General features: G+C 39.0%; 1 long non-coding RNA gene across 1 annotated transcript; it reads left to right on the forward strand.

The window, feature by feature from the left end:
- The first annotated feature begins 12,607 nt into the window (after positions 1–12,607).
- LOC115838290 lies at positions 12,608–50,399 on the forward strand. The gene is made up of 4 exons (XR_004033288.1): positions 12,608–12,695; positions 35,285–35,381; positions 49,096–49,178; positions 50,137–50,399. It is a non-coding gene; the product is annotated as an uncharacterized LOC115838290 (long non-coding RNA).
- The last annotated feature ends 21,690 nt before the right edge of the window (positions 50,400–72,089 follow it).

Consider the following 72,089-nt stretch of genomic DNA (forward strand, 5'->3'; position numbering starts at 1 on the left):
TATAATATCAGACACTAAAGATATGCTGGTGAGCTGAACAGGAATTAGAAGGAAAGAATAAGCAAGACTTGATTCAGCCAAACTTGCAAGGGAATTGGGATACAATGAAATCTCTTTGCACTGTTATGTTAATCACAAATTACCACAAAGCCATAGAATTTTGGAACTAGAAGAAAACTTGATGATTACCTAGTTCAGTCCTCCTATTTTCTAAGGACTTTGTTCAGGGTCATTCAGTTCAATTGGCAATACTGGATTGAATCCTATGTATTCTTTCATCTAGCTCATTTATCTACCCTCTATTTTAAATTGTGTCTCCGTAACCTATCTATACCCTTTTATTTCTAGAGTCAACCAATTTTAAAAATCCCTTCAGCTTCCGAAATAGCTAGATGCCAATAGAAAATCCCTCAAAATCCTCTCTCCAAACATCAAGACCCCCATTCCACATACCAAGAAGAAAGAAAATTTAGAATTTATTGTAAAGTATACAATTGGTCAGTATCAATATACCAACCAATACAATTGGTCTTGAGGGTGAACAAGTTATTGATGATGATGATGATGACAATACTATTACTAATGATAATAGCACCTAACATTTTCAGCTTGCTTAAGATTAGATACTCATATTTGTCCTCTTAGAGGTCATGATTTTCACTATATAACATGGACATTCTAATTCAGGTATATTGATACCAAACAATTACAAACTTAGAAAATTTTCAATATTGAAATTCAGCTTTTTCTAAGAAAAAGAAGCATCTCTGGCTCTTTAAAATTACAGTCTCAACTGGTCCACTTGCTCATGATGTCATATACAGTTTGACGTTGTCTGGGCAACCTGGTAAACATACTGCTTCCTCCATTGTTTAATTCCCTTCCCTGAGTGAGATCCTTAGGCAACCAGGCTTCATTAGTTCAGGTGCTAGCCTCAGGGAACTACTTGTTTTAATTAGAGGGATGAAATGGCATTTTAATTGTGCACAATGATTAATAAACATGCTGAGCTGCTGCATAATGATCTGCTGCTTGAAGAGCTTTCTCCCTTATTCCTGATATCTACATCCATTAACTGATTGTTATCCAGGTGGAGAGCTGTTTGAGCTCTTTCTCCAACCAAATTGCACACTGTCTGTCCTCCAATTTTTCTGCTAATAACAATTATTGTAACTAAGTCCCATTAATTTTTGTGGTAACAGAGAGACAAGACTAAAATGGAGAGAGCTTACAAAGTACTATACTGCCTATGTAATTTCTTTCACTGAACTTTCCTGTAAAAGGGAGATAATAATATGACCAACCTGACAGGGCTTTGCAAAGATTAAATGAGATAATGTACGCAAAGCTGGCCCAGAGAAGGCACCCTGAAAATGTTAGGTGCCATGATCATTAGTAGTAATAGTGTCATCATCATCATCATCAATAACTTCTTCACCTTCATCAGTTTCATCATCAAGACCATAATCTTCCTCAAGATTAGATACTCATACATTTCCTCTTAGAGGTCATAATGTTCAGTATATAACATGGACATTCTAATTCAGGGATCATTTTCTAAGGGGTGATGGTTGACTGAAGATTTTCCCAATTTCTCCTTTATGTTATAGGAAAGTAGTTTGGAATGACTTATGGGAAATGTGTGCAAAGAAAGTCACATATGATAGAGACTTAATATCACCTCCTCAGTAATTAAATAAAATACTTGCTGCATGTCTGAACTTCAATGAAAACAGAAACTGAAGAACTAGATGATAAAGTGACTTCCTCTACAAAGCTTCATCTGCTTGGCATTTGTAATACTTTTTATTGGCTACCATTATAGTTTGGTGACTCCTTACAGCATTACAGCTTTTTTCCCTAGTTGCGGACACTAGTATATCGTTTGTTTTGTGTTTCCTGGAAATTGTTCCTCAAAGTCATATATCTATCTCCGAATCTTTGACTTTACTTGATTTGAGGGAAATAATTCTGGAGGAAACCAAGGGCAGCTGCCACAATTCACTATTTGTAAATGGTTATTGTGATGTTGGATATTACACAGTTGATCCTATTTCTTAGCTTGAATTATTAAAGACACTATTTTTAAAATAGGCCAGCTGTTCTACTGACGTACTTTGTTTTTTGACATATTACCATAACTGCACACCAATACAACTCACTTATGCCCAAGAAAAGTAGTTATCACTGAGCATGTTAAAAGCTAAATATAAAACCGCTTTCTCTCCCGCAAAATGTTAAGGATTTCATAGAAACAAGCCTGCCCCACTGAAGATGTCTTCCTGTACACAGAGTCATTATGGTTCAGTGAAGCAGATATGATTGATTACACAGGCCAAATTTTACCTTGCCTCCAGGGCGCTCCTAATTCTTGTTGTTATTTCCTTTAAAGGCACACAATTGTCTGCAAGAGTCAAAGGGGAAAGGTGAATGAACTCTTTTGGCCATGGCAGAGCAGAGAGAAAGGTTTTGGAATAGATACTGAACCTGAAATATCTAAGACAGCCCAGAAAGAAAAAGAGGACTGAATGCATTTTCTTATTTTCCTGTTTCCTAGCAAGGAAGTCTTTAAAATCATTCATGTGAAGTTCCACTAAAATACGTATATACACTTATTATAATGGCCAATATTAAAAATACTGACCATATGAAATATTGTTGAGGACGTGGAGAAACTGAAACTCTCAAACACGGCAAGTGGTGCCCTACATTTTACCAACAGTGCCGAGATTTCTGCAGGGGAGTAGAGCGCAAGAGTAAAATGCTACAACATTTTTGGAAAATAGTTCTGCACTTTCTTAAAAAGTTAAACATGCAACTACTAGGCAATCCAGCATTCCACTCGTCTGCATTAACCCAAGAAATGAGAGCAGGTGTCCATACAAAGACTTTGACACAAACATTCATAGTAGCTTTATCTGCAATCACCAAAAATAAAAAGCCAAAATGTTCCTTCTTAACAAGGGAACAGATAAACAAATTGTTGTGCATCTAATGAAATATTACTCAGAATGAGAAAAGAATGAATGATTGATCCATGCAATAACAAAGATGTATCTTAAAATAATTATTTTCAGTGAAAGAAGTTAGATGAAACTGATATCTATGGTGGCAGAAAACAGTGCAGAGATTTCTTCAGGGCAGTGGAGTGCAAGAGTGGCTATAAAGGAGCATGAGGAAACTCTTGGGAATCATGAATAGGTTTGTTATCTTGATTGCAGTTAGTTTCATGGGTGTATAACATGTCAAAAACCAAATTGCACACTTTAAATACATACAGTTTACTGAATGTCAATTATATTTCAATGAAACTGTTAAATAAATCACTTTCTTGAAATTTTTTGAGCATAGTTATCTGTTCTAATGGGACTGGTTACAATATAGTGTATTAATCTTCGGTGAATATATACATAGATACATGTTTTTCTATTAACGGCTATCAATGTAAAGCGATGGGTTCAATAAACCAATGCCACTGTGTCAATATAGACACAATCAGAATATTAGGAAGACTTTTCTCAAGTAAACAACCATAGCACTAAAAACATAGCTGTGTAAAGACGCTTGTTGACAACTTTGACCATTTGGGATGTTTCGAATAATCAGCCAGTAATATTGTACTAAATTAAGGCCTTAGATTATTTTTCTGATTTTCTCTCCAATGCTAGAAGAGCTATGAGGAGAGATTTTCTGGAGTATCCAACTTAGTACCCCCCCTACTATTCTCAGCCCAACCCCTTGGCATAGCAGTCAGTCAATACTAGCTGCAGATTTGCTGACTCAGTGCTGATCTCCATGAGTCAATCTATTAATGAATTCTTTATTACCAATGATTTTTTTCTTTATACAGCTTACCTTTGGTCTTCTCAACCTCACCTGAACTTCCTTCCCATTTCTCTGTAGCCTTTACCATGTTGAGTTATTACAGAGCAGTTTAAGAATACTCATTGAATGAATGTCTACATTTTAAATGTACTATTTCTTTCAAATATCCCAAGCTCTCAACACCTACAATAAAATAAAATGACTCTCAAAAAACGGTTTGTGACAAATTTACTAACTTGGTAAAGAAAGGCTATTTAAACATAATGTAGACTGATATATATTCATCTAACTGTCAAACCAGATGTGCATATATTTATATTACTACTAAATTTATACTATTTATGAATATCCTTTAATAATCAAGAAGCTATTGATTACAGTATTTTAGATAAATCTATACTAATTGATTAGGTTCATGTTATTTTTCTATCTTTGTTAGGAATGCGGCACATTTATTGAGTGCTTATTAATAAAAACTATCAGAACAATAGTTAAAAATGATTTGTGTGATGAAAAAGAAAAGAGACAAAAAAGAGAAAGGAATTGTAGCTGTACTTACTTTTCTACTTTATCAGTTGTAACATGCATTGTTTGGATTATTTTAGATTCTCCACTTTAGTTCTTAATCTTGGCTGCACCTTTCAGATTCATCTGATCTTGAAAAAATATTGAATGTCTGGGTCTCACTCCAGACCAATTGAATGAGAATATATGGGAATAGGCCCAAGGACTGATGATTTTGATGCAAAGAGGGATTTGTAAACTCTCTCTTAAAATGTGTAAATTAATAACACATTCTTAGGGTGGCCCTAATCTTCTCGTCAGATATTGATATTTATTTGATGTCAGCTTTCTTCTTATTCTCTGGCTGTTTTGTCTATCATATCCACCATCACTTACATTTTGGCAGCCTTCTGGTTCTTCCCTCAGTCAGCTTCCTCACTCCAGCAGAGCCCTATAAGAAAGCAGAGTCATAGTAAGCAGTGGAGACTTTGGTGAAGATGTTGCAGGAGGATCAGGATACTTTGTATCACATATCTTACAACCACATGACACTTGCCACACTCCAAAGTCTTGTCTTCCTTAATGCAATTGAGATTTTTTTTTTCTATTGAACCAGCATTTTATGGAAGAAAATGTAGAACAAAGTATACAAGTTTCCAAAGCAATTCACCTCCACCCAAAACCTGTATACTCCCAGGCAAAAACAGAAGGTCATGTAGTTAATAGGTCTTCCCATTTTTAGAAAACATTTTAATCACCATGTTATTATTTGAGCATGCCTTTGATGGCTATACTCCAAGTGGCTTATCAAAAGCTTCTCCCAAACACACTTAATCATCTCCACAAGAGGAACTTTGGTACCATCTGGTAAGATAATAAAATAGTCTTCATATCATTTTATGGACATATATTCATGCTGACCAAAACTTAAGAAAAAATAAAGGTTACTCTTATGTTAAGAAAAGCAAATAATTCAGAGCTAGAAAAGGGAACAGTGACAGCAGAGTAGGGTCACTATAGTTAACAACAATGTATTGTATATTTCAAAATACCTAACAGAGGACTTGAAATGTTCCTAACACATAGAAATGAATATTGAGGTGATGGATATCCCAAATACCATAATTTATCATTATACATTCTATGCATGTAATAAAATATCACATGTACCTCATATATATGTATAAATACTATGTATCAGTAAAAAAAAATTTAATTTTAAAAATAAAAAAGGGAATAGGAAAGAGATTAACAAAACAAGTACAGCTGCCAAAAAATGAAGCCAGAAAGGATAGAATGGAAGCAACTAGTGTCAATCTTGTAGTTCACAATCAATAGTTTCAGAGTTCCGACATGGATTTATATTTATTAAACTTGGGGTACCATCCCCAGTGACACTGATTAAGTAGGTCTGGGATTGGACCAAAATTGACATTTTTCCCAGCTCCCATAGGATTCTGATGCCAATCATTGACATACCCCATTTTGGGATTTCAAACTGTAAACTGCAAAAGAATCATCTGAGGATCTTGGTGAGATTCAGATTGCACTAATGGTAATGTGTAAGGATGAGGCCTGAGATTCTGCATTTCTAACAGGGTGCTGCCAATTATATGACCCATGTGTCACACCTTTATGTCAAGGTAGTAGGATTTTGAAAATTGGGTTTGGGTGTGTTATAAATATGATTTGGATTGGGCTCCATAAAAGATTATTTCATTGAAAAATCTCTTGGATTTCTTGCATTGCCCAATGCATCTCTTCTCTGCCCTGGCCTGGCCCAATTCTTAAGATTTGTTCTCCATTATAGAGTTAGCGAAGCTACAATTAACAACTGTGGATTCAATAAGTCCTTCTCTTTCCTTATTTAATATAGATTTGGTTATCATCTGTGATAGTAATTGGTAAACTACTACAGGCAGGCCAATCTGGCTGCTGCCTCTTGTAAATAAAGTATTATTGAACACTGCCACATCCATTTGTTTACATATTACCAATGGCTGCTTTCCTACCATAATGGCAGAGTTGGGTAGTTACCATAGAAGCCGTGCAGTTGACATGATCATATACTATCTGGTTCTTTACAAAAAATTTTGATGATCCTTGACCTATGACAATTCATAGTCTTCTAAGCTTCATTTTCTGCAATTAACCCAGAAGTATTTTTAGCACAAGATGTAGTAAAAGAAAAGGAGGAAACCTTTTTTATTAATTCTGAGGTTTTCTGCAGAGCTCAGGAATTTCTCTTTCCTTCTACAACTTAATGCACTTCATTCACTGCTGCTATTTTATTTTCTTATACATGTGTTTTGTTCTTTTATTTGATAACTAGCTATTGACTTATTAAGCTTTTAAGGGGTAATAGAGATAATCAGAGGACACAAAGATAATTTTATGTTTGGTAATGAGAAAGTCTTTATGGAGAAGATGGGAAATAACTTTGCTATTGAAAGAAAGTGTAGACCTGCAATTGCAAAGAAGCAGAGAGAGGTGGGAGGATGAATAAATAAAAAGGTCAAAGTCAGAATACTTGAAAGGTATTCAATAAGTGAGCAAGTACTCTGCATAACTATATTGGAGTGTTCGTACAGGACAGTGGGACACAGTACTACACTTCAAAGCACCTTGAAAACCAGTGTAAGAATTTGCAAGAGTTCTTAGGTCCTTGCGACTCAGTGTGGTTTCCAAACCAGCATGGGCATGCCCTAGGACCTTCTTAGAAATGCAGATTTTCTGTCCAAACCCAGACCTACTGAATCAGATTCTATATTTTCACAAGATCCTCAGACCATTTGCATGCCAGTTAAAGTCTGAGAAGCACTACTCTAGAAGAGAACCAGTTATGTAGTGGAGAAAGTGCTGGACTGGGGCTTCTGAAGATTCCAGAGCTATCACTCACAAATCGCTTGTCTTTGGACAAATCCCTTAAAATCCCTAAGCTTGTTTGCTCATATGTGAAATGATTATATTTGAGCCTTCCAACTCTGAAACTCTATTCTCTCACTCAATGGACATCAACTAAAGGGAGATTGTGATATGAGTGGATATAAATACAGTTATGCTTTAGAAAGACCAATGTAAAGACTATTTCAACATGGATTTGAGATGGAAAAACAAAAAGACAGAAACTGGAATACTAGTTAAAACAAAGTGTAGAATTGTAAACCTGAGGTTATAAAAATACACTTCTGTGTAAAATTATTTACTAATATAGATACCTTCTTAGTATTAGCATTACATTCCATTGTCTGCATTTTTTGCTACATTCATTAAACTATATGACACAGGTCATGCCACAAAAAAGTGAGAGTAAGTGAGGGGAGGCAAGGGAGAGAAAATGAGAAAGAAAGGGAGAGAGAAATTGAAAACAATTTCCCAGAACCAGGCAGTAGCAAAGAAGGCCAAGCAACTCCAACAAATGTGTTTAAAAGTCATAAAATGGATTGTTTTTTAAGTGACACTCCTTTGGTATGGCTGCTATCTCTCAGATTAGAATATTGTTACAAAAGTTGTAGGGCTCTAGAAAGGGAAGTCCTCATGCCTCACTCAAAACTAGCTACAACATCAGCATTGCAAAAAGGCATGAAATTATTTTTAAAGGCATGAACAAGTTGACAAAATACTGATTTTTTTACTCTCAAAGAAAATTTTACTTTAATATATTAGGTTGCCTAGTGGCCCACTGGGGGATTTATAATCTTTCTTTACTTTTTAAAAAACATTTTTATTATAAAAATTGCTTCCAGTCCACACGAAGTATCTTTAGCCATCTCTTCCAGATAAATACAGTGTCTATTTGAATTGATTGAATTCAACGGATTCATTTCATGGTTTTTTATTTATGTCCTCCCACATTTAAAATAAATAAGGTTAATACTGATAGAACAAGGTTGTATGGGTCTTAGAAGGATCTATTTTTTTCATCACACCTCTTTTGTTCCATCTTGCTTAGCAAATCAGATGCTAGATATATTTTGATTAGTTTGTACTCTAATGGATCATGTATGGAGGGTCCACCTTTCACATTGGGGCCATTAATTTTTCTTGAGTCTGATGGAAAAAACAGGTAGAGCCTTTTTTGTGTGCTGATTGAAAAGTGATGGATTATTTTCATGTGGTAAGAAACACAATGTTTTCTTTAGCACAGCAGGATATAATGTTTGCAAGGTCTAACAGTGAAATATTATGCATATCTGCCACTGGCCGGCTGCCAGAAATGGAACAGCAAAATCAGAGGAGATTTTGAATTTGAATCTTGAAACAAGTACAGCCTACAAAAAAACTAATGAACCATTCTAAGCAGAAAAAGCTTTTATACTAATAGATGGTGCCCGCCATACACGCCTGCATTTAACAAGATGGTAAATAATTATTCATTTAAATGTTACTTTGAACTTTATTTCAAGAAAAAAAAAAGACATTTATTCCTGGTAATTTCCAATAGGCACTGCTGCAAGAATTTGTTTGTTTGTTTGTTTGTTTCCCAATTCAGAGGCCCATGACATTTCCTTCCCGGTGAAAGTAGAATCATTTTCCTGACAGCGTTTGTCCTCTTGTGGTTGAAAAATTGACTCACAGAAAATTTTATTCCACCGTTATTTAGTATTGAAAACTGGCATTTTCAAATCAATACCTAGAATTATGAAAAAGCTTTGAAATGTCATAAGAAATAAATATACAAACATAATCTTAAAAGGTTGGTAAGGGGATGTTTTGAATTTGCTGAATATCTTGAGCTCCTTTGCTTTCAAAGACAAGGATCTAGCACTGGGGATCCTTTCTGCACTTAGTTCTTATTTCTGCCATGATAAACTATTGATATATTAAGGAAAACACAATCCACATGTTCATTTATAACCAACTCATCAAGATGTTATTTTCTAGAAATATTTGATATCTTAGAAAGTAAATATTTGATATCTTAGAAAGTTGGAGCCTTCTTTTCTAGGCTTTAAAATTTTATTTTATTTTATCCTGTTTTTAGGGCCAGAACATTTTATTTAGTAGGCATTGAAAGGAATTTGGGTCTATCAGGGAACCGGTTCCACTTTAAATGAAAAAGCTACACAATCAATATGGAAAATATACTATATATTTCAAGAAAATATGCATGGTATTACTACCCTCCTGTAAATGGAAAAATCCAATGAGAAGAGACATTTGCTACATCTTGACGCCTTATGTATTTTATATTACTGTATTTCAATCTCCATTTTAAAGATGGTGTTATGACCTTAAATTATAGGCTTTCACTTTTAAGACCATAATAATCTCCCAGTGCTGCAACTCTGCAGGGAGGGGCACTGATGCTCAGTCCCCCAGAAACATAGCGGGTGGAAGAGAAGAGAGGAAAAGCCCTGATGCGCTGTCATAGCTTGCGCTCTAAAGTCACAATTGAGACATGCTTATGACAAATCCAATCCGGCCATCCCACCACCTGAGTTACACTGCCCGGTGTTCTGTTTTCCTGGAAGCTGCATTAACTCTTCTTGCCCTCTAGGGTACTGAAAAGTAATTTACTGATACATCACCCCAAATGGTGCTCTTGTGGTCCAAGATCTGGGCTATGTCCAAATTGACACAAAGCCTCAAAGACCTGCTAGGAGTAGCTTATAAATTAGGGCACTATGGTTTATCTTCCAGAAACCATTTTCCAAACGTCATGTATCACATAGTCATTTTTTATTTGCTTAATAGATTATTTTAAAGAGCTTAAGAGATCACATAGTCCATACATTAACCTGCCAACAAACCCCCAAAATCTTAATTTAAATTAAAAAAAATGAAGCCCCATAAGTACGAAAAAGAATGTGACGTAAATTCAAACGTTTCTTTTTAAGTTTGCTGCGCAACACTCACACATGACAGGAGATACACTCTTGGTTTAAAAAAGGAAATCAATTCTACAAGGGCTGCCCATATATTTGAATTATGTTAATTGAATGTTTTGTTCAAATGTTAAAAGTTTGACTTATTAACTAGAAATTTATTAAAAATTAGAAATAAAAGATTGAAGAGCCTCAAAGAATATATTAGTAGAATGCTTGAGTACATAAACAAAGTAGATAATATCAATTCTTAAAACATCTACATTTTAAACTAATATGTGAATTATGCTAGATTCAATCCAACAAAACTAATAGTGATGTTTAGCCTGCACTGAAACTAAAAGATATTTAAAATTTATAGGTACAGCCGGGAACTGTGGCTCACATCAGTAATCCTAGCACTGTGGGAGGCTGAGGGTGGGGAATCATTTGAGGCCAGGAGTTCAAGACCAGACTGGACAACATGGCAAAACCCTGTCTCTACTAAAAATACAAAAATTAGCCAGGCATGGTGGCACATGCCTATAATCCTAGCTACTTGGGAAGTTGAGGCAGAAGAATCAGTTGAACCCTAGTGGCGGAGGCTGCAGTGAGCCAAGATCTTGCCACTGCACTCCAGCCTGGGTGACAATGGGAGACTCTGTCTCAAAAACAACAACAACAAAAATTAATTAAATTTTTTAAAAATTTAGAAGTGCAAGGGAAAATTAAGTTTTGTTTTCACAGAAAATTTTTTAAAAAGGAAGGAAGGTAGGAAGGGAAGAAGGGAGGGAGGGAGACGGAGCTATGCTGGGATGCATAGCTGAAATGTTAAATGATAACATGGATGTGTCCACTATGATTAAATTAAGATTATAGAGTCTATTTGTACAAAACAACTCAAAAGAACATACAATATATAGTGTGTATTTGCATATGTTTTGATACTGTATATGTAATATATATTGTAAGAATGAAAAAGTATAATTTTTGTTTATATATCATTTATGATTTTCTTGTTCCTGATGTCCATTTTTCCCTGAGTTGTTGCTCATGATAATCATGTTCCTATATTTTGTATTTGATGATGTTATTTGGTGATTAGCATGTCCTTCTGGTTCATCCATTTAGCCTGTAAATTCCAAGTAGTGCTGCTTCAGTTGCACGCCGTCTTCTCCCTTGGCCTTCACTTTGTCCTCTGAAAACCCTTAAATAGAACTTATTGAAGAAACAACTGGCCTCTCCTGTATTTAATATTTAAGGGGATAGAGATTTAATTTCAGGGCACAATAACTACACAAAATACTTAGCTAGGTTGTTATTATTTAAATGTTGGAATGAAATTTAATGTGTGACTTAGGACTTTTCCAATCTTTCCTACATTTTATAATATATTTAACCTAAGCAGCTGAAGTCTAAGCATGAGAAAGAATCATTCATAAATACAGATGGTACAATGAAGAGCTCCACTGAACATTGCCGAAGCTCGTGAAGTTGAAAGCAGAGTGGCTGATTAGCTGTACACATATTTTTAATAATCACAGAGCAAGCATATTTTGTTACTGCATAATCAGATGCCTTAGGTATGTCAAATATACTTTTTCCACATGACCAAAGTAAGAATTTGCAAGTAAGAAAAGCAATCACCGTTCAATTACATGCCTGTGATTATAAAATACTAAAACAAGTCAAATTTCTTTTTCTAATATCAAATCTGAACTTAACCATATTTTCCTAAGAGCAATTTTCTAGTGTTGAAAACCACGACTACCATTTTGTCAGAAAAAGTGTTTGAGGATATTCCTGATACTGTTAAAGCTTTTTCTTATATGTTCTGGGCATGTTCTCTCTTCCTGAAATATTTTGATAACTTATAGAAGTTGAATCTATATTTAAGAATAGTTACTGCCCTCCTGTAAATTCAAGAAACTCACGAGGGGACCTGGATTTTAAAAATCGTTTGTGCTTTCAAAATCTTAGTGAAACTAAGAGTTTTCAATCCATAAAAATTTTAACTAACACATAAAATTCATTCAAATCTCTTAAAACCTTAAAAGTGATAGACTTCTATTTCGCCCATACAAAAGAAAGCAACAGTGAAATTTTAACTGATAAATATTAAAATGCTTTATTCTTTAAGGATTGTAGTTTCAAATGTTTTTATACTAAAAACCAACTGACAGATCTTTTATGAATATTTGGAAAATCATCCTTAGCTTTTTTGCAGCCCAGCAAAGAAGCAAAAAGAATCATAATATGCATTTTAGAAAGCTGTGTGGTGATTTAAAAGAGTCCCATGGTAAGAGCAGACGGAAAATGGTAGTTATTATTAATTTAGAAAAACAAAAGAGCAGCCCAGCATTTCAGTAATGTGGCAAGTTGTGTGCTCTTGAAGGAGAGAGGGTTTTATAATTGGATTTTAGAGTAATTTAGAAGACGAGATAAGATGTAATGGTTGTGTATACAGAAACCCGTAATGTAAGGGTTCACTGCACTGGGGGACAACAGAACAAAGAGAAGCAGCACCAACTGAAAACGGCTCCAGTGAGAAGCAACAAGGTGAGGCTGGGGGGACCCAGCGAAGGGGGTTCCCAGGGGGTACCAGCAGGGACATAGGCTCAGCCCCTGCAGCATACCGTAAGGAGGACAGGCTTTTCTCAGAATGCTTTTTCTTTAGTGACCTGTCACTGTCCCACCTCTCCTCCTCCCTACCTGCGAGTTCAGCTTGGCATTTCTTCCCTGCAGCCCAGCAGTCAGACCTGAGCATCTGCCACCCAGGCTTCCACCCTCAGCAGGCTGTCCTGGGGCTCCATCCAGGCTCCCCTGACACCACCCACACACCCAGAGGTCCCCCCACACACACCCCACATAAACACACACACCCCACACAGACACACCCACATATACACAAACCCACACACACCCACTCCCACATACCCACATATACACACACCCACAGACACACACCCCCCACACACATAAACACCCACAGACACACACCCACATACACACACACCACACACGTACACACCCACAGAAACGCACACCCACATATACGCACACCCACACATATACGCACACCCCACAAACATAAACACCCACAGATACACACATACACACCCACATACACACACCCCACATATATACACACTCTACACACCCCACTCATACACACGCCCACATAAACACATACCCATATTTCCCCCATACACACACACAGCCACACACACACCACACCCACAGTCACACCCACTTTCCCCACACACACACCCAACACACATACCCACATATACACATACCCTACACACATACACACCCACAGAAACACCCCACACACATACACACCCACCTACACACATACATACCCCACACACATACACACCCACAGATACACTCCATACACATACACACCCACCAGCATACACATATACCCCCACATACATACACACACTCCCCACACATACCCCACTTACATACACACCCACATAATCACACACATATACTTCTCCCATACACACACATACCCACATACACCCCTCCACACACACATATACACTCCCTACACACACATATATACCCACAGTCACACCCACACTCCCCACACACACCCCACACACACTCCACACCTACACTCCCCACACACCCACATAAACACACATATACACACACCACACACACACCCCTCCACATGCACATACACATACTCCCCCCACACATACACCTCCAAATACACCCACACCCACATACACCTTACATACATACACATACTTCCCACACACATCCCACACACACCCACATATATACACACACCCACACACACACCCACACACACATATACCCACATCCACATACACACACCCCACATACATATACACACAGCCCACACACATACTTCCCCCCCACACATACACACCCACATACACACACCCCACACATATACACACCACACACACACCCACATACACGCCCCCAAAACACAAACCACACACACACACACACGCATCCCACACATACCCACAGACACACATACTCACATGCACTTACTCTCCTCACACATTCACCGTAATCACATACCCACACCCATACACACATTTCCCCCACATATCCACATACACGCTCCCTACCTACACACACATCCACACACACCCATACACCCACATTCCCCTACACACATCCACATCCACACACCCATACACACGCACATTCCCCACCACCCCACACACACATATTCACCCACACACGCTTCTAACACACCTACACACATGCTTTCCACACATATGCACGGCACACTCACACCCATACCCCTCCACACACACATGCATACCACCCACCCCACACAGAGAACCAGGGTCTAACCTCTCTATCTCTTTTCTAACCCAGCAACGCTCAGCCTGTGCCCACTGGGAGACAGAGAAAAGAATCTGAAGAAGAGTAAAATCTGCCTCTACCCACCCCACCCCCAATTTTCATTCCAAGCCTTGGGCAGATAAATGTACTTTTCCACCTGTTCATTGGGGTCCCTGTCCAGAGAATCCATCGCACAGGCTCCAGCTCTCAGGTGAAGGCCTCAGGTGAGAGGCTCTTTTTAGATTTAAGAATCCAAGCCCGGAGGGGAAATCCTGTTTCTAGAAAGGGAGAGCTGTGTTGCTGGCAGGCGGTGGGAAGAGATGGGAACCTGTGGGGTTGAATTCCTGCCCAGTCGCCGGCGCTTGGCTACCCCCTGCTGGGCGGGAAGCTCTTGGCCTCAGACTCACACCATTATGCTCAGGGTCAAGTCCACTCCCAAGGCTTGGGACAGAATCCACTTACTTCCTGTCAAATTGTTATCACACGTTCCCAACGTGGAGCTGGAGTGTGAAGTTACCTTCCAATCCCCAAGAGGTGTTGAAGATTTTTTTTCCTCTGAGCCCTTTGTATGCCAGTTTAAGCAGAACAAATCTATTTATTTTTTGTGAGGATCAGTTTATTAAAAGCACGCACATAACTCAAATCGTATAGTAAAATGATGTTAGGCTTTGTTGAGCATGAAAAGTGTGCTCGCTCAAGCCCCATTTCCAACCTTCCGTGCGTCATCTTCCCCTGAAGCAGAACATAGGTTATGTTAACAGGACCTCAGACCAAAGGCCTAAAATCAGCTTAGCTCCCAGGCTTTCTCCAGCCATCTCTTCCCATAACCCACTCTTTCCACCTCTCAGGAAAACCCCAGCTACACGATGTAGAAAACTGGCAAATATAAGCAGACGGGGAACCGATTTTTAACCAGATCAAGTTTTCAAATACAGATTAACACGTTTTAATTGTCCTATAAACTATTATTCTTAAAGTCACTCTTAACCCAGACTTGGAGGAAGTTCTCTGCCATAACTGTAATGTGTGTACACTATTAAGATAGTTAGGAAACCTCAGACACATTTGGAAGACGTGGCTTAATAGTGCCTTTAATACAAAATAAAATAAAGTAAAATGTAAATAAAAAGGGATTAGTTGTTATAAGCTGTGACACAGCTGCAGCGACAGAAACTGAAGAAACATGTAAACAGAGAGTGCTTTTAGTCACTCAGTGACCCAAATGTCTTTTTCAGACTCTCGCAATTGTAATTCTGACACACTCGTTCATTTCATTTATTTTGCAAACCAAGCAGAAATGAAACGGACCTTCAGATTAAGTAAACAGGGGCTTTACATACAGCCACTAAGCTGCCAGATAGACAATTTTTGGTTTACATGGTGTGTAAGAGTAAAGAAACAATGTCCAAACTGCATCCCTTCTTACATTTTTTGGCATGAAGTGAAAATCCAAATATATTCACCAACAAATTAATAAAGGGTGAACAGGCTGCTAACCTTGCATGGTGCGTTAAAGTGTCAGAGCACTTGAACTGCACATCATAGCACAGCCTTAGAAATAAACATAAACATTTCTCTCTGTCAGAAAGGGGTAAATAAATTAGGATTTGGCTAAATCTCTGGTTGTTTTGCTCCCATGTTATGGCCTAGAATAAGCCCTACACTATTTCCAGCTGAAGTTGACTACTTGATACCTTAAGCAAATGAGAGAAAAGACAAGGGTGACAGTGTAGGAAGGAACTGACTTGAGATTTTCCTTTCTTATTAATTAGTTAACAGAGTTGTCAGTGAGTGAGAATGCAGGATACAAATTAATGCTTTTTCAAAAGCCTTCACTCTAATCCTTTTTCTTAATGATCCCTTTGTCAATTACTGTTGTCTGGGTGTAGCCTTATAATAGTCATGTTCAGATTGTTTACCAAGGTTGGGTGAAATGGCAGGGTGGGGGTGGGGGGAGGGAGGAACAAAGAGATAAACCTATCCCTGATAAGCCTAGGAAGCTCTTAACTGAATTCAAGTAACCCTGCCCCCTCCCTCAACGGGAGAAGCATGCCAGCCTTCCCACCAAGTTCTGCCAGGTGATGCTCAGTACTTTAATCTCTATGCCTGCTCAGCAAATTGAGTGATTTCTCTTCTCTAACTCCTGCTATCTGGTTACTCCAACCCTTTTTTTCTTTGAGCCATTTCCTTTTTTGATTTTTCTTGAAAAGTTTTCTTAAATCCATACACATTAAGCTAATAATGAAAAATGGAATATACATGTTATGGTTTGAATGCCCCCTCCAAAACTCATTTTGAGATTTAATTGCCATTGTAACAGTATGAAGAGGTGGGGCCTTTAAGAAGTGATTAGGCAATGATGGCACTGCCTTCATGAAGGGATTAATGCTGCTATCACAGGACTGGGTTAGTTATTGCAGGAGTGGATTTCTGATTTAAAAAAAAAAAAAAAAGATGAGTTCAGCCACCTTCCCTCTCTGTCTCACACACACTCATTCACAATATGATGCCATCTGCCTTAGGATGACCCTTCCCAGAAGCTGGTGTCATGTTCTTGGACTTCCTAGCCTCCAGAACCATGAGCCAAATAAGTTTCTTTTCTTCATAAATTACCCAGTCTGTGGTGTTCTGTTATAGCAGCAGACACAGACTAAGACAACAAGCAAAAGTTAAATAGCAAAGTGATGATGGAAGATGAAGGACTCTGAAGAAGAGAAAAATCAATGGGATGACAGAACATTTAGGCAGCTTCAATAACAAGATGAAATGTGAACAAATAATAGAAAACATTATTTGAGTGATTATTATGTATCAGACACCATTCCAAATATTTTTATATGTATTATATCCTTTAATCCTCTTTATCACCCTATGAGATGACATTATTATCTCTACTTTAGAAGCAAAAATGTATTGAGGCCTGGAAAAGTTAGAATTCAGTAGCTTATCAGTGGTACAGCTAAGATTTGACTTTTGACCAGGGACTTGTAAAACTATGCTATGCTAATAGAATAGGAAAATGGGTTAAGAAAAACAACAACAAAAACAAGCCAAACAACATTTCGAGCCAGCCTTTTTAACTGGGTGGGTTTCATTGTTATTCAACTGTGGAGTCACATTTGCAAACATTCTTAACCAGAAGAAACTGTGACTGCTCCATATCCCAAAGAATTTAGTATTACATAGTCCAATATACATATTCATGGTCTCAAAAAATCCTGAGCTGCATATTAAAAGGTCCATGAGAGGCAAGTGAATTCAAATAACACAGGAAAGAAGCATATGAAGATGCAAAAGAACTATCCAAGTAAAAAGTCTGAACTTCTGTCACGTGATGTTTATACTCAAAATTACCTAGAGGAGAGGTAAAGTGTGGTTACATAATCAAGTGCCTACAACAGGAGCACTTTTAACAATTTTGGGGCCTGCAGCAAGAAATGAAGGCCCACATATTTTATGTTTTTATGTTTAAAAATATACATAGTCAAGCTAAAAAATGGTTAAAGTAAAATTCTATCCTCCTATGTAAATTAACAACTGAAAAGGACAATTTTTAACTTAAAATTCTTGGACTACTTCGAATGCTGTGTTAAAATATGGTAACGTGGAGTGAGTTGGTTTGTGTGTGGCCTCTGATCCCAATCCAAGTCAATCCCATGATCCCCATTTCTCTTCTGACCTCTGGATGTATTCTGTAACTCAAGCACCTCACTCATCTAACCTGTGCCCACAAGCCCTCCCCTCCAAGCACCCCCTTGGCCACCACTCAAGCCTAGAAGAGTGCACACTGGCATCACAGTCTGTCTTCAGGAGAGACCCAGGGAGAAACCATGTAAGCATGGCATCCTCTGCTCAGGGAATTCCAGGAGCCTGGGTACCTAGAGCAGGATGTAGTCCCTTGACGCTTAAAGTGTAGTCCACAGCACCAGGGGGACTGATAAAACTTCAGACTCTCAGACCAATGCTGGACCTACCCACTGAATTAGAATCTGCACTTTGGCAGGATCCTCAGGTGTTTCACATAAGCACATTAAAGTTTGGGACGCACTGGGCCAAAAGGGACGGTGGCTGCTTGACAGGCAGGTCCACTTGTCCCCAAGAACTCCTCACCCTGTAGGGAGAGCCATGGCTGGGCAAGGGCCAGGATGGAGACAACTAAAGAGTAGCACTAGGACAGGATCCCTTCTAGCTCAGTTTGGAAGCTCAACAACAGATTTAATTACATTCAGGAGGGCAGTAGACCTAGTGTAAAAATATATGCTGACCCATGATGGGGATGTCATGGATGGCAGCCCTGCCTAACGGGGGCAGCCAGTGCTCAACTATAGCTTACTGTGGCCTGAGGCTATACTATGCTAGCTATGGGGTGAGGTCAAATCATAGACAGGTGGAATTAATATACTAGCCTGGTAGTTCTCATGGTGGGTGGGAAAAATATTGGTATCAGAATCTGCTGAAAAGGTGTTAGAAAATATTCATGTCCCTGCCTCCACCCCTGAGAAAGTATCTAAAATTTTGGTTGAAGAAGAAAAACATATATTTTTATTTTTAAAAATCCCCAGATCATTTTGATTCATCCTCCCTAACCACTGCCTCCACCCTTGCCGTGTTAAAAATTATGCTGGACAACAGAACACAGTTGGCTGTTTCCATTGATTGTCACTGCTTAAGGCCCGGGGTTGTGCTTGGATGAGGCTGCTGACTTGCCTAATCCTTTCTCAGTCATTCTCTTGTCACAAGTATACACGTGAACAAAGGTTCACTCTCCATCTCTACATGCCAAGTGGAGCCAAAACGGACACATGGTGGAATTATAAGAGAAAAAATCCCAGACCATTTCTTCCTTGTATGGATCTCTACAGGAAATGCATCTCATCCTGTGCATCTGGGTTTTATCAAAGAGAAGGTTTATTTCTACCCAGGATTTCGTTTTGAATAGTTACATTCTTCAAAGTAGGTGAAAAGACGAAAAAAAAAAAAAAAGAAGAAAAAAGGTGGGGGAAATCTAAAGAAAGGTAACGTAATTATTGAAGAATACTGAGGCAATCACTTCTGTTCCTTTAGCCACATTCCTCTGTGTGTATAATTACACAAATATTGTCCAAGTCATAATTCAAAAATAATTTATCTTTGACACTGGCATGCAATGCTACTTTTTTCTTTAACAAAGATTTATCGAGAATACACTACATATTGGACACTTTCACATACATTATTTTATTTAATCCTTACAATAACTCTTTGAGTGAGGCATGTGAGCAGTCTAAGACACAGAGAGAATGATTGACCTGTTCAGATCATTTATCAGCAAGTTAGTGGGAGAATGTCTCCAATTCACCCAGTGTTCTTTCCACAACAATACCTCTTTTACTTCGTTATCTGGCCCTGTTGAGAATGGGATATTCCACAAATATTATCTTTCATTATAGAAGCTTAGCCTACAGAGCAATCACAGTCTAAAAATTTAAATATTTCTGAAGAAAGATCTTTCGACATACATTGTCTATTTCCCTGTCTTCTAAATAAAGCATGGTGAACATTAGCTTTTTCCTAATAATTCAGTCATAACTTTTTTACTGTGCTATATAGTAGTATAAATGTTTATATCTTTTTCAAATTTTATGTCTCTTTCCCCCTCAACTGTTATATGTCAAAATAAGCATTAGGTAGGGTCTGAGTTAGAGCCCAACAGGTAAAGTGCATGGAATTCATGTAAGGGCTTTGTGTCTATTTCATGGGCTGGAAGAACTTTTTGAATTCCAATTTTGGGAATAAGGTTGCAAGTGAGCTGACTCCTAGAGAGGTTGGGAGGTAGCATTTGAGGTCCTGGGACAACAGATTCACTTACCTAAATCAGTCTCATTTAAGAAATTCCTGAACCACACAAATAATTAGATATAACTTCTACCACTTGTTGAACAATAGAAGAAGGAGCAGAGTCCAAATAGTTCAGAGCACAGATTCTAGAGCTAGACTGGGATATTCTGTCTTTGCCATTTCCAAGAAGTGTGACCTTAAGCAAGTTATGTAACTTCTCTGTGCATCGTTTTCCTAACCTGCTCTTAGGAGTTCCTATGAGGATAAAATGGATTATTCACATTCATAAAGCTCTTCTGATAGTGCCTGGTATGTAGAAATTGCTATTTGCTCATAAAATAATATAGACAGAAGTCAAATTCTGATGGGAAAAAAAGTCACAGATAATCCTGAAAGTGTATAATCAAGGATCAGCTACATATCCAGAATGACTCTAGATTTGAGGCTCCCATTCCCTGCCATTCTGTGTGTGATGCCTATTAAATGGGCCCCTCAGAAGTAAGTTGCTTATTTCTAGTGAACTCTATGGCTTGTGGTAACACGATCCATCATGAGATGCTGCAACAGGCTGACATTTTCCACATGTAAATCCTTCACTTTGTAATGTAAGAGCAATTACTTTTATGAACAAAATCTTTTCAATCGACCATTTCAAATCCTTGTCTTGCCATGTCATAGTCAAAACATCTGTCCATTACAGCTAACGTAAAAGTATATTAAACCAAGTGTGTTTGGTTTGGGACATCTGCTTCTTTCTACTGGTATGAGAACTATTCTAAATTCAATGGATTCTGTCTATAGGGCTTTCATGAAAACTTTTTAGTCATATTCATGGGGATTATCAAATAGCCTACAGTATTGATTACTGTTTCATGTTCAAATAGAATTCAGAGTTCAACAAGAGACTCAATCAAAATAACGACAATAATAACAACTATAACACAAAGAATAAAAATCTTTCCCTGACACTTTTACATAGTTTCATATATTGATGTTAAGTATTATATAAATATGATATAATGGCTTGTACAGTAACGAGTACTCTATATTTTTAACACTACTGATTTTATGTTCTTCATTTTGCATTCTTGTTAAACATAGTCACTGTTTTCATACTGAACTTCAAAGGGGAAAAGAATGAACAGAGACTGAGTTCAGGAGACCATGATAGGCCTAGATTTCAGATCAACCCCAATAGCTTTACCTCTTTTCTATGTTGACTTCTTACTGGAAGCTGAAATTATATGAATATTTGGATATGTTTTCAAGAAAGCATTTATTTATTTATTTATTTTTTTTTTTATTTTTATTTTTTTTTTGAGACAGAGTCTCACTGTGTCACCCGGGCACCCAGGCTGGAGTGCAGTGGCGCTATCTCGGCTCACTGCAAGCTCCGCTTCCCGGGTTCACGCCATTCTCCTGCCTCAGCCTCTCCAAGTAGCTGGGACTACAGGGGCCCGCCACCACGCCCGGCTAATTTTTTGTATTTTTTTAGTAGAGACGGGGTTTCACCGTGGTCTCGATCTCCTGACCTCGTGATCCACCCGCCTCGGCCTCCCAAAGTGCTGGGATTACAAGCGTGAGCCACCGTGCCTGGCCATCAAGAAAGCATTTATTAATAAATGTATCTAGAGCTTGGTTATAAAGTTGTGCCAGATGTAATTAAATTTTGAAGAAAATAATATTTTTAAAAAGTCAAGAAAATAGCATTCACTATTTTCAACCAACATTTGGCTTATAAACAAAGTACAGTTTTCTAAAATAACAAAGCCAGCCATGTAAGCCTCCTTGGCCATGGTATTCACTGATCACTTTCCATATTTCATTTTCTTTGCAATATATCCACAGCAAATTGTAGTAGAAAGAACAAAGAACTTAGAGTCTGAAAAAACTCTGTTCAAGTCCTAATCAAATCCTTATCAATCCTTGACTATATGAATTTGAGCCAGTAACACAACCTTCCTTCTCAGTTTCCTTAACTCACAGAGTCAACACACGCTACCTCTCTAATAAGATTGAATGTTGGTGAAAGGTGCAACATATGAGATTTTATGCATTGATCAAGTGCCTACTGTGTGCTAGGCTTTATTCAAGGCATGATTGATGGTTAAAAAGAGTCCCCAATGAATCAAGCTTTCCTCGGTGCATGCCAGTTACAAAGTGAATTTGCTGTTCCTCTCCTTTAGAGGTGAAGTCTGTTTTCCATCACTTGAACCTGGGCTAGCCTGGTGACTTGCTCTGACTAACAGAATGTAGCAGAAATTACTTTCTAGGACTCCATACCCAAGCCTGCTTTTGCTGTTGGAGCCCTGTTGCCATGCTAAGAAGTTCAGCCCATCCAACTGGAGAGAGAGGCCACATCAGGAGAGGGAGACCCTGGAGGATGCGAAACCACATAGAAAGGGAGGTCCCATGACAAGCACTGACCCACTCCACCTCTTGCCAACACCATATAAAGCAGAGAGGAGCAGACCCTCTGAGCCCTGCCCCAGATCCTGACGCACATGATCATGAGCAAAACATGGTATAGTTGTGTTAGGCCACTAAGATTTGGCATGATGTGTATTTGTCGGTATATAACTGATAAACAATTCAGTATTTTCATTGTATTTGCAATCTTCAGAACAACCTGTTGAAATAGTTATTGTACCCATTTCACAGAGAGGAAGTTGTGGATCAAAATAAACTGATAATGGGCCAGGCACAGTGACTCACGCCTGTAATTCCAGCACTTAGGGAGGCCGAGGTGAGTGGATCACCTGAGGTCAGGAGTTCGAGACCAGCCTGGCCAACATGGCAAAACCCCCATCTCTACTAAAAATACAAAAATTAGCTGGGGATGGTGGCAGGTGCCTGTAATCCTAGCTACTTGAGAGGCTGAGGCAGGAGATCACTTGAACCCAGGAGGCAGAGGTTTCAGTGAGCCAAGATCGTGCCACTGCACTCCAGCCTGGGCAATGAAGTGAGACTCTGTTTAAAAAAAGAAAAGACTGATATTGGATGTAAAGACCACTTCACAAACCCCTAAAGTGCCCTGACAGCGAAACCATGAAACTCTCCTCCTCTTATAAAGGAGTACACTTTAAAAAAACTTTCTATGTAAAAGCATTGTCCTGCTTCATGCAATGATTCAGAAACCCCCTAAACATTCTCAGTAAATCTCTGTCATTTCCCAGTGGGCTAAAAGCCCATTGCTAGGTCTTGGAGACAGCAGACTCCAGTTTAATGTAAGTTCCAGGACAATCAAAACCACTTGTATTCTAACAAAATGTTCAGTTTCTCATATTAATGGAAACAAGACTCAAGTTTGGATTAAGCATTCTAGTCTTTAGATTCAGTTGGCCTAACTCATAGGATTTTAGAGCTGAATCAAAGCTTAAGGTCATCTGGTCCAAACCTCCAATATCAGCCAAAAAGTTACTCAAATCTACCCACCCAGTTCATAGCAGCAGGACCAAACCAGGTATCTGATTCCCAATCCACTCAGCACTGCCTTTCAGACACAGTTCCAAGAGTCATTGCAGAGGTCACCTAGTGCAGGATTACCCACTTCCAGAATTTTGTAAAAGATAAATAATTACATGTCTTCTCAGTAACAGTTTCATCTATTTTCACTAATAGGATTATGTAGTCTTTTAAAGCTAGATCTAAAGTCTTTCACAAAAGAGAACATATCTGCATTCTTTATTTTTTAAAAAAATACCAGAATAACTTTTAAAATAACATAAAGAAAACTGCACAAAAGGCATGAATGGCATGTGATCAGAAGAAAGGATGATTTAGTTGGGAAATATGAGCACAATTCTCAATTCGTTATTTATGATGCTTGTTGACATTTGTAGTGAAACATCAATGTTACCTTCCTAGTATAAAATAAGTGATTGGGAGGAAATACCATGCAAACTAACAGAACATCTTTGGCACTTACCTAATGGTAGCAAAAAAAAAAAATTAAAACATCCCATCATTAACTAGTTTTGTTTTCATGATGTTCATTCTGCTTCATTTGCACATCTTTTAGCAGCAAAAGTTAAAAACAGAAGTTGCATTCCTAATTTTGCTAAAATATATTATCTTGTTATGAGAAAAAGGACTCCTATGAAATGAAAAGCAAACAAACAACATCAAGAACAGCTTTATTGGCTCAAGGACTGGGCTGGCCCATGGAAAAAATCCTGGAGTGATTTGTCCTAGTCCTATAGTGCATACATATTTCTTGCCTTGAGCTATACCTTATACAATTGAAATGTTACTATACGCTTCAAGTATGTCTTATCTTCTGAACTAGATCAAATTCCATAAGAGTAGAGACTGTTCCTTAAATATCTTCCTTCACAGTGCCTACCAAATTCTATACTTCAATGTAAAAGTAGAAAATTTGCTAAGAGAATACAAGCGGTATTCAAAGTATGTTGCCCTTTTTTCCCAGGTAATAACAATTGTATGATGTACCACCACCCTTCTCCCAAGAAGGAAATCAAGGGAAGACAGTAACTCAAGTTAGAGCATCTGGAATTAGAATGCAACCAGTCCCTGTAGTCTGCATTTTAACCAGGAGGGATTTTAGGTACTGAGGCATCTGCAACCTAGAGGGGGCTCAAGACATCATGGCAATTTAGATATACAAGTTTTATATTTTGGGAGCAGGATTACTCCTTTAGTGTAGCCATACTTGGTATTGTGAGCAGAGAAGGAGACGTTTTTAGATTGAGAATGGTGAGGGAACAATGCATTGGAATTATCCAACTACAAGATGACTGACTGCCATGTCTATTCTTGTATATGGCTGAATCTGCCATCGATCCTTGACTAACTGTCCATGACCCAGGAAGGAGGAAGAGAAGAAAAGAAAGAAGAGGCATTGACCTGAATTAGCTAAATAACACTTGCAGAGTTCACATATCCTCCCCTCTAGGGTGTGCCAAGGTCTCCTGGCAGTCTGTGTCTTTTTTTTTTTTTAAGTTAGATATTTGCTCTTCTACCAGAAAGCCTTTCTATTGACAAAGTAACAGAAGAGTAAATTTTAACTTGAAGTTTTTCCACCAAGCAGATGTCTTTCCTTGTGAGAACTGGCATATTTTTACCCTCAGAATAATCTCTGGTTTCATATGCCTAATTAAATTTTAGATGTCCCCTGCTTAAAGATTTATTAGCTTTTAAAGTTGTAGCATAACTCTTCTGCCACCTACATGCTATCCTTGAACATATTTACACGCAGACTAGCTTATCCACTATAAAAAATATGAGTGCTTTAATACTCTGATGTTATTGGTGTCAATTACAAAATTCAGTTTCACAATAGAGCTTTCTGAAGATACTGTTACTTGACTTTCAGACTGTCGATTTACTTGAAGAAAGAGCGTCTGTGAATTTCAGCTATGAAGCATTGGAACTAGTTAAGCTAATGAAGGCAGTCAGCAGGTCTGGAACCCTGAAAATAGGGTCCAAGAAAGGTTACAAGCTGTGCCATGTACAAATATGGTCCCATCACTAAAAAAGCCTTCTCTTTATGGGTGAATGCATGGGCACTGACATTCATATGACTGTTTAGTGGGAGACACAAACTCACAGACATATCAAGAGTCATTGTTTGAAAAATACTTCCACCCACCAGCAGTCTTGACATCTTCCATTATTCCTAGGAATTTTAGCTGTAAGTTTGCCAATCTTAAATTTTGTCAACATATCTAAAATATTTGGAATTAAATGCAATTTGGCAACATTAGCAAACTTCCAAAGTCCTATTTCATGAGGACACGTCTAAGTATGGATTGCATTGTGCCTACATCTCAGTGGAGTTACTTGATCTAATCAGACTTTCAGAATCAATGCAGTCAACACAATGAAAGTCCCCATTGACTCCAAGGTTGAAGCATCCCTTGCAGAAATAATCAGAACATCCTGGTCTGAGAATAGAGACTGGGTAGAAACAAGGTGTATGTTTAGCTCTTTAATAAAGGGATATTTTGAAAGATGTAACTTCTATTTTCTAATTCTCAGAAAAGAAGAAACACTTTTAAGCTCTGTTTCTTAAATCCTCAAGCTCAGTTGCCTTCCAGGCAAGAACCAAAATACATACATTACATTCAGTGTAAGTTAAAGGTCAACAGATTAGCGTTCTACTCTAGAAAATAAAAAGAGACAGAAAGGCGACAGAATGTGAGCATTATAATTAAAATGGCCTTTCTGGATCTTGCAGTACTATAATCCAAAGACTGGACACAGGTACTTCTAAATAATTTTCATAAAAATATCCCCCTCATGTATTCCCTGCCATCAGAAAAGTATTCCAATCTTTGACTAGCAATTTTATGTAAAATGCTTTTGGGTTTAAGTATAAATTTTAAGTATAACTTTGTTACTTCACTGTCAGGTTTAATACATACAATTTCTTGTACATTTTGAGTTTACATAAAATTAGAGGTTTTGCCTCATTGTGTTTACTTCAAACACACACAAAAACAAACATGTTTTGTATGTCTGTGTTAGCTAGTCGGGGACATGAGCCCTTTTCCCCTCAGGACTTCAATTCCCATACTATTTTCATCTTTACTGACTCATTTGTGGGCCAAACAATTTCACAGCATAATCTATGAGCAAACACACATTTGCTCTAAAATAATTAAAACTTTTCAGAAGGAGTAAACCTGTTTTTAAATTTCCTTGTCTTTCATGGCCACCTGATGCTCCATGCAACATACAGATTTCAGCAATTGCAAGGATATAACGGCCAGGTGAGGTCATCTCAGACCTCATCAACCTGCTGGAAAATTATGAACTGTCTCTGTTGAGATTTTAGCAAGTTTCTTCCTTCAAATATCACTTCAGATACTAAATAAAAAGCAACATTTATAAAATAAACACATTTACTCAGGCAGGTTTCCTTGATTTTTATTGCCAACCTGTTTTAAAATTACCACAAATGTCAGAAAGGGAAAAGAAAACCCAGTCTGAGACACAAAATGCATGTTACTACCTATCAGGATGTGAATTGTTAATGTTGCATCTCATTTAAAGGGAAAAAAAGTGCTATATAAATATGTGTGTAAGCACATGATTTTCCAAGTGGTTTAATCGCTTTATTGAGGTATCTTTTGATGCATTAAAAAAAAAAAAAAAAAAACTAGGACAATGGAGAGGGGGTGGAGCCAAGAAGGCCGAATAGGAACAGCTCCGGTCTCCAGCTCCCAGCCTGAGCGACACAGAAGACCAGTGGTTTCTGCATTTCTGCTTGAGGTACTGGTTTCATCTCACTAGGGAGTGCCAAACAGTGGGTTCAGGACAGTCGGTGAAGCGCACTGTGCGTGAGCCGAAGCAGGGCGAGGCATTGCCTCACTCAGGAAGCGCAAGGGGTCAGGGAGTTCCCTTTCCTAGTCAAAGAAAGGGGTAACAGACAGCACCTGGAATATTGGGTCAGTCCCACCCTAATACTGCGCTTTTCCAACGGGCCTGGAAAACAGTACACTAGGAGATTGTGTCCTGCACCTGGCTCGGAGGGTCCTATGCCCACGGAGTCTCGCTGATTGCTAGCACAGCAGTCTGAGATCAAGCTGCAAGGCGGCAGCAAGGCTGGGGGAGGGGTGCCCACTATTGCCCAGGCTTGCTTAGGTAAACAAAGCAGCCAGGAAGCTCTAACTGGGTGGAGCCCACCACAGCTCAAGGAGGCCTGCCTGCCTCTGTAGGCTCCACCTCTGGGGGCAGGGCACAGACAAACAAAAAGTCAGCAGGAACCTCCACAGACTTAAATGTCCCTGGCTGACTGACAGCTTTGAAGACAGTAGTGGTTCTCCCAGCATGCAGCTGGAGATCTGAGAACGGACAGACTGCCTCCTAAAGTGGGTCCCTCACCCCTGACCAGCCTAACTGGGAGGCACCCCCCAAGTAGGGACAGACTGACACCTCACTCGGCCGGGTACTCCTCTGAGACAAAACTTCCAGAGGAACTATCAGACTGACACCTCACTCGGCCAGGTACTCCTCTGAGACAAAACTTCCAGAGGAACTATCAGACAGCTGAATTTGTGGTCTCACGAAAATCCGCTGTTCTGCAGCCACCGCTGCTGACACCCAGCCAAACAGGGTCTGGAGTGGACCTCTAGTAAACTCCAACAGACCTGCAGATGAAGGTCCTGTCTGGTAGAAGGAAAACTAACAAACAGAAAGGACATCCACACCAAAAACCCATCTGTACATCACCATCATCAAAGACCAAAAGTAGATAAAACCACAAAGATGGGGAAAAAACAGAGCAGAAAAACTGGAAACTCTAAAAAGCAGAGCACCTCTCCTCCTCCAAAGGAACGCAGTTCCTCACCAGCAATGGAACAAAGCTAGATGGAGGATGACTTTGACGAATTGAGAGAAGAAGGCTTCAGACGATCAAACTACTCTGAGCTACGGGAGGAAATTCAAAACAATAGCAAAGAAGTTAAAAACTTTGAAAAAAAATTAGAAGAATGGATAACTAGAATACCCAATGGAGAGAAGGGCTTAAAGGAGCTGATGGAGCTGAAAGCCAAGTTTCGAGAACTACACGAAGATTGCAGAAGCCTCAGTAGCAGATGCGATCAACTGGAAGAAAGGGTATCGCTGATGGAAGATGAAATGAATGAAATGAAGCGAGAAGGGAAGTTTAGAGAAAAAAGAATAAAAAGAAATGAACAAAGCCTCCAAGAAATTTGGGACTATGTGAAAAGACCAAACCTACGTCTGATTGGTATACCTGAAAATGATGGGGAGAATGGAACCAAGTTGGAAAACACTCTGCAAGATATTATCCATGAGAACTTCCCCAATCTAGCAAGGCAGGCCAACATTCAGATTCAGGAAATACAGAGAACGCCACAAAGATACTCCTCGAGAAGAGCAAATCCAAGACACATAATTGTCAGATTCACCAAAGTTGAAATGAAGGAAAAAATGTTAAGGGCAGCCAGAGAGAAAGGTCGGGTTACCCACAAAGGGAGGCCCATCAGACTAACAGCTGATCTCTCGGCAGAAACTCTACGGGCCAGAAGAGAGTGGGGACCGATATTCAACATTCTTAAAGAAAAGAATTTTCAACCCAGAATTTCCTATCCAGCCAAACTAAGCTTCATAAGTGAAGGAGAAATAAAATACTTTACAGACAAGCAAATGCTGAGTGATTTTGTCACCACCAGGTCTGCCCTAAAAGAGCTCCTGAAGGAAGCACTAAAGATGGAAAGGAACAACCAGTACCAGCCACTGCAAAAACATGCCAAATTGTAAAGACCATCGAGGCTAGGAAAAAACTGCGTCAACTAACGAGCAAAATAACCAACTAACATCATAATGACAGGATCAGATTCACACATAACAATATTAACGTCAAATGTAAATGGGCTAAATGCTCCAATTAAAACACACAGACTGGCAAACTGGATAAGGAGTCAGGACCCATCAGTGTGCTGTATTCAAGAAACCCATCTCACGTGCAGAGACACACCTAGACTCAAAATAAAGGGATGGAGGAAGATCTATCAAGCAAATGGAAAACAAAAAAAGGCAGGGGTTGCAATCCTAGTCTCTGATAAAATAGACTTTAAACCAACAAAATCAAAAGAGACACAGAAGACTATTACATAATGGTAAAGGGATCAATTCAACAAGAAGAGCTAACTATCCTAAATATATATGCACCCAACACAGGAGCACCCAGATTCATAAAGCAAGTCCTGAGTGACCTACAAAGGGACTTAAACTCCCACACAATAATAATGGGAGATTTTAACACCCCACTGCCAACATTAGACAGATCAACGAGATAGAAAGTTAACAAGGATATCCAGGAATTGAACTCAGCTCTACACAAAGTGGACCTAATAGACATCTACAGAACTCTCCACCCCAAATCAACAGAATATACATTTCTTTCAGCACCACACCATACCTATTCCAAAATTGACCACATAGTTGGAAGTAAAGCTCTCCTCAGCAAATGTAAAAGAACAGAAATTATAACAAACTGTCTCTCAGACCACAGTGCAATCAAACTAGAACTCAGGATTAAGAAACTCACTCAAAACCACTCAACTACAAGGAAACTGAACAACCTGCTCCTGAATGACTATTGGGTACATAATGAAATGAAGGCAGAAATAAAGATGTTCTTTGAAACCAACGAGAACAAAGACACAACATACCAGAATCTCTGGGACACGTTCAAAGCAGTGTGTAGAGGGAAATTTATAGCACTAAATGCCCACAAGAGAAAGCAGGAAAGATCCAAAATTGACACCCTAATATCACAATTAAAAGAACTAGAAAAGCAAGAGCAAACACAGTCAAAAGCTAGCAGAAGGCTAGAAATAACTAAAATCAGAGCAGAACTAAAGGAAATAGAGACACAAAAAAACCCTTCAAAAAATTAATGAATCCAGGAGTTGGTTTTTTGAAAAGATCAACAAAATTGATAGACCACTAGCAAGACTAATAAAGAAGAAAAGAGAGAAGAATCAAATAGATGCAATAAAAAATGAAAAAGGGGATATCACCACCGATCCCACAGAAATACAATCTACCATCAGAGAATACTACAAACACCTCTATGCAAATAAACTAGAAAATCTAGAAGAAATGGATAAATTCCTCGACACATACACCCTCCCAAGACTAAACCAGGAAGAAGTTGAATCTCTGAATAGACCAATAACGGGCTCTGAAATTGTGGCAATAATCAATAGCTTACCAACCAAAAAGAGTCCAGGACCAGATGGATTCACAGCCAAATTCTACCAGAGGTACAAGGAGGAACTGGTACCATTCCTTCTGAAACTATTCCAATCAATAGAAAAAGAGGGAATCCTCCCTAACACATTTTATGAGGCCAGCATCATCCTGATACCAAAGCCTGGCAGAGACATAACCAAAAAAGAGAATTTCAGACCAATATCCTTGATGAACATTGATGCAAAAATGCTCAATAAAATACTGGCAAACCGAATCCAGCAGCACATCAAAAAGCTTATCCACCATAATCAAGTGGGCTTCATCCCTGGGATGCAAGGCTGCTTCAACATACGCAAATCAATAAATGTAATCCAGCATATAAACAGAACCAAAGACAAAAACCACATGATTATCTCAATAGATGCAGAAAAGGCCTTTGACAAAATTCAACAACCCTTCATGCTAAAAGCTCTCAATAAATTAGGTATTGATGGGACGTATCTCAAAATAATAAGAGCTATCTATGACAAACCCACAGCCAATATCATACTGAATGGGCAAAAACTGGAAGCATTCCCTGTGAAAACTGGCACAAGACAGGGATGCCCTCTCTCACCGCTCCTATTCAACATAGTGCTGGAAGTTCTGGCCAGAGCAATCAGGCAGGAGAAGGAAATAAAGGGTATTCAATTAGGAAATGAGGAAGTCAAATTGTCCCTGTTTGCAGATGACATGATTGTATATCTAGAAAACCCCATTGTCTCAGCCTAAAATCTCCTTAAGCTGATAAGCAACTTCAGCAAAGTCTCAGGATAAAAAATCAATGTACAAAGATCACAAGCATTCTTGTACACCAATCACAGACAGACAGAGAGCCAAATCATGAGTGAACTCCCATTCACAATTGCTTCAAAGAGAATAAAATACCTAGGAATCCAACTTACAAGGGATGTAAAGGACCTCTTCAAGGAGAACTACAAACCACTGCTCAATGAAATAAAAGAGGATACAAACAAATGGAAGAACATTCCATGCTCATGGGTTGGAAGAATCAATATTGTGAAAATGGCCATACTTCCCAAGGTAATTTATAGATTCAATGCCATCCCCATCAAGCTACCAATGACTTTCTTCACAGAATTGGAAAACACTACTTTAAAGTTCATATGGAACCAAAAAAGAGCCCGCATCACCAAGTCAATCCTAAGCCAAAAGAACAAAGTTGGAGGCATCACGCTACCTGACTTCAAACTATACTACAAGGCTACAGTAACCAAAACAGCATGGTACTGGTACCACAACAGAGACATAGATCAATGGAACAGAACAGAGCCCTCAGAAATGATGCCACATATCGACAACTATCTGATCTTTGACAAACCTGACAAAAACAAGAAATGGGGAAAGGATTCCCTATTTAATAAATAGTGCTGGGAAAACTGGCTAGCCATATGTAGAAAGCTGAAACTGGATCCCTTCCTTACACCTTACACAAAAATTAATTCAAGATGGATTAAAGACTTAAATGTTAGACCTAAAACCATTAAAATCCTACAAGAAAACCTAGGCAATACCATTCAGGACATAGGCGTGGGCAAGGACTTCCTGTCTAAAACACCAAAAGCAATGGCAACAAAAGCCAAAATTGACCAATGGGATCTAATTAAACTAAAGAGCTTCTGCACAGCAAAAGAAACTACCATCAGAGTGAACAGGCAACCTACAGAATGGGAGAAAATTTTTGCAACCTACTCATCTGACAAAGGGCTAATATCCAGAATCTACAATGAACTCAAACAAATTTACAAGAAAAAAACAACCCCATCAAAAAGTGGGCAAAGGACATGAACAGACACTTCTCAAAAGAAGACATTTATGCAGCCAAAAAGCACATGAAGAAATGCTCATCATCACTGGCCATCAGAGAAATGCAAATCAAAACCACAGTGAGATACCATCTCACACCAGTTAGAATGGCCATCATTAAAAAATCAGGAAACAACAGGTGCTGGAGAGGATGTGGAGAAATAGGAACACTTTTACACTGTTGGTGGGACTGTAAACTAGTTCAACCATTGTGGAAGTCAGTGTGGCGATTCCTCAGGGATCTCGAACTAGAAATACCATTTGACCCAGCCATCCCATTACTGGGTATATACCCAAAGGACTATAAATCATGCTGCTATAAAGACACACGCACACGTATGTTTATTGCGACACTATTCACAATAGCAAAGAGTTGGAACCAACCCAAATGTCCAACAACAATAGACTGGATTAAGAAAATGTGGCACATATACACCATGGAATACTATGCAGCCATAAAAAATGATGAGTTCGTGTCCTTTGTAGGGACATGGATGAAACGGGAAAACATCATTCTCAGTAAACTATCGCAAGGACAAAAAACCAAACACCACATGTTCTCACTCATAGGTGGGAATTGAACAATGAGAACTCATGGACACCGGAAGGGGAACATCACAGTCCGGGGACTGTTGTGAGGTTGGGGGAGAGGGGAGGGACAGCATTAGGAGATATACCTAATGCTAAATGACGAGTTAATGGGTGCAGGAAATCAACATGGCACATGGATACATATGTAACAAACCTGCACATTGTGCACATGTACCCTAAAACCTAAAGTATAATAAAAAAGAAAAAAAAAACCTATTAAAAAAATCCTACAAAGAAGTAAACTATTTAGATCGTCTTCAAGACATAAACATGTAGATGTTTGATTTTGGAACTATAATTACCACATAGAGTTTAATTTATAATTTTAAAATTGCCATGTATAATAAATTGTCACATTTTATTTGGAATCACTTGACTGACTTAATTTGCTTGATTAATAATAGAGACAATAGGAAAATAATATAGTTTTATAATATTCAGGATTAAATCATCTATGTTCAATAGCTGAATATTATATTCTGTGTTTCTTTAAAATATAGAGTGCTGATTACATGAAATTATTTAGTATGAGCTATTAAAATGGTAGTTCATTTAGAACATGCACTTTGTTCTTGCTATACTCTCACAAGCATTGCCTGGGGTTTTCTTAATAGATTGTTCTGATAAAATTAAGTCAAAATATGAATCAAATGTTTTTTGTAAGCCATATCCCCACCCAGAAGTGAAAGAAATCTAGTTTTCCATTAATGGCACATCCCTCACCCACCCTGTCTCTACTCCCTTTTCCCCCATACACAATTTTGGGAAGTGTCCTGTGGGTGTCTGACATATACTCTTGGTTAAAATATGACACCTAGCGTTTTCCTCTGTATTAGAAAGGGTTCTCCATGCAACAGAAAAAGAACCAGAGATATATATTATATATATAATATAAAATTATACATACATACCTATATAGACATATAGTTAGATTAGAGATAGAGATTGTGGGACTTTTCCTTAGTTCAGCTGAAGATGGGGTCCTTGTCATATAGCTATGAAAATTTAGGCTCGCAGACGATTTGAAGAGTGGGAAAAATGGGATTTATTGTGCAAAAAGGAAAAAGGGGAAACAGAGACTCTTAGCAAAATGAGAGTGTTTCCTGCCCATGGGCTTCCTGCCTCTCATCTTGAATCGCAGGTACCACCCAGGAAGAGGAGGAACCAAGCTACTCCCCACTGCAAAGGGTGCAAACTTCTGTGGCTCCATCCCGGTGCACACTCCTCCCAGTGCATAGGCAGGTTGGAATTTTGCCAGAGTCCTTCCCACCTGGCTGTCTCAGATAGATAGATAGGTGATAGATAGATAGATGATAGATAGATAGATAGATAGATAGATAGATAGATAGACAGATACATACATACATACATAGAGACAATTATGGGAATTAGCTCATACAATTACAGAGGCTAAGAAGCCCCACAATCTGCTGTCTGCAAGCTGGAGACTCAGGAAAGTCAGTAGTATAATTCAGTCTGAGTCCAAAGACCACAGAACCAGGGGAGCCACTGGTGTGAGTTCCAGAGTCTGAAGGCCACAGAACCAGTAGCTTGATGCCCAAAGGTAGAAGATGGATGTTCCAACTCAAAAAGAGACAGAATTCACCCTTCCTCTGCCTTTTTTCTCTATTTGGCCCCCAGTGGATTGGATGATGCCTGCTCACATGTGTGAGGGGATTGTCCTTACTTATTCATTACTGATTCAAACACTAATCTCTTCCAGAAGCACCTTCTCAGACACACCTAAAAAATAATGTCCTACCAGCCCTCTGGGTATCCCTTAGCCTAATCAAGTTGACATATAACATTAACCATCATATCCTCCCTTCCTGCTTTAGTTCTCTCTGAAAATGTCTCCTCATCTGCCTTCGAGTGGTATGGAATCACTGCTGAGCCTCCACTACTGGTGCCATCAAAGACCTCAGTGATACCAAGGTAATGACACTGATGCCCTCCAAGAGCATCTTATCTTTGTTGCTGCCTGTGATACCAATATCATGTGTGGTCCTCCCCAGTTTCTTGTTTCACTGAGCTGCAGATTAGTCTGTTCACTGCTTGAGCCCTGGAATTGAACACTTGAATGTGCTTTAACCTTGTCGTATCTTCTACCCCTCTTGTTACACTCTCTTACATAATTATATTTCCATAGATTTACCACAAAAAAGAGATCCTTCTGACTTTATTTTTGTTTCACTATAATTTACTGACAAGCCCTTCTTCCTAGAACTCAAGTCCAAGTCTATGCAGGCTGGACTGGAGGCTGTCATTTCTCTCCCAACCCCGATGCCATTTGATAGCTCAGCTGTGTTTTGGTGATCTTTATTCTTATGATGCAGTTTTTCCTAAGAGATGTCTTCATTCCTCATGCATAGACTCCTCTAAGTGCATTTACAGGTCTTGCAAATTTGCACACAAAAATTTCCATCTCCAATAAAAATACATAAAGTCAAGATAAGATCTCCCTTTGACATGTGTATTTTAAATAATTATCTGGATGTTTTTCTTTTAAAAATTAAATATATTATCAGTTTTGAGTCATCCGTAGGATTTACTGAACTTCATGAAAGACCTTGCATCCCAGAATACCCTAGTTGTTTCTATTATTCAGTGTTAAGGATGGAAAGAATCCCTATGTAGTAGCTTGCACTTTCTTCAGCTTTAAGATGCCTGTTTTGGAGTTTTTTTTGTTTTTACATTTTAACATTTATAAAATCAAGACATTTCTTACAAACAATGTGTACATTTAATGCTTGGGGTTTTAGTTTTTGTATCCTTGAAAACAATTGAAAGTATGTCTTACAAACGATAATATCATTGAATCAAGAAAATATAATAATCAGCTTTCTATTATTTCTTGGTTCTTTTCACTTGGAAACTATATTTGGCCTGAGATGTATCCAAACACACATGTATTAACAAGCAGTAATACACTGATTTAACTGAATAATTAAGGAAGTGGCCTTTTGATACAATGATAGAGGCAGGGGGCAGAGAAATTCTAGGCAGAAAAGGGCAGGTCCCTGACAAAACCCCACCTTCGAGCCGAAAACCCTAAAACTGTGGCCCAAAGTGAGAACTTCTATTCCTGTTTTCCCACTTGAATGTTGCCTTTTCCTAAACTACCCATGGCCCACCCCATCCCCCATCCTGTGCCTGTAAAGACCTCAGACTCAGCCAGCAGAGAGAAGAAGCAGCTGGACATCAGGACTATGGCTGGACGTCAGAAAGAAGTGGCTTGATTTCAGAGGGACAGCATGATGGCATAACTTTGGAGAAAAATCTGGTCAGAGACAGCCAGACTTCAGAGGAAGATTACCTACCCACTCCATTCCCTTTTCAGCTCCCCTTCCTGCTGAGAGCCACTTTCATCAGCAATAAAATCCTCTGCATTTACCATTCTTCAATTCGTTCAGTGCAACCTCATTTTTCCTGCATGCTGGACAAGAGCTTGGGAGCCATGAGTATGGATAGAAAAGGCTGTCACACTGGCTTTTTGCTTTTGCTAGTGGAAGGCAGCCACCTCATGTGAAAAGGCAGAGGGCCTACTGAACTGTTAACACTTAAGCTGTCCACAGACCAGACGGCAGAGCTAAAAAGAGCACGGTAACATGCCCTCTGGGGCTTTGGGGGTTGCAGGCACCCCCTACCTAGATGATGCCACAGGGCCTGCAGAGACTTTGCTCCTGCCAGTGCCCAAAAGCACTCGTTCCAGCTCCTGCACCCACTCATCTGTGCGCTCCCTCCCACAAGGGGTGGAATGCAACAGACACATGTGAGTGGAGTTTGATCCTGCTGGCACCAAAGCAGCTAGCTAGTTCCAGTGCTCATGCACTCCAGTTCCTGCCTCATTCACTCGCACACTCCGTCCTGCGAGGAGTTGAGAGTGGTGGGCTGAGTAAACAAGACACCTGTGTCATGAGTCCCCCAAAGGGATCAGGGAAATATCCTGCTTCACTTTGACCTAGATACAAATAACATGACTGAGGAAACCTAATTAATTTAGTATAAGATGTTTAAACTGCTGAAGATTGCCTGCCAGAGGATTTGAGGTGTGTAAGTACAACAGAATTGTTCATATTCTTGATGTATATAATGGGTTATTATCTTCATGTGAGTCTACATAGATATATATTATCTTTATAATAAGTAAACAAGTATTTTTCATGGATCAGCTTGACTGTCATATAGGATGGTTTTTAGAGAGTGGTACTAGGGTGTCACCATCATGTGTGTGATTCTTACACAGACCAATAATCTTTGTCCTGCTACATGGCTATGGACTGAACCTTAATATCAGTCTCCTGTCTTCAAAATTTGCCCTATTGTTTTTAATGGGTTTCGAATAAAAGAGTGTAAATAGATTAGCATAAGTCAGTTCACACTATAGAGAAATAAAAGAGTCTCCAAGAACATTCCATAATCAGGCTCTTCTTGACTTGGCACTAAGGATAATAAGTTGGCTCTTCTGCTTCAAACTTGAGTTATGTGATCAGAACATTCTCTCAATTCTTCATCAGGCTTGGAATCTTTGCCATCTACCCATTAAGTCATAGATCACCACTGGTCAGCATTAGTCCCCTCTCCTGACCCAGAGGCCATGATGATATAGTATGTGGACTGAACTGTATCGATGGTGCTTCTGATCTGTTGCCTATTGAACATGTGTTCCAAAGGGTACAGAGGATGCAATGAGAATGTATATCCTGAAGATGTATAATGTGGTGCTGGGATACTGAACTCATACTGTTCCAGATATATCAAAACTCTGCTAGTCTTACCACATCTGATTTAAACTCTTTCATCTTTATTTTTCCTAGCTTAACAAAAACCTCTGCAAATTTCTCTCATTCTAACTTGTAGTAAAGCTCCAAAGAACATCCATTTTTCCTCTTTCAACTTTTATTACATTGGGTCACCTTGGCCTTTGAAGAGTCTGTGTGATTAAGTGTAGTGTTACCAAATACTAGTCCCTGAAATCACTGCCTCAAAACCACCTGAGATCAAAATACGGATGCCTATTCCCCACCACAAGCCCACTCAATCAGAATATCCAGAGGCAAGGTGCAGCCCAAAAGCACCCCTTGTTTAGGAACTACTGATTTGGTGAGACTACCAGCAGTACACCTTATAGCAGTTGAGTATCGTAGCAATTTAATCATGCATCTAATAGGAGTAGGAGGTGTGCAAACTGCCCTTCATGAGTAACCTAGAGACACTCACAAGAACCAACTTCACCATCACTATCATTCTCTATCTCTGACTGAAAATGACATTTACTTCTTCACAGAGGCAAACAGGTATTCTACCACAAACAGGTCCCCACATTAAAATTTTGCTCGAGGCTGCAGTGAACTATGATCATGCCACTGCTCTTCAGCAAGGGCTTAAGAGTGAGATCCCATCTCTAAAAACAAAAAAAAAAAGAAAATTTTGCTAAAAACAAGTAGACACCAAAGACCCATCAGTCAGAAGCCAGCCTAGTCTGAAAGAAACCACCACAAAGACCATCTGATGTTTTATTAGCAGCACTTTGCTCAGCTGCTGGTTAAAAAGCAGTTCTCTGCAGCAACCCAGTTTTAGTTGTCCCCAGGGCTCTGGCTTGAAAAGAAGTTTGACATTATATTTTCTAAGCCAAAGGGGCACTTCTAGCTTAGAAGCATCAGACCAGACACCTGGTCAGGAGCATTGTAACTCATTTATTTCTCACTGAACAAGTTATTACCCTTTCCTTTTTGTCTGAATTGCTGTCCCTAGATGCCATTCCCATGGGTGGTCTCTACCTGCTCATTGCTCTACTCCTGGTATTGATAGGTCCACGTGCCATGCAGCCTGAGGAGAAACATGGTTTGATATCCTAAGGGGGCAATTTCTCTCCTTGGGGAAGAGCCGGCTTCCATTGCTGTGCCTTGCCTCTCATTAATGTTCCAGCTAGGTCTCTTTACTGCTCTATTTAATGGCATCCATTCCATTATTGATCATATTTTGTGTAATGGTAGATTTGCTGGTAAAAATGATGATTATGCTGTAAAGAGAGGACAGTGTTTGGGATCTCGCTTCTATGAAATTTAGCAGTGCTGTGGAGTCTGCCTCAAATAAGTGAATTGGAGATGCATTCTAGATGAGTGGTAATAAGAGTGAAACCAGTTCCTGGGAGTGAGACGATCTAATGTTTCCCTCTACACTGTAAGCCAGGACCACTCCAAAGCTGATGTTTCATATTTTAGCCCAAAGGATTTAACACTACAGGCCTTTTGTAATCTCTAAGTGGGTACTCTGTACATTTTAACATGGAACAATGTGACCACATTTTTGTATTTTCTACATTTTCAGTCTTCCTAATTTACTGCTTTATTTGATATATGGTAAAGTTAAGAGTTTGGGTTCATTCTTTCATTGTTCTTTACACTGAAAATTGCATAGGGTTGTAATCTTTTAGTTCATGTCTATTTCTTCTGAAAGCTGACAATTGCTTCAATTATATTCTGTCATCTTTCTGCTATTACCAATACCTCCTTGCCTAGCCTTTTATATTTAACTCAATCAGTCATGATAATAAACAAATTAATTTACTTCTTTTTTAAGTCATTGAATTGAAGATGGGAGGGTCACTGAATCAGTCAGGTTCCATTCAGGAGACAGAAGCCACATAGCAATGTGAACAAGGAAAGCTTAGTGAAAAAGGATTATTAACTACAAGAGTGGATTGCCATCTTAGGAGTAGGTAATTCTTACCTATTTGGGGTAAGATTATAGAAATAGCACAGAGAGGGAGCAGCCACTACCTCTAGGTTTGAGGCAGAGGACCCAGTGAAGCCCTGCCTCCTTCAAGGTCTCAGTGAGACCCAGTCTCCCTTGGAGAGGACTTGATCATTCATGGCTCACTGAATGGCTGGCCAGTTTCCCATAATAGTGGAACATCTAAAAAGCTGCCCTCTGCATTGCTGGGGAAAAGCTGCTAAGGGGGAGATGCTAATGAAATGTGCTGCCTCTGAGCCCTGCTGGTGTCCTGTGAATCCTGCCCACCTTATACTACAGAAGTAACCAGAAAACACACAGAAACCAGAAAGAACAGCCCTTTCCTCCTCCAGTGTCCCTCCAGTGCCCTCTACTGCAAAAATGGAACATTGTGCAAGCTGGCAAGGGAGAAACGTCCCACTATCAAAAGCAGGGCAATGAAGCGTAGATTTGGAAGTGAGAGGCAACAGCCTAATAACTGACATAGTCCACCCCTTTGGTCACTGAGCTTCTATGTGCACCCATCTGCATGCAAATGAACTTCTTTACAACAACAATGCAAGTCTGTTTCCACCTAACAATGTATAGCTATCCTTCATACAAGGGAAGATGTTCTTATCCTTTCCCCAAAATGAAGAGACATAGAATGCCAACAGTCATTATAACCATCATTAGCCATATTAATTACTCCTCAAATTCAGTCATAGTTCCACTAAGTATCCCATTACCCAGAGACTAGTGTATATTGACAACTGGCACAACCATTAAGAAAATGGAGCCCAAAGCTACCTCCTCTAACCTCTATGGCAAACCTCCCCCTATGTGGTATCTCCATGACCACAAATTTTCTTCCTCTCAAGCCTTTGTTTCCCTGCCTAGTCTGAAGTAACATGATCCAGTTGATGCCCACCTACCTACTGCTGCTTGTGCCACTTCCCATCTTCATCATTGCTGCATTTTACTAGCTGACACCTCTTAGACAAGGCCTTGATACAGTGCCCTATGCAGTAGCTACCTGTATGCTCATGATATGGAGTATGAATGACAGTAAAAATTACACAAGTAACAGTTAAATTTAATCATTTCAATCTCCTTCCCCAAATAGGGAAATTGGACAATTTAAGTTTAACTCATGTCTCTCCCACCTTGGCCAGTTAATAAGAATTGAGTATCCCAAAGTCAATGAGGAAAAAAAAATAAATTTTAAAATATAGTCAATGAGAAGAGGACTAAAGAGAAGCAGGCTAGATCATTCGCCCATGGAAAATGAAGACTTGCCAATACAATGTGCCTTTTTAGTGTTTTTCTTCAATTGTTACAAATCTGTGATTTGTTATATTTGACCCAGTGGAAGTCCTGCAAGTCACACTGACCTATTAATAGAAACCCAGACTCCAAACAACCAAGAAACAGAGCTCAGGCCTGCTTCATTTCTCTACTTGCACCTCAAGAGCAGCAGTGACCTTTGCCTATCATCCGACAACAATGTGGATTGCATCATATTTCTACCGACATCTCTGTTTGGTGTGTGAAGTTATTTCCAAAAAGCTTCATTTATTTAATCCTCCAGCTGTCTAAAAATCTTTATGGGTGACCATTTTTAGCATGCCCTTTACCCTTTGCTCTCTGAACCCATCCAGGTCCTTTCTTAAGGCTCCCAAAGGTCTAAGAGCAGTAGGGGGAGAAAGTGAAAACTGGATACCTAATGATATAGAAGTCAGCTGGTAAAGTCTACAAAATTACTTTGGGGATTAGCTGGTAGAAGAGACGGTGCTGTGTTTGTACTTCTACTTTCACAACACAAAATAATTAATGAGTAAAAAATACTTTTTGTTTAATAATTGCTGTTCCTCATTAGTGTGAACCAAGGGCACAGTCTATCTAAGACAATAACATCTGCACCCCAGATTTCATTATCACCAAACTTCACATTTCACACAAAAGCATTGCTAGCACAGCCTTACAGCTTTAATTAGTTTCTGCCATAGCTGTGAAGGTCAGCCAATTATTGTGTGTGAAATTTCAATATGAAGTGGCTGAATTGAAGACAGCATTGCAACAGTGTGGGATTCTGCAGTGCTGTAAATCTAGTACTTTGGAACCATTTTTTAAAACACAAGATAACATAAAATAATCATCAGGTATGCATGGCTTCAAGGCTTACTGGTTAATTTAACATGTGCTTGGTGGGGGAAAAAAACCACATCATTTCTGATTGTTGCTTAAATTCCCTCATTATGTCGTCATTATCTGTGACACAGTTGTTAAGGCTGAATCCATGTTTTTATGATCAACATCTTTTAACTCACTTAGAACTGCACTGGAACATTTGATTTAGAAATAAAGCCTGGTTTTACTGGATTTACATGATGCTTATACACACACATACATATAGATACATATAAATGTACACATTTTATATAGATACATAATGTTTAATATGTACATATTAGCATGTATACACACGTTTAAACACTGCTTGTTTGACCCATCAAAATATAAATAGATATTAATCAATTAGGTCAACTTAAGAATGTCATTTTACTGAAAAACTTGATGAATTAGAAAAAAATTTTACTAGGGATTCAACTTTATGAGTTTTTTATTTAGGATTGTAGAACTTTGAAATTAGAAATGATCTTGAAGCTCATCTGCTCTAGCCCCTCTGTTTTATGCATGAGGAAATATGCCCAAGAATAATACAGGGTTTCCCAAGTCCAAGAGTGTCAGCAACTCAACTCAAATTCTGGACTCCTTTTTCTCCTGACTTTCCATGAGCCTGTTTTACCATGGCATAACAATGTAGATAAGATGTGCCACGTGATACATAAAAGCTCCAAATTTTGCTCTCGAATTTTCATGAGATTGGAGGCAAGTTTGCTTTGTTTTGTTTTCTACATAGACATATATGTAGTTTAACCCTAATTCAAGCAAACAAATATTTTTTGAGCTATCCTTTGTGCAAGGAACCCTGAAAAGCATCTTATGTATCTAGTATAATTAAAATGTTTTCACCGAGTTTACAAACCAGTAACGTAGATAAAACAAAGAGGAGAAGGAAAAAGAGACCACAGAGTTAATGGAAACACCTGTTAGATTGGAGGAACATAAAGACAGGGTAGAGCTAAGGAGGCATGCCAAAAGATAAGTCAGAAGAAAGAAAATGGAAGAATATTGAGCAGCATCCCTGGCTTCTACCCACTAGATGCCAGTAGTGCCCCCTGCTCAAATCATGACATTAAACATTCCCTTTAGACATTGACACATGTTCCCAGACAGGGGTAGAGGCGGAGCAAATTTATTTAAGATCCACTGATCTAGGGTCTAGATTCCAGACTATAAAGTATTGTGGATCTTGGAAGACTTTTCATTTCCAAAATAGACAATTTACTTCAGCTTCATTGGGATGCATGATCCTTTGATCCTTCCGTGATTTCCCAAGCTACAGGCTGGGAAGGTAATATCACAGACTGCAGAGAGGCTCAGAAGCTAAAGATTGAACTGAGGTTGCTTGATTTGATGGTTTGGTGACCTATGGAAGGAAGTTAGATTGCAATGGATTAAAGAGTAAGTGAATGTGATTGAGCGGTGAGCAAGTAGAGTTGCAGGTGTGCACAATTCTTCCAATGAGTTAAAAAGTAAAAGAGCAGAGGTGATGTAGCATCTCCAGGGAATTATAGAGTTAAGCACTCTCAACCTCAGGAACTGTTGATATCTGGAGCAGATAAGTCTTTGTTGGGGTTGGGGAAAAAGAGGGCCTGTAATTTTAAATGGGATGTTTTGCAGCACCCCTGGTTTCTACTCTCAAGATGCCAGAAACACTCCTACCCTCAGTTATGAAAACCAAAAATGCCTCCGGATGTTGCCAAATGTCCACTGGAATGTAAAATCTTTCCCAATTGAGAGCCACTGGGTTAGGGAAAAGGATTTTTTAATTTTTTAATTTAAGGTAAAGAAAACTTAAGCAAGTTTTCAGAAACAGAAGAAAAGACAAGGAGAATGAGAGAGATTAAAGATGCAAGGGGAAACAAGGAAACATGGGGAGGGGACCAAAGCAAGAAAAAGGTAATAATAGGGAAGACCAAGAGTGCCTTGAACAGGAGAATGGACTTTCCTTCAGAGCAAATAAAGAAATAGAAGGTCTGTAAATGGGAGACAGATGTTAACAGCAGTCAAACCAGGAAGTCTTGACCTTTGAAGCAAAGTTGTAGATGAGCTTTATTTGATGATAGGATTTGAGAGTAGGAATTCGCTATAAAGTTGAGAGGCAAACTTCTGGCCACTGCTTAGCTGGGACTTGAGAGAATACCTTGGCAGCAGAACCAAGAAGTGTATCAAAGATGCCAAAGTTGTTTCTTACTCAATTAACCTTTACCTGCCTGGCAACAGGAGCAGAAAAATGGACACTTCTGCTGAGACAGAAATAGCAGAAGGACAAGTGGCAAAAGGGAATGGGGGCAGAGTAGGAAATCTGTGAGTGTACATAAGGCACAGACTGAGTTAAGAGGGAGAAAAGGGATGAATCAAGGGATCATGCATCCCAATGAGATTGAAGCAGATTCTGTGTTTTGGAATTACAGGCCTCTCTAAGATCCATAATACTCTGTGGTCTACAAACTAGAATCTAAATCAAATGACTTTGTCACATCCCTACTCTTGCCAGGGACATTTGGCAATGTCTGGAAACAATTTTTATTATTATGATTGAGGCCAAGACAGGGTGGCAGTGGGAGTGGGACAGGGATACTACAGGCATGTAGTGGGCAGAAGCCAGGGATGCTGCTGAACATCCTATAATGAACAGTGTAACCCTCACAATAAAGAATTATCTGGTGCATGGTGTCAATAGTGTCACTATTGAGAAATCTTAAGAAACCTTATTCTAGATTAAAACTAGCTATCTTAGAAGTTAGCTAATGAAAACTCTTGGGACTTTTTTTAAGAAATTAAGCTGCTGAAATTTCTTTTTTACAAACCTATTATACTTTAGCATCAATTTTTATAGTCTTTTGGAAAGAAGGGACCTCCAACTGCTTTTATTAATTATTCCATCCCAAATAAGTTGAGCTTTATAATGGGGCCCATGTTAAGCATAGAAAATATAAAAATAAGGCAGACATAGGGAAGCATTAACTTGGAGAGAAGCATAGCTATGGACTGAATTGTGTCCCTCCAAAATCCATATGTTGAAGCCCTAATCCCTAGTGTGACCGTATTAGCAGATAGCGCCCCTAAGAAGGTAATTAAAGCTAAATTAGGTCATAAGGGTGGGGTCCTGATGTGATAGGATTAGTATCTTTATAAGAAGAGACACCAGAGGTCTACTGTCTGCAAGCCAGGAAGACAGGCCTCACTAGAAACCTGCCATGCTAGCACCCTGATCTCTGTCCTCTCTCCCTAAGAACTGTGAGAAAATAAATGTCTATCGTTTAAACCACCCAATGTCTAGTATTTTAATATAACAGCCTAAGCAGACCAAGACAGAATATTCTCCTGTGTTGTTGCTATTGTTAATTTGTTTATTTATTCTAATACTTGTCCTAAGCAAATGCTAAGAAGCCAGTTTTGTCTTAGGAGTCTTCCCATTCTAACCTAACTCTTTATTCTCCACTCTTCTCCCCATCTTTGGCAGTAAGGAAAAGAGATTGTACTTCAAAATTAGACAGACCTGTGCAAATTCTAGCACCTAACCTAACAAGCACGAGGTTCGTTTTCCTCATGTATGGAAAGGGGCACAATCACATTTACTTGCAGGGGTATTATATGACTTAAGTGAAAAATCAGGTGAGAATGCCTAATATTGTTAAATTGAGAGACATAGCAGTCTCTCAATAGATAACACTTCTGATCCTCTTGGATCAGAATTGTAGTCAAAGGTTGTTTTCTGAAATTATTTGGTTTGCTCTTCCCAACTGTCTCATTAGGTGCTGGCCTAAAGAGGCTAAAGTTTTCTCTCTCCCAAAGAATTTTGATGACTGGAAAATCCTCATTGTCTAACAATTAAAACTTCATGATAAATTTCTGGCCCCATAACCAGAGGAAGAAGCAATGATATGTTGAAGTGTGAGTACCTGAGTAGTACCTAAAATGAAATAAATATATAGTTTCTACTAAAAAGAAACAAAATAAAGCCCAATTGTGTTTATTCCCAGAATGTTTCAACATTTAAGCAATTCACTTAGCATTTTTTTTGTGACATAAAGTGAATCAGGAACATATCTACAATCTATATTATATCTATTAATCCTTGCAGTTTACAACATGCTTATTTTGTGTCAAGTGCTGGTGCTGAGCTGTTGACGTCCACCAACTCATTTAGCTCTTCCAGAAGCCCTTCTTTCACTAGCATGTCCAACTGGATTATGAAGTGAGGATGGGAGCCTCCATCTGATATTTATGACTGTCCCTTCCTTTGTGTGACAAGTGAAGCTGTGTAATGCTGACTCATCTCACCCAGATAAGCAGAGTTGTAAGGACTCCTGGAGGTGTTGGGTGGTTTCTGGGCCAGTTTCATCTGGAAAATGATTATCACAAGTTTCAGATCAATTTGGGGGGAGCTTTCTTCAAACAAGATCCAGAATCATCTTATCTTCACCCTCTTTCAAATATCGATAAAAGGGACAAAGGCTCTTTTTATGAGGAAATGTTCATACTCTGCAGCTGTTCAAAATACAAGTAGTCTCTCTGCTTCATCATCTGGAATCATATAGAACTCCATGGTTGAGAGGAGGAGAGGGATGGTGGATACACTCCTCTGACAAGCAGGAAATGTGGCTCCTCTTGCTCTGTGACTGGGTCAGGACACCTGATTTCCCAAGCTGCCCTTCTAATAGAGATTATAAAAAAGACTATAAGACCAAAGAATTGCATGATGGGTACCCATTAGAGCATGCTTTGCCCTTTGCCTTCCAGGCTCCAGCCTCTAAACTTAACTTTCTCCTAGCTGACAACACAAATTGGAGTCTAAAATGCCAGGCAGGGATCTGTCTTGGCCTTTTGTTACATGGTCTACCTTCTTCAGATTTCCAAGACAACTATAGCCATGCTGGCAGAGAACTTGCTAAGTCTTAAGAGACGTTGATGGACTCATTGTTTATTCTCTGAGTTCACTAGTATAAGCTGCATAAATTCAGAGACCTGCCTGTCACATCTCAGGCACTCGGGAAATGATGGCAGGAAGGAGGTAAGGGAGGAAAGGAGGAAGGGAGGGAGGGACGGAAAGGGAGAGGAGAGGAGAGAAGAAAAGAAGAAAGAAAGAAGTCATCCTAGACCCTAAACAAGATAGAGAAACCCAAAGAATGCAGTACACAGTACACTAGAATTCCTTTCGGTATCAAAATCCAATACTGCAGTTGGAAGAATTCTCATAAATATTACTGAGCTCAGCCTCTCTTTTCCTCAAGTCCACAGGGTTAAGTTGTTTACTGTGGTCACAGCAAGTTTGTAGCAGAGGCCTCCTGGCCCTGGGTCCAAGAGCTTTTCCCTTACACTCTGTGGCTTCTCAGGTGAGTTTTTCTGGCGTCTGCATTAACATTCTCTGTTTTCAAAGAGCAGAGTGCACTTCACTTAGGGCCATTAAGAAATAAATGATGTATTTATTTGTTTATTTATTTAATGAAGTAGGTGGATAGAATCAGTTTTGAATTTTTTTCTTCTCTGAGTAATTTTTTTATTTTTATTTTTTAACTTTTGTTTTAGGTTCAGGGGTACATGTGCATGTTTGTTACATAGGTAAATTGTATGTCACAGGGGTTTGGTGTACAGATTATTTCATCATCCAGGTAATAAGCATAGTACTCAATAAGTTTTTTGATCTTCATCTAGTTTTGAGTTTTGGTAACAAAGTATTTCCTGTTTCTGGTATGCATATATGTGGATTTGCGTGTGTTTTCCCTTGTAGTTTAAAGAACAGAACAAGATAAAAATCAGTAGGGGTTTTCTCACCAAAGGAGAATAATTTTAGGGGAATTCAAGGGCTCAAATTCTCAACAATGTCCTTTTATTTTAAAAAAAAAAAAGTGCCTCTACAATTTTGAAATTGAGACAGTGGTGACATTTAATAAAAAGATCTTGAGATTTCAAATCCTGAACTATGGCTGTGTACAAACTAATGATTGTGACTTGGAAGGAATTATCTTATAATTCCCAAGTTTAATACCATGCCTATGAATAAGGAAACTGAGCCAATCAGGATTTCTCAGGAGACAGCAGGTGGACCACTACCCACCTAGGAAGGGCGAGCTGCTGAGACCTGATGCCAAAACAAGAAGAGGTTCTGCAGCGAGGGGGAGGCACCTTCACACATGGAGCAGAAGGGCTCACGGCCACTCTCTCAACCTCCTCTAGTCCCTGGACCAGAACCAAGAGCTGTTGTAAGAGTAGTTCCCAAAGAGTATAATCTTGGGAGTTTCAAATTTCACATATTATATTTACACAGTGCTTTTAACTTTTTAAGTATCTTTTTCCTGTTAATTAGTGTTAACACCCTCCTCCCCACCACAAGGACTAGAATGCACTATTTTGTGTCCATTTTTAAAATAAGGAACCAGAGAATAAAAAAGTTAGAGAATCTCTGAGCTCAGAGTAGAAATCTCTTTCCTAGCCACCAGTTCCATGTTCTTTCTGCTAGACCTTTGCGGGAACTTTTTTTTTTCTTTTTTGGCAGACAAATGGTTACGCTAAAAATTTGAAAATAGAAGCAAAAATATTGGAAATGGAAAACTGTATTCTAATTGCCTCCCCTGGATTTCCTACTCCTGTAAATATGGAAAAATATAGTGGAACAAATGAAGTCCATAAGTATTAAGGACCACCATATTGGAAAGATGAAGCCACTTCCTCACAGAGCTATCTAAAGAACAAGTATAGCTAATATGCTGCTAATCTTTAGCATGCTGTTAATTTCCTTCCTCAGCAATCCTTTGGATGGCAGTTCCAATGTATGAAGCAATGGACACAAGGATCAAAACACACAGTTTTGGAATAACTGGCTCCCAGGTAACTGAGAGCTGACTGTCCTCCCGTAACCTAACTGGTTCCTTCTACCAAGTAATAAACAACTTTCTGGAAGTCACTTTTCCATCACTTGGAAAAACATCTTTCAAGGATATCTCTAATACAGTTTTCTAGTTTTCTAGCCCCTGGGATTCAATATTTCAAGAAATACCTTTAAGCCAACTAAACCTCTAGAGATTTTTCTGTTTTCACTCAACTCTTGTTTCAGTTCCAATATTTCTAGGAAAACATTGATTGATTTACTGTGGTAAATTACGAGATGTTTTTAACGTTGGATGCAATATATCTGATTTGTGATCTCTAGGCCTCAGATGTTTTATAGCAGAAGTTAAAATTCTACACTGCAGGCTGGCACGAATAGGCTCACCTGTAAGCCCATAAAACCCTCCACCAGATGTGTTGCTTCTTTTCTCACACCTCTGACTCCACTTCCCTTGATTCGTCATGATCCACATCAATAAATTAGTGATGCATAATTTCAAACAGCTGATTTCAGACTAGTCCTGAAATGATCTAAGTGTCATGCTGAAAGGCACAGATGCTGAGGCTTGATGGAGATTGGCTACACATGATGGTGGGAATCACAAAAGCAGAAAGGTATGCTTGATGAACCTGAAAAAAGCAAAAAAGCCTAAGCTTCCAAGTGTAATAGTTGCCTATTAGGTTTTTTGCTCTTCCAAACAGTAAGATCTGTGAGGTCTTGTGTCTGTCCTATTCATCATCAAGTATTCAGTACCTACTCCTGAGCCCAGTGCAGGGGAGGGGAACAGTAAATACTTGTAGAAGGGATGAATGAAAGGTAGGCCAAATGAGCCATGAGGAGGGAGAAGCACAAATTCAAGTCACCAAAATCTAAAGCTGAATTTTTCAGCTGATTTCCTCCTTTCTTTTCAGCAATACTTGCAAATCTCAAGAAAACTTATTGTCATTTTTTTTTCAGTTGGGCTGAACTGCACAATCATCAACTTGCCTGTTGACTCCGCCTCTAAAGACAATAGGTCTTGGGTTTAAGCTCCACATGGATCTGTTAGTGCCTTTTTCTGTTTTATGGCCAGAGATGCAAATCACATCTATGTTTATTCCTCTTGCTATCTATGTCTTTTAATATTTCACACTCTGCATAGGAAAAGTACTTTGTAACATCTAATTCTAGTCCTCCCTGTCACAATTTAAACCCATCCCTATTCTGCGTTGGGGGAGGACAAAAGACAACTCTTGATTAACTTTCATGCCCCATTTTGATTCCTCTCTGGATCAGTTAGCTTTTGCTGTATAACAAACCATCGTCATTAGTGGCTTAAAACAACAACCACTTTAATTAGCTCATGCTCCTGTGTATTATCAATTGGCGTTGGGCTCATTCAGGTGGTTTTACTCGAGTGATCTGGGCTCAACTGTCCTTGATTGGGCTTACTCATATATTTAGGGGCTCCAAAAGATGCCTTGAATAGCCAACGGATGGTACCTCCCTCTGCAAGGTCTCTCATTCTCAGGAAGCTGAGCCAGCATTGTTCATATAGTGGCAGAGGATAACAAAAGCTATAAAACCTTGGAAAGCCTAGTTCAGGAGTCAATTATAATTTCTGCCACATTCTATTGGTCAAAGCAAATCACTAGGCCAGCCCAGATTTAAAGGGTACAGAAATAAATTTCCCTTCTTGATAGGAAGAATTTGTGACAATTTTTGTAATCTACTACACCATCCTAGGGTTCCTTCAGTTTCTTCAGTCTCATCCTTTCCTCACATTTTCCCCAAATAAGTCTTTTCTCTGTTCATTTGGGATGTGACCTTAAGACTCCATGTATATCTCAATCATTTATTCCATAAAAACTTATTAGGCATCTGTGTATATCAAGATCCATGGTAGGCTCAAAGTCTACCAAAGCATGGTTATTAACACTTAAGGGGCTTAAGGATAGAGGATCAAGCAAATAATTAAGAACTAGAAAGTGAAGAAATATTAAAGAATCTTAGTAATGATGAGAACATGATTCAGGGTCATTAAACTCAAGTCAGAAATAGAGAGCCAGAAAAGATTCCTGGAAAAGATGGTGCTTAAATGAGTAGGAGCCATATAGATCAGTACTACTCAAAGTGTGGTCTGTGGACTAGTGGCAGTATGCAAACTGTTGGTTACTGGTTTGATGCAAGAGAAGAGTAAGAGTTTGGAAGTTAATAATAGTAATTTGGTATTGCTGCAAAGTGCAAGCATGTGATTTTGAAAAATTGTCAGTCTGTGACAAATTTAAATTTAATTTCTTAAATGATCCTTCATCATAGATAGTCTGAGATGTACTGACTAGGTAACAAAAAGTGGACAGAATGCCCCAAGCTAAGGAAATAGCATGTGGATGTTAGGCTGAATAATGAACCCCCAAAAGATATCCAAGTCCTAATCTCTAGAACCCATAAATGTTCTCTCATACGGAAAAAGGGTTTTGCAGATGTGATTAAGTTAAGAATCTTTAGATAAGGAGATTACCCTGGATTATCTGGGTGGGCCCTAAATGTAATCACATTTGTTCTTATAAGAGGGGGGCAGAGGGATATTTGACACTGACAGAAGAGGAGAAGGCAATGTGGCCTTGGAAGCAGAGACGGATTAACATGGCCATGAACCAAAGAATGAGAACAGCCACCAAAAGTCAGAAGAGATATGGAATGGATTCTCCCCTAAAGCCTCCAGAGGGAGAATAAACCTATCTACATGTTGATTTTGGACTTCTGGGATCCAGAACTGTGAGGGAATAAATTTCTGATGCTTAAGACTCCAAGTTTATGGTAATTTGTCACAACATCCATAGGAAACTAACACACAATTATGAAGACAAGGGAGCATGAAGCAGCTTGATATATTCAGGGATCTGTAAGGAGCTAGACAATAACTAAAGGAAAATACACATATAGGGAGGAGTAGTAAGGATAGGGAGAAAGAAGGAGGCAAGGACTGGGAAGAACAAGGATCCCAAATTCATCTCATACTGGGGTTGGAATAATTAAAGAAAAAGACTTTAGAAACCATTCAGTTCTTAGTTGGCAGAGTGTAGTTGTATCCTACATGGACTAAAGCACAAAGGAATATTGTCTTTTGAACTCAATGCAAGAAAAATGAGCACACCTTGCATGCATCGATAAATTCAAACCAAGTTGTGTGAATTGATATGTACTCTAAGCTCAGCTTTCTCAGGGGAGAAGAACAAGGCAAATCTGATGATAAAAGAGAAGAAGGTATATTATTTACCTGGTTCATAAGGAGTGGATGCTATAACAAGCTAAGAGCTAGTAAAAACAAATCTTCCAATTTGTCTAGCCTGAAACACACTCACACACACTCAGATACATTGTAAAACCAGCCTATCATACTAACCCAAATGAAAAAGGAAAACCATTTAAAAAAAAAAAAAAAGTGCGGAAAGACTGAGGACTGGCAGTTGCTAGTGACATGTTTACTAAATATATTCTAAAACATTAAACATAACATTGGAAAGCAAAGGAGCCAAGTGGTTGGAGAAGCCCACTGATTACTATTCAGGTTTGGTCTCTGATCTGCTTTCTCGGCACTTGGGTTCACAACCAGAGCTCAGCCAAATAAATCTGCATCTCTGGCATCTCCAGGCAACTCCGAACTTGGCATTTCTGACACAGGAGAGCTAGCCAGGAAACCCCTCTTTGGAGGAGAACCAATGGACCAGATTCACTCTATCAACATCCAGACATCATAGCTAATTACAAACACACAGGACCAACCTGACAGCCAGCTCTGTAAGTAGCAGACACCAGCATTCCCCAGGGAATTGGCTTGGCTCCAGTGAGTACTCCCAGTGACGAGAACCCTTTTAAGCAAGACACTCCAAGGGCTCACCAGATTGTGATGGGTTTTGTGTGGCCATGTAAAGACATTCTCCCACCAGTCCCCAACCCCAGGAATACCAAATTTCTATTCAGAGAAAGTGAATGGAAATCCACAGCAATAAGACTATATTCAACATTTTAGAAATACAAATAAATAGCTAATCACATCCCTGCCGCCACCCATCTGGTGCTAAACTCCTTTTCGATTGGAGCCCAGGAAAAATTCTAGAAAGGAAATTGGTAAAACCCTTGACCTATGACTCAGGGAGAAAAATAGTTTGACTCAGAAGCCCATGATGTCTTTCCCTTTTCTGACATTTTCTAACAAGAAGTTATTCAGCAGGAAAACTGGAAATTTGGCCACAAATGTTAAGATCTAGGCAATGAATTAGTCAAATGTTTTTATGGAGAATCCATTTGTACTTGACATTAATTTAGGTTGTCTGCTAGAAGGTCAGACTTCTTGGAAAAGTTGGGGCCAGGAGAACAGAGTGCTATGCCACCAGATCCTGATGGCCTAAAGCATCTTGAGAAGTGCACTCTGCTTCACACCCCTGCATCAGTGTGATCCTGGCACTTTTGTTACAGGAGGGTTGTCTAAGTGGCTGGCTTAATCATATTACTCCAGTGGCCTGCAAGTAAGTGACACATCAGCAGCCTAGATGGCCAAAATCACTCAACTCAACTGAGCCAGAGCATTGAGCCAATATTCTGCATGGAGTCTTTACATCCCTAAGACAATTATATTATTGTGCAATTTGCCACCATAATGTGGATCTTGGCTCTTAGGAAGAGTTTATTAAAGCTGATTTTTAAATTCCCTCTCTAGCCCATCTGTTCTACATCCCTTCAACAACTTTTTGGGCTAGATTTGACTAGGTAAGAGCTTTATGCATTAATCCTGGTTAGATGGTAGAGAACTTTCCTAAATCTTTCTTCCTCAAATGGAACCATAATGAGGACATCTAACTTATTTTTTCTGATGAAGGAATGTATATTTCTGCATAAAAAGAAAGATTTGGTATCCAGAAATCACAGCAGCATCGCATTCTAGTAATCCTTCGTGTGTCATACTTGGAAAGATGATCAAGTAACATTATCCCATTTGTATTCCATTGTCCTTTTACATGTTGCCACTTTCAGCCCTTGGTTCTTAGACCATGTGCACATTTGTCACAGAGGATCCCTTATCTTGAGCACTCCAAGGGTCTGTGGCAGAATACCAGTCCTCCTTCCACATCCTACACTAGTCCAGGAAGAAATCTGTGTCCAGAAAGAGAATAACCCTAGTAGAATGACCTTTACTGAGGCTTGACATCTGCTACCTTATAAGCTTCTTATACACTCAGCCTAATCCACCTGGAGGCTTTGCTGCCTGATGGAAGGTGATAAAAAAAGTTGTTATGCTATAAGCCCTGTCTTAGATTCAAGGCATGTAGGCTGTGTAAGATTCTGAGGCTTAGGGCAGACAGAGGGGGAAATAATTCTTAGTTCAGGTGCAATTCTCAAGATGCTTATTAGGATGAACTCTGGTCTAAGAACAACTGTATTGGTATGAAAGTCAAGGCAAGGCTTCCTAATAGGAAGGAGGCTCCCACCTTCCCAACATTTCAGAGGGGCTAATGTAATGGTGATCATAAAACTTGACAAAAACCAACAGGAACCAAGAAGCCCAAGTCTAGAAATTTACAATCCACAGAGGATCAACAGCTTGTATTCTGGATATCTTGAAGGTGAATGCTCTAAAACACCCATCTGCCGGTGGTGATGAAAACCTGGACGCCCACGGTTATAAATAATTCAGTCTATTTCTTACAGCAACTAAGGCGAGGGCCTAAATTCCAAATTCAACTGGGTTTTTTATTTACACCCTTGGCCAAGAAAAGAAAGCTCATAGATGGAGCTTCTAAGAATAATGGAAGCATGTCTCCAAGGAGACAGGGAGACTTTGAGATACTTTACTAAAAAACTGCTTCTCTGAGTAATAGGATAATTGCTTCTCAGAATCACAAAATGAAATGAAAATATAAACTATAGTGGAGGAACTAAAAAATGTAAAAATGTTACTGTATTATGAAAGATTTTTATTTTTAATATTTGTGGGTACATAGTAGATGTATATATTAATGGAGTACACAAAATACCCTGATACAGCCATACAATGTGTAATAATCACATCAGGGTAAATGGGGTATCCATCGCTTCAGGCATTTATCCTTTGTGTTACAAACCAATTATATTCTTTTATTTACTTTGAAATGTATAATTAAATTATTATTGACTACAGTCACCCTGTTGTGCTACCAAATGCTAAGTCTTATTCATTGTTTCTATTTTTATTTTGTACTTGTTAACCAACCCTATTTCCCTCCTACTTCTCGCACCCCCACTACCCTTCCCAGCCTCTGGTAACCACTCTTCTATTCTCCATCTCTATGGGTTTAACTGTTTTGATTTTTAGCTCCCACAAATAAGTGAGAATATGCAGTTTGTTTTTCTGTGCTTGACTTATTTCACTTTACATAATGACCTCCAGTTCCATTCATGTTGCCGCAAATGACAAGATCTCATTCTTTTTATGGCTAAATAGTACTCCATTGTGTATATGTACCACATTTTCTTTATCCAATCATCTGATGATGAACACTTCAGTTGCTTCCAAATCTTGGCAACTGTGGACAGTTGTGTAATAAACATGGAAGTGCAGATATCTCTTTGATATACTGATTTCCTTTCTTTTGGGTGTATACTCAGCAATGTGATTGCTGGATTTTATGGTAGCTCTATGTTTAGTTTTTTGGGGAACCTCCAAACTGCTCTCTATAGTGGCTGTACTAATTTATGTTCCCACCAACAGTGTACAAGTGTTCCCTTTTCTTCGTTTCCTCACCAGCATTTGTTTTTGCCTGTCTTTTGGATAAAAGCCATTTTAACTGGGGTAAGATGATATGTTGTTGTAGTTTTGATTTGCTTGTCTCTGATAATCAATGATGTTGAGAACCTTTTCATATGTCTGTTTTCCATTTGAGAAATATCTATTTGAATCTTTTGCCCATTTTAAAATGAGATTATTAGATTTTTTCCTATAGGGTCATTTGAGCTCCTTATACATTCTGGTTACTAATTCCTTGTCAGATGAGTAGTTTGCAAATATTTTCTCCTATTCTGTGGCTTGTCTCTTCACTTTGCTGATTGTTTGCTGTGCAGACACTTTTTAACTCGATGTGATCCAATTTGTCCATTTTTGCTTTGGTGGCCTATGCTTGTGGGGTGCTACACAAGAAATTTTTGTCCAGACCAATATTCAGGAGAGTTTCCCAATGTTTTCATGTAGTAGTTTCATAGTTTGAGGTCTTATATTTAAGTCTTTAATCCATTTTGATTTGATTTTTGTATATGGTGAGAAATAGGGGTCCAGTTTCATTCATGAAAGAATTTTCTTGCCCTAAAGCAAAATAATGGGATTTTTTGTGCTCAGCAAACACACTTCAGAGGGAAATTTACAGTCTGCATTGAAAGAAAAGTTTCTTCCTTTTAACAAATTTTCAGTGTTGAAGAATCTGGTATATTGGAAAGATATTTGTCCATTGATAAACTGTTTACATTTTTCTCTCTCATATACTCCTGATTAGATTATAGAAATATAGAATATCTATATTATATCTATGTTACCATTATAGCTATATTACCAATATCTATATTATTATTGATCAGGTGGCATATATATATCACCTGATATGTTGTTGGCAGGTATAAGACAAATAAGACTCATAGTCACTGACATAACCAATTCTGTGTCCTTTGAAATATACACATATTTGAATATCAGAACTTCTGAGAAAACCTGTCCTTTGGGAGGAGTGGGGGATATACATAATTTCTTCACAATTATAATAGAATCTCCATCAATACTCACAACAGGGAATTATTTTAGCCTCATTTCATAGAAGAATAAAATGTGAGCCTGGGAAGATTTAGTGACTTGCTCAAGGTCACACAGCTAGGAAAGGTTAGAACTGGCATTCCTGATTCTTAATCTTGTGCTCTCTCTAGTACAGTATGCTGCCTTTAGTCTGAACCCTAAATGGACCACATTCCAGAAAATCTAATGATATTTGTAAATGCCAGTATTAGTAAGTGATTTATCTTACCCAATTTCCATTCTTCCTGAAAGAGATGTCTGTATTTGCCATGAGCTAAAACAGTAGCATTCTACCTACCTGGCAAGAATATGACTCCTCTGAGTTGCTAAGTTTAGGCATATCAGATAAAATGGAAGAATGTAAAGTTACAATGATTTTATATCTCCCAGTTGAGATAATGCTACTGAGAACCACTTGGAGCTGAATAAATTGAACAAGTGCAGTTTTGATTAGTTTCAAAAGACAAAGTATAGTATTTTTTTTCCTAAATCAAAAAGAAAAGTCAATGGCAGCAAAATAAAGCCCTTATTCTAAATAAACTCAGTTTTATATTTATTTGCTGAATTTCAATAGTATATATACAGAATAATTTGAGCCATCTATGCGTATAAATGATACTTTGCATTAGAAAGATTCATAGGTAAATCCCTAAACAAATGAAACATTTAAAATATACAATGGCACGCAATGCAAATGAATCTATCATAATAGCTTTGGCTAACATTCTTCCAGGCTTACCATGTGCCAGGCCTTGTGTTAAGCGGGTATTATTCATTTCATCCTCACAACAACCCTATCAGGAAAAAACTAGCATCCCTTCCAATTACAGATAAAGAAACCAAGGTTCTGTAAAGTTAAGTGGCTTGTTTGAGCCCCTGAGGGAGGAAGGGGCAGAGCTGGGGGGATTGAGAGCAGATTGACAGAGGACCAAGGCCCCGTGTGTTATCACCACCTATGGTCTCTTTTCACATTACCTGATATTCTATCCACATGCACTAATTTGAGGAGCAAAATAAGTTGGGATTTTTTTTTAATAAAGTTTTTTTAAAACAACTAGCTGGTAATAAGTTATTTAATTTCCACATGAGCCTTACCTATGATCCAGTGCTAACCCCAATATGGTGCGTAAGAACTGGCCTCTTCACCCAACCCCCAGCACTTGCCTCTTCAGCTCTCCTCGAACTTACCTCACCCTAGAATCAGACCAAAGAAAGTCACGAGTGCAGCCTGAGGTATTAGAAGGTAGAATGGATCTAGCAGAAAGAGACAAGAACACAAAGTGGGGGCAAAAAAGGCCTGTCCCATTACCAACACCACCAGACCGACCATTCTGCCCTACCCCAAACTAGTGTTTTCATCTCTCCTGACTGATCAAGTCTCATCTGTCTGCATTTTGTCTAAATGCAAGTGACATTTATATCCATCCCTTCCTTCTTTTAACCATTTGTTCATGTCTATATTTGAGTTTCTGGCATCATGCTAGGTTGTAAGGATACAAAAATGAATGAGATGCTATCACCTGTTGTCAAGAACTTCACAGCCTAGGGAGAGAGTGACATACGACCAGAGAGAGTCCAATATGGACAGATAATGAAGAAGGGAGTCAGCAGAGGAGATTCTGAGAACACAAAGGAGAAGAGAGGCAGCAACCCAGCGTGGGTGGGGTGAGCTGATCAGAGAAGGCCTCCTGGAGCAATGGACCCAGAACTGATATGGAGTTGGAAAGGTGAGTGCATGAGTGAAGGAAATGAGTCGAGTGGGGGAACAGTGTTCTGGGCAGAGTGGACCTCATGACCCAAAAAGAGCCTGGTGTGTCCAGTGATTCACTATCTGTGATCTAAGCAAAATGTCTAAAGAGAGGCAGGTATGTTAATCCCCAAGACCCCTAGAAAAAAAGAGATTGGTGTAGAGAGGCTTTGCACTAACTCCTCTTTCCTGCCTGTTATGGTTTGCCTGTGTCTCCACCCAAATCTCATCTTCAATTCTAGTTCCCATAATCCCTATGTGTTGTGGGAGGGACCCTGTGGGAGGTAACTGAATCATGGGGGTGGTTACCATGATTCTGAGTGAGTTCTCAAGAGGTCTGATGATTTTATAAGGGACTTTTCCCGCTTTGCTCGGCACTTCTTCGTGACATCATGTTAAGAAGGACGTGTTTACTTCCCCTTCCACCATGATTGTAAGTTTCCTGAGGCCACCCCAGCAATGCAGAACTGTGAGTCAATTAAGCCTCTTTTCTTTATAAGTTGCCCAGTCTCTGGCAGTCCTTTATGGTAGTGTGAGAATGGACTAATACAATGCCACTGTATTTACCCAAATGACTCCATCACCTTCATCTCATTTCTTTACTGGGCTATGACCACTCAGCTGTGGATGGCAGCAGATTAGCAAAGCAATGCCTTGGGTCCAGGTGACAGCCTTTAAACATGAGCAGAGGCACCAGCCAAGCCTAGCGTGGCACAGCACTGATACACACATTCTGTGCTTCCATGTCTCTCCCAAATCTATGCCTTTACAAGCGCACATTCACTCTTGAAAAAGCCAACAAGCCAAATAAATCCAAAAGAAATGTATGCTTTCCAGCCAACATGAGCCTGTCCTCTACCTCTTAGAAAAGCAATTACAACAATCATGGCGACGTGATTTATTGAGGGCTTCCGGTGGGCTGAGCTACCATCATCTCCCACCTGGACCACTCTGTGGCTTCCTCATAGATCTGCTTGTAGTTTCTCTCTGGCCCCTTCTGATGCCTTCTCCTTTCAGCAGCCAGGGAAGTCTTTGTAAAACTGGTTTACAAAATTGATTTATTTATCCCCACCCTCCTATTTCACGCACCCAAGTCTACATGTGCTTCCATGGCTTTCCATGACACTTAAGATAAAATAAAAACTCCTTCATTTAACCGGAGTCTGCCTCCTCTCTCTCCCCATCCTTCTCTCATACCATATCTCCCCAAACTCTACTCACACCCAGGAGCTCTTCTTTCATTTCCTTGAATGTTCAATGCTCACGCATGCTTCTTTCTGGACCATTATTCCCATTCCTCTTCACCTAGACAACTCCTAGGCCTTCTGCACAAGGTGATTCAATTATCACCTCCTCAGGGAAGCCTCCCTGATCTCCTTGGCAAGGAAAAATATCATAACCTCTCCTATGTAAAAAACTCTCATATGGCCAAGCCTCATATCATAACGTCTCAAAGCAGCACATTTCTTTATTGCACTAACCATGATAATGATGTTTCATTTATTTAGTGAGCAATGCTTGTCATTGTTCAGTAAAGGACATGCAACAATGAACAGGTGAGCATGGGAATATGGGATCTATTGACACTGCCACATATGGCATCACCTGAAAGCAGCTGACCTGATAAAAACACTGGATCGTCCTATAAAAGTTTCCACAAAGGTGCCAGCTCAGGGTTCACAACCTGCATGGCCGGGGTGCTACTACACCCTAGGATATACACTGCAAAAAGTCTACACCTAATATGTGAGGCTATGCCCCAATAGCTAGAATACACAGGGCCATGATCTCCCAGCAACCCACCTGTTGAATTTGTGTGTCTCATCACTACCACTTAAGGCTCTGTTGGGTTAGAGGTTCTAGGTCCTAGTGGGAGGCAGCATGGGGAGTGTGAGGAATGTTTCCACAGGGGGACACAGTAAGGAGTCCTCTGTACCTAAAAATATAATCACTGCCTAGTTCCGTTGGGCTGCTCATGCCAGTGAACCACCTCTTGGTGCTGTCATGAGTGGGAAAACAGGGAAAGGGCAGTTATGGCAACTTCAACCTGACAAAAGTAAGGCAACCAAGAATGAGACCCCTCAAGAAAGAGGACATGAGGCCCACCATGAGCCAACTAAACATTTGGCTGAGAGTGAGAAAAACCCAGAATGAGTAGAATAGGAGAGTTATTTCTTCATTAATTACTTCCCAGCTGTAGCAGAGGGGACTATACATATCTGTCTTAAGTCTTTCTGAAATGTCAGGGACAGAGTGGACCTAATATGAAACACAAGTGTCACTGAGTGGGGTAGGAGGTGAACTGTAGCAAATGCCACATCCCCTTGGCCACCTCAGATGTCAGCTGCAGACTGGTGAGCATTTCGATGCCCATTGGCAGTGTCCTACCTCAAGTCCCCTGCCAGCATCACCTTACTTTTCTGCCTCTAGAATTTTTTTTTGTTTTTTTTTTTGAGACAGAGTCTCGCTCTGTCGCCCAGGCTGGAGTGCAGTGGCGCAATCTCGGCTCACGGCAAGCTCCGCCTCCCGGGTTCACGCCATTCTCCTGCCTCAGCCTCTCCGAGTAGCTGGGACTACAGGCGCCTGCCACCACGCCCGGCTAATTTTTTTTGTATTTTTAGTAGAGACGGGGTTTCGTGGTCTCGATCTCCTGACCTCGTGATCCGCCCGCCTCGGCCTCCCAAAGTGCTGGGATTACAAGCGTGAGCCACCGCGCCCAGCCTGGAATTTTTTTTGAAACAACGGAATCTCTGACAGCTTGTTCACAGGGCAGGCCATAAGTGCATGGGAGTTAACTTTCCCAAGGACAACCCTCAGTCTGGATGTATACATATATATTGAGAACAAACTGCCTGCAACCACACAGCTTAATAGGAGCAAGAACTAAGACTACCTATATTACTATATACTAATAAATAGTATAAATATATACTATTTATTATTCTAGGACTCAGCCTTAACCAGCTTTGTGGTTGAAAGCATCAAGTTCCTAGAGTGGACTAGACAAGATTAAAAGATGGATGGCAAAGATCACCAAGGTCATAATTACTTGGAGGTAAAAACTTCTAGATTGAAGAATGTACCTTTAAACCCAGGATTAAGACCCTAACTAGTGATGAAATGTCAATAAATGTTCATCGGAGCAAACAGTGCAAAGATTTAGAAGAAGGATTGGCTCTAATAATGTTTTATACATAAACAAAATATATGAAAATTTCAACATTTTGTTTACATGGAAATTTGCCTCACAAGACCTGTGTGTGATGGTGGCACTCCACCAGGCGCAGAAGGCCTAATTATTGCCACAAACAAGCTGTGAGATGCCAGGTGGCCATTTCATTTCTTTGGGCTTTCATTTATGCATTTGTAAAATAAAAGAATAGAACCAAATCATCTCAAGTACTTTGTACCTAAAATTATTAGATTTTCTAATGTATATCCTTAAGTTGTATTTTCACAATGACTCATTCTGTTTTGATGAGGAAGCCAGCCTCCAATTACATCTCCAAAAAATAAAGACAAGTTGCAACCTGTTTAATCACATGCAATCAGTATCAAGTATGTATTACAGGTATCATAGATAATACAGAAACAACCTATTGACTCTCCCCCTATTCTAGGACTCAGCCCTAACTTGCTTTATGGTTTGGAGCATGAAGTTCCTAGTCTGTAAAGAGAAGGGAGTTCTTGTATTTGCCCTCTGGATCTTTTCTAACCCTACGAACCTAAGACTAATGGCATCCCTCACCTCCCACAGCTTGTCTATGTTGTTTATTTCTCACCCACTGCTTCACTAAGGAAACTAACATTGCAACAGAGACCAGAGGGAATAGGACAGGGGCAACCACAATTCAAGCAGCTGGTTTTAGAGTCACTAAAGCAACTGCTGATCTATTCTCTACCTGCAAGTTAAAAAGTGAGTGAACTATTTTGAATGTTAGCTAAACATTCCTACCAAATCTAGTGTAGTAGATTTGGATTTGGAGTACAGAGAACTGGATTACAATTCTGATTCTGTCACCTGATGGCCATGTCACCTGGCCAGATCACTTCATCACTCTGTGATCCTGTTTCTCCAAGTGTAAAATGGGGATAATAACAGGGAGATGCTGTGGAGATTCAGAAAGATTAATACGGTAACCTACAAGAGAGAACCTGGCATAGCACCAGGTACCTAGAAGACCTTTGCTGAATGATTGGAAGGAGGATCTAGCTGTCTGCCAAAGAGAAGAAAATAGAAAACATGAAAACACTAATGAGTATAAACAGAAAGTGTACTGGATGCAGAGTGAGATTTGAGTTCTAATCTCAGTCATTACTAGCTAAGTGCCCTTGAACAAGTCAAGGTCTTACCTTTTCTCACCTCAATTTCTTCATCTGTAAAATGTTGGGCTTAACTGCCATGATTCTGCTTTAACATTCCAGGATTCTGCAGTGACATTAGTTTGCCATTGCTGACTTCAATGTTGTTTTCTACTCAGTGATCCACATTCCAAGAAACCATTCTTGGAATGGAATCGGATACCTAAACCAACTCATCCTACTCACTCGTTGTAATGGAAAAATAATCAGTTCTTTATTATTTATGCCACAGGCATGACTCAGAGCATAAAAGTATGAGTAGAGGAAAGCTATGGCCCTTAAAGGAAAGTGCTAATAAATAATCTGTTTTAGAATTTTTTTTTTTTTTTGAGATGGAGTCTTACTCTGTTGCCCAGGCAGGAGTGCAGTGGCACTGTCTCCGCTCACTGCAAGCTCCGCCTCCCAGGTTCACGCCTTTCTCCTGCCTCAGCCTCCCGAGTAGCTGGGACTACAGGTGCATGCCACCACACCTGGCTAATTTTTTGCATTTTTAGTAGAGACAGGGTTTCACCGTGTTAGCCAGGATGGTCTCAATCTCCTGACCTTGTGATCCACTCGCCTTGGCCTCCCAAAGTGCTGGGATTACAGGCATGAGCCACCGTGCCCGGACTTAGAATTACAATTTCCAATAGGGAAAAAAAAAAAAAAACCTATGAATTCTCCAAAAACCAACAGAAGCAACACTAGCCTTTTTTTCTCTAATAACAAGGTGGTTATCTCCAGTGCCTTCTAGAATATCTATGTCTGTTATTCTTACTCCTCATAAGCCTCCTAGCCTAATACTATCCTCCTACAGCCATGCATTCAAATCGAGCCTCAGGATCTCAAGCAAGGTCCTTCAATTGACCTACAAAATGGGTGTTGCCTCTGCTGGTAAGGAGACTACACCTCTCCCTCTAACAATGTCACATCCCATGGCATCACTATTCCTCTTCTTCAGATTAAAGGCTGGATGGTGATGAGCAGATTTCATCTTTCTGCCAAGAACAGATTGACCTGGAGGTAAGCAGATAGCTTACAGTCTATCCCAGGACAAATGCAGGTAGCAGGCCTTCTTTCTCAAACAACACAAGTTTCTAAAAATTCCTTTCACCTCACATTAAATTTAAAACATAGTGTATAGTACTCTTTTCTTTATTCCAAATATTAAAGTGCATATCCATGGTAAAAATGATAATTTCTCAAATAGATACGGTCCTATAAATCATCTAGGGGTAACAAAAACTAAGTTTCAATGAACATGCCAATTCTAAATGTCGTGTAGTTGTTGCCTGGAGTACTATGTTGTAAAGGACTGTGAGCTGCATTTACACTCAGTGCGGATGCCACATTCAGCGAGCCAGCGTTGCTTAGGAGGATGGGAGAAGTAGAAATACATCATGTCTATTGTCCTTGACCTCGTCCAGTGATCAAATACTGGACCAAATCTGGCCACACCTATTCATTTATATATGTTCTGTATCTGCCTTCCCTCTACAGCAACAAAGTTGAATCTTGCATCAGAGCGTGTGGCCCACAAAACCTAAAATATATTTACTCCCTGGGTCTTTACAGAAGAAGTTTGTCAACCCCTAATTGTAGTCCAACCCTCTCATCTCACAAATAATAGAATTAAATATATCTTCCTGTTTTTCCTTTCAACTTAAACCTTAGATTCTGATTAGCTAATCAAATCAAAGTAATAGTGACTTCTTACTAGAGTGGTACAAGCTGAGATCACAGTTTGTTACATGGAAGAACCACCATATGTGGAATCAAACCATGACCCAGACACCCAAACCATATGTCAACTGTATTCTCATCTTAAAGGTGGTATTTCTGAATTTGGATCTAGAGTTTACTTATCATGTGGCTTTTCTAGTTAAAAAAATAAAATAGTATAATTTTGACAGGAATAATAAAAAGTATGTTCCACAATTGTAAATTGTCTCTCCATTTAAGTACACATTTCTGTCATACCATTGAAAGGAGGAATAATAAATCCAATATTTATGGTTTCATTATGGGTTACTGGCATCCTTGTAATTTAAATAGGTGACTAAGAAGAAATCTTGCTGGCAAGCAAATTTATACATACTTATTTTGTGACTTGACACACTGAAAGTGTTCACATAAAATAATATAAGGCTTCTATAGCCTTGATTATTTCTGAATACTACAAAATCTTACACTGGTATTGCAAACACACTTTGAAAACAGCTGGGGTAATCATGTTTAGTCTCAATCTGTGCTGTCCAATACAGTGGCCACCTGCCACATGTGGCTATTGAGCACTTAAAATGTGGCTAGTTCAAACTGAGGTATGTTGTATGGACTGGATTTCTAAGACATGGTATGAAAAAATGAATGTGAAATGTATCATTAGTAATTTTTTGTAATATTGTATGTTTGAAAGGATATTTTAGATATATTGGGTTAAATAAAATTATGAAAATTATTTTCACTGTTCTTACTTTTTTGATGTAGCTACTAAAAGATTTATAATTATCTATATGGGTCATGTTGTATTTCTTTTAGATGTGCTTCTGGTGGAGAAATTTTAAAAAAAATATATTTATGAATATCCCAATGAGATAGGGAAATTGATACACACTTATAGAAAATGTACTACATTCCCATGCCTCTGCTGATGTCATAGCCCTAACAACAGTGAGCAATGTTCAAGGAAAGAAATAGCCCAATAAGTCAACATCTACCTGTTAAACATTATGAGAAAACTGAGGTCATGTCTCATGACTAAAGGCCTAATCATCTACTTCTCTTCCTTTTAAAAGTTTTAAAATAGTCCAGCAAAATTAGCAAATAATCCCTCCCCGTATACTCACCCTTTCAAAAAGGAGCATGGTCTGAAAAATATCTGTTGATCTAGCAAAAATAAAAAGAAGTTATAAACCAGACACTATCATGCAAATAGTTGAGTTGGCCGAGAATTTACTTCAAGTAATACCACATGACATTGTTTGATCTCTTTTGTTTCAGCAAGGATAAAAAGGCCAGCCATAAGGAGACATGACAAATACCATTGAGTACTGCAGAGCAACTCGGCAGCTGCCCGAGGTAGAGCATCTTGTTTACATCACCATGCCAAGCCAGGAAGCAAAGAGTGAGGCTTTAGTCCCTGAGGCATTAAGTCCTCACCCTGATACCCCAATCCAGGTCTAGCCACCTCTCTCCAGACATAGTCCTGAGCATAACAGCTGTGGAGATCAGTTGCCTTTTCTGCGAAATTGTCATTAAACCATGAGTAATTTGGCACTATTTTCTGCATGATTTGCCCTCTCTGAAAATGAGCAGACTCAGGCTTGTGAAAATGGAAATTGATTTACTTTCTATCCTTCTTGAGCTCATCTATTTAAGGTCTACTTCTTCTGGGATGTGCCAGGAGACTGCACTACTTTCAAGTGGTGGAAATTTCTTAAAAAAAAAAAATGCTGAAGGAAACTTGGAATGAGAATGCACTTGGCTAATTGGTTTGCCATCTAGCACTACCTCTTTCTCTAAGCAGGGAGAATCAAGCCACTGTCTGCTTGATGAGGCAGTGGCAGCCTCGTGTAGCCTCTGTAGTTACCTTCTGACTTCTCAGCTGAATCCACTGCATTCTACATATCTTTCTTATTTAAAGTAGAGTATGCATTTAAAAATAATATTTCTATAAACCTTATCAAGCAAAATATGGCATGACTTGATGCCAAATTATAGTGATGATTATTTTAAGAAGAATCACAGTGCTTTGGCCCAGTTTTTGGAAAATGTGATTAATAGCACTGCCACTGCCTTCTAGTGAGCCAGCACCACAAACTAACTACTTGATTTCATAACACAGTGCCGTTGTGATCACCAAAGCAACACTATCCATTTAGGTGCTGGACTAGAATCCAGGCGAGTCCGCAGTATAGTCTTTACACTTCATCAACTTCCACACAGGACATAAATTGCACTAATATAGTAATATACTGAAATCTCAGACCAACTGTTTGTCATCGGATTAGAATGTGATGACACAGAATAAAGATGTGAGACAGAATCTGTGCTGAGGTCTAAATTCACATTGGAAGTCTGGAAAGAGAAGACTGTTTATAAAATTATAGCTTAGGAATCGCTGCCAAAGTCGGCCTTTGGTGCAGCTGTAAATCGGATGGAATCCACCTTCCTGACGTCAGACCCACACACTGGAACACTGCTCCTCTGACTGGGGCTTCCCTGAATGGAAACTACATGTCATACTGCAAAGTAGGTGCTGTCGTTCTGGAGCTGTCGGCACGATTGGATCTTTGTAGTGGGTTGATTATTTGTTCTCTTCCATCCAGCTAAAAGGCCATCAGCACACTTGTGGTTTTAGCATTCATATTTTTCATCCCCAAGTTCTGAGTTTTGCTCAAGCTGACAGATTTCTGGAGTTCTACTCCCTAGGACCTTCACATCTGATGATGGGGTGCTTTTTCATTTTCTTTCCTCCTGTTTTGTACTCTTCAATTCACTTCTTCATCTTCTCTTCCCAAGAAATGGTGACCTCCTTGGTACAGATTCTACTACCATAGACAATGTGCACTATCATTTACAAAACCCAAGGATACATTTTGGTTTTCTATTACTTAGAAAAATTGGGGCCATATATAAAGACGCCATGGAATAGGTGTTTATGCAGAAGGTTTGTCTGGACTAAAAACAAAATGAAGTTTGACGTCATTACTTATACATTTCAGAAGCTCCTAGATTACTATCTTAAAGGTTGTTTTTGTTTTTAATACATGACATTTGAAGTTTCAGTCACAGCATAAAAAATATTTAAATAAGTTTCAACTGGTTTGCCAGGGAAGCAGGATGGTAAGGGTGGTGGGCATAGGGCTAACCTAAGTTTCCGCTAATTGCTTTAATACACATCACAGAAAGTGATCCTCGTAAAGGGTTATATTATGAATTCAATTATATAAGTAAGAAAACTGGTGTTGAGAGATGTGAAATGACTTGCCCAAAGTTACCTCCTATGCAGCAGAGTCTACATGACTAGAATCCAAGTCTTCTGGCTCATTTTTGTTTGTATATAATTTATCTGCTTTTATTTTTAATTTTACATAGATAACCATATCACTAAGTAATGTATCATTTAGGTTTCTATGACATGATGTAAGTGTAGTCATTCCACATGTTACTGGCCTTTTTTTTTTTTTTTTTTTTTTAAGAGATGAGGTCTCATTATTTTGCCTAGGCTGGTCTTGAACTCCTGGGCTCAAGCAATCCTTCCACCTTAGTCCCGCAAAGTGCTGTGATTATAGGTTTGAGCCACTACACTCGGACCTGTTACTGACATAATTTCTTTTCTTTTTTTTTTCTTTTTTTTTTTTTTTTTTTTTTTTTTTGAGACCGAGTTGTGCTGTCGCCCAGGCTGGAGTGCAGTGGCGCTATCTCGGCTCACTGCAAGCTCCGCCTCCAGGGTTCACACCATTCTCCTGCCTCAGCCTCCCGAGTAGCTGGGACTACAGGTGCCCGCCACCACGGCCAGCTAATTTTTTTGTATTTTTAGTAGAGACAGGGTTTCACCATGTTAGCCAGGATGGTTTCGATCCCCTGACCTCGTGATCTGCCCACCTCAGCCTCCCAAAGTGCTGGGATTACAGGCGTGAGCCACTGCGCCCGGCCAACATTTTTTAAAAAACACTTTTTGAGGTATAATGGACATACAAAAAGCTGTACCTATTTAAAGTATACAATTTGATGAATTTGGAGATAAGTATATATCCATGAAACCATCACCACAGTCAATGTCATAAACATGTCCATCACCTCTAAAAGCTTCCTCTCACCCTCTTTCTTTATTATTATTGTTTATTGTCATAAGAACACTTGACAGAAGATCTACCCTTTTAGCAAATTTTTAAATATACCATATAGTATTATTAACTATAGGCACTATTCTGTACAGTAGTATATCTCTAGAACTCACTCATCTTGCATATCTGAAAATTTGTACCCTTTGAACATTACCTCTCTGTTTCTCCCTTCCCCTAGGCCCTGGAAACCATAATTCTCCTTTCTGCTTCTATGAGTTTGCCTATTTTCAATTTCTCATGTAAGTGAGACTGTGCAGTATTTATCCTCCTGTGTCCCGCTTACTTCACTTAGCATAGCATTCTCCAGATTCATCCATGTCGTCACCAATGGCAGTATCTCTTTCTTTTTAAGGTTGGATAATATTCCGTTGTATGTATAGGCCACATTTCCCTTATCCTTTCATCCAATGATAGACGTTTAAGTTGTTTCCATGTCTTGGTTATTGTAAATAATGCTGAGATGGACATGGGAAGGCAGGTATCTTTTCAAGACCTTGATTTCACTTCTTTGGATATATTCCCAGAAATGAGATTGCTGGATCGTATGGTACCCCGATTTTTTTTTACTTTTTAGGAATTTCTGTGCTGTTTTTCATAGGGTCTGCATTAATTTACATTTCCACTAACCATGTACAAAGGTTCCCTTTTCTCCACACCCTCACCAAAATTTGTTCTTTTTGTCTTTTTTATAATAGACCTTCTAACTGGTATGAGAGGATATCACACTGTGATTTGGATTTGCATGTCTCTGATGGTTAGTGACACTGAGCACCTTTTAATATACCTGCTGGTCATTTGTACATCTTCTGTGGAGAAATATCTATTTAGTTCCTTTGCCCATGATTTTAATTGGGTTATTTGGGTTTTCGCTGATGTGTTCTTCATATATTTGGGGTATTAGCCCTTTATCAGATACGGTTTGCAAATATTTTCTCCCAATCTGTATGTTGTCTTCTCATTTTGTTGATTGTTTGCTTTGCTGTGCAGAAACTTTTCAGTTTGATGTAATCCCACTTGTCAATTTTTGCTTTTGCTCTCTATGCTTTTAGTTGTCATATCAAAGAAATCATTGCCAAGGTCAATGTCAATAAGGCTTTTCCTTATTTTTTCTGGGAGTTTTATGGTTTCAGGACTCACATTTAAGTCATTTCAAGTTCATTTTTGTGTATTGTGTAAGGTAAGGGTCCAATTTTATTCTTTTGCATGTGGATATCCAGTTTGCCCAATTTCATTTTTTGAAAAGACTATCTCTTTCCCATTGTACATTCTTGGCACTTTTGTCAAATATCAGTTAACCATATGTGCCTGGGTTTATTTCTAGGCTCTTCTAACTCTTAATTCAAAATTCTACCTCCAATAAATCATTTATATGTTAAAGCCTGGTACTTGGTTACAAACAAAAACATCCATAGATTCAGGGCAGTGAATTAGAATTGCCTAGTCTCAACTACATTTTTAGAAGTCAGTGAATGTAACTTTTTCATATTGCACAAACTCTTAATTGCTATAGTCAAGCAGCTGATAATTACGGATTGGCTTGTTAATATTTATTCCTAACCATTTCTTGAGCATCTGCTATGTGCCAGGCTCTCTGCTAGCTTATAAACCATTAATTAATACAGTATGTTTTGCATTAAAGTACTGCCCCAGATGCTTTAAAATGAACTGATTATTCTAGCTGCTGAAAGATTATTACAAGTTGATAATTTGTTTTATAATTGATTCTTGGTCTGCAGGATCAGTGAAAAGACAGTCCACCACCATACATACATAAATGTTCCACCATTTATTCCAAGGGTAGAATATCGAGATGGGGATCCTTTGTAATATCAGTGTTAAAATGGAGTAGGAAAACCTAAAATAGGAAACAAACTCATGAAAATGCTAAGGAGATATAATCAAATCATTATGTTATAGCACGAGTGTTTAGGGGTCAGGAGATATTGACTCTGAACAGTCATGTGAGTCTGCAGGTCAATTTTAAATTAAGGACAGCAGAATTTTTTATCTTTTTATTTTGTATTTTTTTAGAGACAGGATCTTGCTCTATCACTCAGGCTGGAGTGTCATGGAGCAATTACAGCTCACTGCAGCCTTTAACTCCTGGACTCAAGGGATCCTCCCATCTCAGCCTTCCAAATAGCTACGACTATAGGCATGCACCACCATTTCCAGCTAATTTTCATTTATATTTTTTATTTTTGTAGAGACAGGGTCTCACTGTGTTGCCCAGACTGGTCTCAAATTCCTTCTCAAGTGATCCTCCCACCTCGGCCTCCCAAAGTGCTGGGATTGCAGGCATGAGCCACTGCACCCAGCAGAAATTCTTAAGGAGGCATGGCCAACACAGGCCATTCATTCAACATCATGGCACCATAGTGGCCTCTTAAGACTCCTCAGGCAAGTAGAACTTATTTATCTCAAAGACATTGTATCATGAACCCAATGTCTAAACTTTCACATGTGTGTTTTGAAGGATGTTTTTAAGGAAAGAAAAATTTCTGCTGCATAAATTATTAAAATAAAAGTTGCTGTGGTGATCTTTACTTTTGTTTCATTAACTGGAATTAACCACAGGCTCAAGACGTTCCTCCAGATGCTATTGCCTTATATAATTCTTTTCTCCCCAAACTTCAGATGCTCTTCTGCTATAATAAATATCCATGACTTTTGGATTTGGAAAGTCCAAAACTGTTATCACATGCCCTCTGTGTACTTATAACTTTAAAGATTTTCTCCTTAAACAAATAGCTGTCTTTCACATCACACTTTTACCCAAGCGTTTTCTGATATTATTACTTGGAACTCTAAAGAGTTACAATTATGGTGCCTGTCTCTTTAAAGGCAGCAGAGATAGAATAATTTTCATTTGTGATGTTCCAATACATTATTTTACCAAAGTCTTTGGCTAATCTAATTACCACTGAAATTCAAATTAGATAATTCACAAGAAAATAATTATCTATATGTGTTGTGCCTATATGGCACCCTGTGAGGCTAACCAGTAATCTGGTTTATTTCATCAATGTCTATAACTACAACCCCTTATGCTCAGCATTGTGCCATGAATTAAATACTCCAATTTTGGAATTTATTTTACAAAAATGCCCTCTTTGACCCAAGCTGTATAAGATGGGGACAATGAGACTATGAAGGATAGAAATAATGTGACAATTTATCT

Source organism: Nomascus leucogenys, chromosome 14 (assembly GCF_006542625.1).
Source record: "Nomascus leucogenys isolate Asia chromosome 14, Asia_NLE_v1, whole genome shotgun sequence".
Classification (NCBI taxonomy): domain Eukaryota; kingdom Metazoa; phylum Chordata; class Mammalia; order Primates; family Hylobatidae; genus Nomascus; species Nomascus leucogenys.